Below are 72,089 nucleotides of genomic sequence, written 5' to 3'. Positions count from 1 at the left end.
ACACTTGTAGTAAGTACATCTATCTGTCACCTGGACTGTTTGTTTCTACAGTTCACACTTGTAGTAAGTACATCTATCTGTCACCTGGACTGTTTGTTTCTACAGTTCACACTTGTAGTAAGTACATCTATCTGTCACCTGGACTGTTTGTTTCTACAGTTCCACACTTGTAGTAAGTACATCTATCTGTCACCTGGACTGTTTGTTTCTACAGTTCACACTTGTAGTAAGTACATCTATCTGTCACCTGGACTGTTTGTTTCTACAGTTCACACTTGTAGTAAGTACATCTATCTGTCACCTGGACTGTTTGTTTCTACAGTTCACACTTGTAGTAAGTACATCTATCTGTCACCTGGACTGTTTGTTTCTACAGTTCACACTTGTAGTAAGTACATCTATCTGTCACCTGAACTGTTTGTTTCTACAGTTCACACTTGTAGTAAGTACATCTATCTGTCACCTGGACTGTTTGTTTCTACAGTTCACACTTGTAGTAAGTACATCTATCTGTCACCTGGAACTGTTTGTTTCTACAGTTCACACTTGTAGTAAGTACATCTTCTCACCTGACTGTTGTTTTACGTTCTTGTATAAGTACATCTATCTGTCACCTGACTGTTTGTTTCTACAGTTCACACTTGTAGTAAGTACATCTATCTGTCACCTGGACTGTTTGTTTCTACAGTTCACACTTGTAGTAAGTACATCTATCTGTCACCTGAACTGTTTGTTTCTATAGTTCATTCTTGTAGTAAACTTGTACATATACCTGTCACACGATGTGTTTGTTTCTACAGTTCATACTTATAGTATGTACATGTACCTGTCACACGAAGTGTTTGTTTCTACAGTTCACACTTGTAGTAAGTACAATTTTTGTATATTTATCTGTCACCTGAACTGTTTGTTTGCATGACAGTCAAAGGGAGATAATTGAGTTTTCGTGTATAAAGAGTTATTCCCCTTCACGGTATTCTCTTGTAACACAGTGCGAGTTAAGATAAATCTTCGGAACTGAACAGACGTTTGGTTTTGTCAAGCTACTAATTCCAAGATGTAAGAGAAGAGCGAGTTCACCTAAACCCTCCCAGTACACTACATCATTCCGTAACATGTCCTTTTGGGCGGGAGAGATATTTTGTGGTTTTACAATTTTGAATGACTTTAATAACTTTATATTATACACTATATAGTTTGATGCTCATATATCAAAACTTGAATTCATATATTTTTATATGACATTGGATCACTGAATGTGACATTTTCGCCAATTTAGAAATTGTTAGAAACACGTTTGAAGTCTTGATTACATGTCTGACGAGTCATTAACTTAAGCCAGTATCGTTAAACATTATTGAAGTTTCTGTCATATGTTGTCTAAGGAAAGGGATTCCTTAACTGTTTATTACAGTCTGTATTGTTGTGTTCTTCTCGTACGTAATAGATCTACATGTTTCAAACTTTGTTAGTATAGTGAAACACGTGGTGTTAACGTCCATATTATGCCATCTTCAGAAGATATGAAGACACGAAGACACGACAAAGAGATGTTTCGTTGATTTTTTAAATAAAATATCTAAGAAACACAATTTAACAAAGCATGACAATTTATTGACTCGTGCCCTATCCGGGCCTCGAACTCACGATCTACATGTACGGCACCCAATCGCCTAGCCAAACATACCTGCGCCTTCTACCACTGCGCCACATCCATGTCCCCCAAAAAAGGACGTTTCTATGACGAAGTGATAGTCGGTTCGATATGCTGACATGATCACCGTGGACATTGTCAAATTAAATCTTTGGATCAACAACACAGTCTTTATGATTCATTCTGTGTAGTAATTATGAAATATGAAATGAAGAGACGTAAGGTACGATACCAACTGTTATCGTTCCTTCGGAACGAAATGTTAACACGACAACTTTTAGTCCGAGATACTCTGGCCCTGACACCAGACTTAGACATTATGACAGATAGACGTCTGGTTTAGGGCCAGAGCGCAGTAGTACTGGAATAAGCCGACACCGTTTGGTATCGGGCCAGGTACTCTCCGATTCAGACTGACCACCGAGAATCACCACTAAACTTAGTCTATTCAACAAATGAATACCATATCTACCCAAATATAGCAATCCGTCGAGATCAAAGAGGATTTGCATACTACGAGAAAATGGCGACGACGACGAGTGAAATTTAAAGTTGCGGAAAAGAAACTACTGTGTTGACACAATAGAACGTGCATGCGTGGTGAAATGGATGGCTATGAGTAGATAAATTATTCATTTGTTGAAAAGACCAAGGTAAGTGGCGATTCTCGGTGGTAATATTCTGTAAGTAGTCTGAATCGGAGAGTACCTGGCCCGATACCAAACGGTGTCGGCTTATTCCAGGTTTTCGAGTACTACTGCGCTCTGGCCCTAAACCAGACATCTAACTGTCATAATGTCTAAGTCTGGTGTCAGGGCCAGAGTATCTCGGGCTAGACAACTTTTAGCTATCAACCCGCTTATAACCGCGATTTGAGTAATAAGGAAATCCAACGATATATTTTGCTGAAATTTTGAATGTAAGCTAATCACGGCGTGATCTATCGATTGATATAATCACCTTAGCTGTGAAAATTCAAAACGACGAGATATTTTGGTGTAAAACCCCCAAACTCGGCATTTTGACCACTGATTTCTGTTTAATCTATCCTAGTAAATAAATTAATAAAGCTGAGAAGCTAGAACTCTACATATAAAAAGTTCTTGTAATTCTGAACTTAATGGTAGTTATTACTTTCGGAAATGTTATATACAACGGCCACAATACAGCCATGAATAAAGATGGTATTTCGCAGGTTCTCGGTAAATTTCCACAACAGACGAGATATTTAGGGGTCCCAGGCGCCTTCCTTCTGAGCTATTCTGAACGATTGGACCGGCAAATGTACCATTTAAAAATGAGTGATATTTTTTAAATTTTCTGTAGAAGTGACTAAACATTATAAAATGAGTAAATAATGTATGCACTAATCATCAAATTTATGTTACAAAATGCGCCCAACAAGTGCAACAGTGAAATGAATCTATTTGTACTGTCTCGAACGCACAAAATCATGGCGCAGACTATCGCGCCCCCTATAAGGAATGTGTATTGTTTGTATCCGGTTGAGTAAAAACGTTGAAGCCGCCTTGATGTTCAAGTTAAATCCGGCATTATCAGGTAAGTAATTGTTCATTTTACTTGTTATAGACATCAATATCATTATCGGTGGATATTAGTATTAGTTGATTGTTTTTGTAGGCCTGCAAATATAACGTTAGGTACAGTCTGTTTATGATCACCATCGCGAGTGACTGTCTGACAACAGAACCATGCAAGTGTTCTAAATCGTGGCTTAACAGCACGTAGACTGACAACTGTACCGACTTTGAGGCAGATGCCGTTTGAATATATGTATCTCCTAATATATTGTTTGAGCATATGATTAAATTGCTAGTAGTTAAACCATAAAGTCATGCACATATCGTTTCGGTAGTGCGTAGGCTCACATGTAACGTACGTAACGTTAGCTTCGTTATGTAAAAGGGAGCGGTTTCTGTCCTAGAAACCTAACCCAGGTTCTGAGATCTCGGGTCCATTAGGGTCTTAGATTCTGGAACCATAAACTGAAGCTTGCAATTGGCGAATGAACACAGACTCAGAAATATACGTTCAATATAATTTATTGTGGATAACAAGTGTAGAAATTAACGACGAAATAATACATACAATAGTGAAACAACTCGACTCACGCCAACTCTCGTACACCCTGCCTACATAATATGTACACCCTGTTAGGATAAACCAGCTATTTATCAATGTAATTAATACTATTTATAGGTACTGAAATATACCGCCCGATACCCAAAATAAACGTTAATCTAGTGGCTACATGGCTTACTCCTATGTATACGAAAGTATATAGACGACGGACGCTACATCTACATGTATACCCTACTATATGAAACTACATTATAAACTTCATAGCGTTACCTAGTACTAGTGGCTACGTATACCCTATAGCTAGGTATAGAACAAGAAAGAGTCAGGCAGTCTAACGAGGACTTGAATCTGACTAACTAAACTACTGTAAAGCACGCGACTTTATAGCTAACGTGCGGCAAACAGCACGTGCATTATTCGCGCCAAATCCACTCGGAACTCATCCGGTCCGACTACATGTTCCGAATGTAATAAACAAACAAGATGGAAGACGAAACATGGAAACGAAGCAGACGTAAAATCACACTCCAAATTTATCGTTTTTCCTGAACTTCTACAGTTACATGTCATTTCGGTACATGCGGAAGTCTTTTCGGTATCATAAAGTGAACAGGGCGAAATGACTTATAGAAGGTACCGAAACTTTGAGTAATCTGAATATTAGACAACTAAACAAAACAAACCAGAAAAAAAAATGGTAACAATGTACATGTAGTTTGACAATGGATATGATGAACATTATTACATGTAGATATGGACATTTGTATGCACTGCAGTTTTACATGACACATAATAATTGCTTAGGCTTAAGTTACTGTACAGACTGGGTGGGTGAGGGCAATAATATTAATGAAAATTCATTTCACAATTTTGCTGTGTTGTATATAGTGATAGACAACTACTGCGTAATAATTAGGATGCCGACAGGAATCATCAGATTGACCCGTGTTGTGAAAATTAGCATACATGTATAATATATCACTCTGACCCATTTAGCAATGTTATATACGGCCATGTCATAAAAGTTGCAAGACGAACGTTATTGTGGCGTCGTAGATATTAATGACGTCTGTGATGTTGTATGATTATCTCGGTTGACACGTCAAATCCAAGCCTGATTCGCCACTCTTACATAAAACAGAATTGAAACTAAACAAAGTAATCCCAATTTTGACCCAGAGCTTAAGCCCTGGCTATTCTCTCAAGGATTCAATAGATCTAGAATTAAACAATGTTCAAGAATTTTTTTTTTTTTTGAAAAGATTTTTCCTTGTAAAGGAAGTTGTTGATATCTTCTTGGTGCCCCTGGACTCTGATCTGGTGGTCATTTATTGAGGTCAAGGTGCACTTTAAACTAAGCACCATGCATGGATGCCCTTTTTTCCTGCAGGGGCGTAGGAAGCGGGGGGGGGGGGGGGGGGGGGGGGGGGAAACATGTCTTTTTGCCCCCCCCCCCCCCCCCCATTTTCGCCGAGTGAAATGTTCTAAAAATTCACATTTGAAAGAAAAAAGGGTCCTCCTACACATTTTTGAACTTTTTAGAAAATATTTCGCTGCGCGTTTCCTAAAACATTCAAGCATGTAATGTTCAAACCTTTAATAATGAAAATTCAATACACACGAACTAGACTAAAAATGTCCATCAAGGAATTATACTATTACAAAAAATGCTTCTTAAAAGATTTATTTGTTTACATGTCTTAGCAAGACAATCAGTTGATTATTATTTTGAGTTACACAACAATGTGCCGATGGTGTGAATCCGGTATGTTCAAATCCCTCGGACCCCCAATAAATATGTAATGATATATGAAAAAAGTAAATCGAGTATATCCTGTGGGTGCGGGGCGGGGGGGAGTGGGGAGTGTTATGAAATTATGAAATATTGAGGACCTTTGCCCCCCCCCCCTCCCCCACTACGTTTCATCTTCCTACGCCACTGTCCTGTCAGAATCACTGAAGTTTTGATTATGTTTTGATTAATACTAGTTATGTGATAAATAGAATCTTACACTCATGGCTATATATACATCATTTGAAATTTATTAAACTTAAATTTATAAAATTTGAAATACCACGAGCCTTTAAGGATATTTTGATATTTCATTTCCAAAATAACAACAGTTTTCTGGTTTTTTTTAAAATGTCATACAGTATCTAGGTAAAAGGAGACCTAGTTATAACACTCACTATACAGTAGTGAATGTCAAACTTGTAACAGCCTCATCAGCTTGAGAAAGGGTTTCAAAATGTTTCTAAATCAAAAAAACAATTTTAAAAAAAATTGATACATTGAAAGCCATTTCAGTTAAGGTATAGACTTTTAAATATATGATTTGCTTGCTGTTGACATTTTTTTCATCTGTGATGAATAACACTTGGAAACGGTAACTATTTTAAATACTAGTACCTATATATATATATATATATATATATATATATATGTAGGTAATCTTCCTCAATATAAAAATTAAATATGATTAATAAAACAAAAGACTGAAGTATAAAAGATGTACCAATTAAGTAATTCATTTCTGCGTATGAATAAAAGCTACAAATAGATCCTTTAATATGATGATTTATTTAACTGATTTTCATATCATTCAGCAGTATCAAGGATTTAAAATAATTTAATTACCTGGTACCATATGTGTTCAAATTAGGATGTACAATTCGGATGTAGAATAGAGTTCTCTTTTTTATTAGTTTGACGTCCTATTAACAGCCATGCAGGGTCATTTAAGGACGTGCCAGGTTTGATGGTGGAGGAAAGCCGGAGAACCCGGAGAAAAATCACCGACCAGCTGTCAGTACCTGGCAAATTCTCCACATAGGATTCGAACTTGTGACCCAGAGGTGGACGGCTTGTGGTAATATGTTGGGACAACTTTACCACTTGGTCACCGTTGCCCCACGAATAGAGTTCTCATAAAAGGTCTCATAAATGTTATGATAATTAGAAAGATTGGCACCTAATATAACTCATTACCCTAATTGCCCAACATGAAATTCGAATTAGCATATACATTTCCAAGGCATTTCTTGATTAAAGCACTATATTGTTAAATATCTTATGCAAGTACATGTATGATCAGATGCATGTATACCATCAAACAACTGACTTACTTGTAAAAGGGTACGTGGGTTTTAAATTAAAAACTTTATATTCTTTAAATGTTCATATGAACAGTTTTCATTGGGATTGGATAAAGGGAGGTAATTGGCTTATTATTTTTTAAGGTATATTTTCTAGCAAAATATCACTAAAAGAATTGCAAAAACAGAGAAATGTATGTGTAGTTTTGGATTGAGTATTCGGTCAGACCAATATTGTCTATATTTTGACTTTTTTTATCTACATGTGGAAAAACAGTTTCTTATTGATAAAATGGGGGTAGCAGAGACTTTTACATGATTATTCGTGATGTACATGTATAATTACATGATATTTTTCAAATCTTTGATGCCGTGTCATTATGAAACGATATAATCCATATTAAATGAATTCTGGTTATTTTATTTTTTTTTATAATTTTTTTTTATTTTTCAAGACATTTTATAGTACATAACCTAATACAGGCATATACACATTCACTCCGACATACCATATACATTATACATACATACATTTATACATCTATTACATATATTTATACATTTTCTGGTTATTTTAACTTGATTATAGCAGTAGTTTTATTTTGTTGTTTTTTTTATCTGTAAAAAAATGTTTAACATTTCTTGTTCTCTAAAATATATGTATTTGTAAGAGATTGAGTGCCAGCCAGGCGATATTGTCTATTATTACCATTTTTTTACTTTTTTTTTCCGATAAAATGGGGGTAGCTAGCAGAGACTTTTGCATGATTATTCATGAAAATGCTTATTCCAGGCAGCAATAGCAATTATGATGAACTCCTTGCTTAATTGTATGTCATAGGGACAATTATAAAATGCCACATTCAAGTTTAAGTCTCCCTTTATTTAAGAAAATAGCAGAGTAATAGCCTAATCCTTCTCCATACGCCAGGGGTTACTATCACTCAGGGGTTGGTTTGAAGTTGGGTGTCACTTTCTCTGTAATCTTGAAAGGAAGTCTATGCAAGACTCAGTTTTGAGGTCACCTGAGATGAAGTCTCCAGTGACCTAATCTAATTTTGCAGACCTTTCAAGGCCAAAGGTCAATCAAAATTGTGAATTATATGGTCCCCTAGGAACCTGAGGGTTGGGGCCAAAAGGGGTCAATTAGGCTAAAACTTCAACAATCTTCTTCTAAAATTCAAGAAATAGTGGAATCAAATACTCTTCATAGATGGAATCACGTGGGGAGGGGGTCAAGTTTACTATAGTTTATTTAGGTAAAACACATTTTTGAGCATTAGTTGGTCATTTGTAATAGAAAATGAATCAGAGTTATCAGTATGAAATGGTCAATGAATCATATGAACATATTTCCCATAACTGACCCCCAGGGGCCTGAGGGGTGGGGCTAAAATGGGTCAAATAGGATAGGCTTAAACTTCAAAAACCTTCATCTAAAATTGTGGAAATGGTAGAATCAAATACTCTTCATAGATGGAAAGGTCTTCAGGTCCTTTACAGTAATTATGAATTATATATGAACCTTGGGGTCTCATGTTTTCCCCTTGGGAGGGGTCAAGTTTACTATAGTGTTTATAGGGAAAACACATTTTTGAACATTATTTGGTCATTTGTAATAGAAAATGAGTCAAATGTTGTCAGAATTATCAGTATAATATGGCCATTGAATCCTATTAACAAATTTTCCATGACTGACCCCCAGGGGCCTGAGGAGTGGGTCCAAAAGGGGTTTCTTTTATTTCATAAATGCTTTTTTAAAGATTTGAACCAACTTTGCAATGTTCTTTTTGTATCAGCACTCAGGTGACCATCAAGGCCTCTTGGGCCTCTTGTTTTCTTCTGAACTGCATCCAATTTTACTAAGAGATATTAGTCCATGGGTGGATATTACGTCAGTGATAGTAACCCCTGGAGTATTGAGGATGTAGCCAAAAATGATTTCTGCAAGCCTGTGATTGGTCAGTTTGTTTCTTCTGAAGTGGCTCCAAGTTACTATGATATATTCCAAGAGTGGATATTACGTCAGTGAGTTACCCATGGAGTTAGTATTGAGGATGTAGCTTAAAAGGATTTTTTTCATTTTTTAATTACATTCCTTTATTGGTGTTTTTATAGACAATCAATTATATTGTATCTTTCAGGTTAACTGCCAGTATATATTATACAATGAACTACCAAGGTTGTTTAAATAAATAACCTTGACCTTTATTCAAGGTCACAGGGGTCAAATAGACTAAAATCCTTAAATGACTTCAAGCTCTGGTATATTTTTAGGTCATCTGACCCAAAGGGTCAGGAAGATCTATTTCATCATGCATCGTCCGTCATCGTGCGCCGTCTGCAGTCTGCAGTGCAAAACTTTTTCATTCAAACGAAAGGCCCAGGGTACTGATATTTGGCCTGTAGCATGCTGGGATGAAGGGCAACCAAGTTTGTTCAAATGAATGACCTTGACCTTCATTCAAGGTCACAGGGGTCAAATAGGCTAAAAGATTTTAAACAACTTCTTGTGAATAACTAAGAGGCCTAGAGATCTGATATTGGGTCTGTGACATGCAGAGATGAATGGCTACCAACTTTGTTCAAATGAAGGACAATGACCTTCATTCAAGGTCACAGGGGTCAAATAGGGTAAAATCTTTAAATGACCTCTTGTGAATAACCAAGAGGCCTAGAGATCTGATATTGGGTCTGCTGCATGCTAGAATGAATGGCTACCAAGTTTGTTCAAATGAAGGACCTTGACCTTCACTCAAGGTCACAGGGGTCAAAAATGCTAAAATCTTTAAACGACTTCTTCTCAAGACCAAAAGTCCCAGGGTACTCATATAGGGTCTGCGGCATGCTTGGATGAAGGGCTATAAAGTTTGTTCAAATAAATTATCTTGACCTTCATCAGGTCAAATAGGCTAAAAACATTTAACGACTTCGTGTGAATAACTTAAAGGCCTATAGAGACCTGATATTGAGCCTGTAAGATGAATGACTACCTTGAGATTGGAAATTGGATTGCAGAATGGTGGGGATCAAGGGACCTTCATTCATGGTCTAATTCATTAAATATATCAGGACCTGCACTTCTTCTAATAAATGAGTTTTTGGCGAGGGTCACCTCGCCATTGTGATCGTGGTTGCAAAATTCTGTGGCATTATAGGGAAAAGTTTAAGTTAAATATATTATTTGTAAACATATCTTTAGTCCATGTCTGTAAATGTGGCCTAGCCTTAGGGACCTGTCGTCGTGTCGCGTAACATGTTGTCGAGACATTGATGAAAGCTATTTAACCAAACAGTTACACATGACTATGATTTATCATGTCTGCTAAAGGTCAGCATTTCGATGTAACTTAGAATAACTCTGTGATTAACATTGATTTATAGATATTACTCAACACAAACATGTAGGGCTATTTAAAGGCAAGCAAACCATGCATAGAGGGTCAACTTCCCCCAGTACTTGACCATGAGTACTGGGCCATACTTTGCCATGCGGAATAAAGTACTGAAACCACAACTCAGCATTTGACTTATACTCAACTTTACTCTACAACATCTACACCTCATCGACATAAACAGACACAAAGAAAAGAATACTTCACTGGCGCTGTGCAGAGAAAAACAACCTGGGTTTGGACACTTCGCGAAACTACTGCCACTAACGATCATTGGTTCACAGGTACGTGGATTTGTCTAAACTCTTTTAAAAGCAATTATTTGTACCACAAATTTTTCCTTGCACAAAATCATATTACCGTTTTACCATGGCTATTTCACCACTGAGAACCATGCTTATTCTTAGTGAGAATTCTTGTTAACCCTATATATAAAGTAAATTTTATGAACTAAAAGTAGTATGTAGATTTGCTTTGAAGTACACACATAAAGCATACACAAACACACAGACATGCACCACAGGGAGTTGACCACATAAATACATCTAACGCACACATATACATCAAAATAAACAACTCATCATAGTGTTATGGAAACGATTGATACTATAAATTTATTAATAACCTTGCTAGTTATTTTTTTTTTGCTACGATAAGTTACCACATTTAACATATTCACTCTTTTATCATTTTTATCATTGATTCTACTATTTCTCTCCTGTGACATGTTCATGAATTATGTTAATTGTTTTCATCATAAATTTAAGAGGTTCCTTAATGTTTATATTCATATACCATTTTTCTATTACACAAATACACATTTTACATATTTTTACCTAATGGGAAGTTTTATCTCACGTGATTACTCACGGAGAAATATATGTCATAGTAACTTTTCATTTATTATGTTAGGGGCAGAGTAGTGATGTGATTAAACACACACGTTAATTTGTAGTTGCTCTGATATCCTCATATAACGTAATACGTACATTATAATTTTTATATACATAACATTTTTTCATACAACATAATACACATGATGATTATATTATTTATTGCATTATTGGAGGAAAGTATTACCTGATGCAATTGAATGCAAGGTTTTATTTTTAATAGTTTTCTCCTACATTATTCATTTTACATATACAATTATTAGACTTATGGAACTTTCTTTGATGAGTGGTCATCTAGATTGCATCATGTCTGAGTTAAGCCGCAAGTACGTACGTCGGCCAGACGCTTTACTAATTACTTGTCATTTACCCTTTGGCAAAAACATATCGTGAACATGTCCTCGAGGTCGTAATTAGTACATATTAGCTGATACATAAGTATATAGGTTTTTTCCCTCAAGCATTCCAATCCAATCATATGCAAGGTTAAGCTAATCGAATCAATAAAGTAACATTAATTATATATATTTACTTACACATTTTTATGAAATTTTGCAGGTATAGGTATATTTTTTCTCATACACAACAACACATATACATTTTATCTAACACAATTCACATAGATACTTACTTAAAAAAAATAAAAAAAGAAAAAAAAAAGAAAAAAACCACAGGGTTAAAAAAAAATGTAAGGAAAGTAACTCATAAACTATACATGTATGCTATACTTTTGTTATGTTTTCATATAGTTTGCACATATTCAATATCTGTGTTTTTGCAACATAAAGAAATAAATATTGATTAATAAGTAATGATTATCCAATAAGTGTTGCATATGAAATTGTTATAAGTATCAAATGTTTTATCCGTAGATAATACCCGTAGATAAAGAGACTTCTCTATTGTTACATTTTATATACTGTTATATTAATTTTAACGCTTGAAAGCGCAGTTTACATGTTTATTTTTATGCTATTCACAACAGCAGTTAATATAGGCCAATAGAACACTACAAGTTCATGATAGTTTGTTTTGAATTAATTGGCTTTTTAACACATTATAATATATATTCCTTTGGTTATTTTTTCTACCAGTTGAAATACAAACTAATTATTAGTTAAAATGTTAGATGACAGGTCCCATTGTCCCTATGACAAATAAACAATCATAATACAACTATTTATTGATACGTATAAAGTTATTTAGTGATTAATTTATTATCTTTTATTCTTCAAAATAGTTTTTCTATATTTCTGGTGATGTCATGGTATTATTAGTAATATATTTGTGATTGGTACAATTATTTGCAAAGAAAAGAGTGAAAAGGCAAATCTATCAAAACTTGTCGCTCTTGATTCAAAAGTGAAAAATCTTCATCCAAGCCACAGAAAAATCATCTTTAGTACAGCCTCCAGTGATACTTTGACTTTAAATTGTCTTCGTTGTGTATTGACTTGTTTGTGTATGCCGTATCATTTAGTCATCAGAGTTCCATTTCTACACATCTTCATCGGAGAAACTTTTACAACATTTTACTACATTTTCAACATTCATGGAAGAAACTTCTACATCAATACCAACACATCAAACATATTTTACATCTTCTGGATAGTCCCCCTGATGTGATTCCTTACCAGGTTGTTATCGTAAATTAGGACTATGCCAGGCTATGTCAGAGTACAGAGATTGTGACGTGTTATTTCACGCACATTTTATATTATATATCTCTGTACTCGAAGACATGAACATCAACACATCAACATTCATCACTTATAGACTCAACGGATTTGGAAATACCTGATGCAGTCTAATGCCAGGGGAAACATGTGTTATATTTTCATCTCCGAAGAGGATCCACAATCAACACTCAACTTATATTTAACATTTTTAAATGGAACTCTGACATTCATTATATATATTTTTCTCAGCCTTGTTGTGCGAGATTTCATCGTTGATTTCAAGATGGTTGTACATCGTTTTCAACACTCATTAACTTTCATCACGTGACGGCATATGATAAACATTTATATATCTGCGTTGGACATTTTTAAAGTTGTTTTTATATGTTGAGTACTGTGTTTTCATATTCTTAATGCGGAAGTCTACGTAATGTGGCATTATAGGGAAAAGTTTAATTTTTAGAAATTTTATAATCTATTATATCAAATTATTGCTAATTTGATTTAATTTATAACATGGTGACGAATGTGGCATTATAGGGAAAAGTTTAAGTTAAATATATTATTTGTAAACTGTACATATCTTTAGTCCATGTCTGTAAATGTGGCCTAGCCTTAGGGACCTGTCGTCGTGTCGCGTAACATGTTGTCGAGACATTGATGAAAGCTATTTAACCAAACAGTTACACATGACTATGATTTATCATGTCTGCTAAAGGTCAGCATTTCGATGTAACTTAGAATAACTCTGTGATTAACATTGATTTATAGATATTACTCAACACAAACATGTAGGGCTATTTAAAGGCAAGCAAACCATGCATAGAGGGTCAACTTCCCCCAGTACTTGACCATGAGTACTGGGCCATACTTTGCCATGCGGAATAAAGTACTGAAACCACAACTCAGCATTTGACTTATACCCAACTTTACAACAACAACACACCACACCAGCTTTAAAGAGGACATAAAAGACACAAAAAAAGAATACTTCAATTCTCTTACAGTCAATTTACTCAATATGATTGGCTTAGAAATTGCTCGCAGATACTAGCGCTCCTAGCGGCAGTGTATTCAACAACTTTGATTTTACCGGGAATTTTAAATAGCAAATTTTGAATATGAAAGTTACTGAAATAAGCGTATCTGTAATGTTGAAATAGGAACAGTAGATTACTGCTTTCATATCCTTACCATATACACTATCAAAATGATCTTAGATTGGAAAATTCTCACTTGAATTGTTTACAATGTTTCTAGACTTTTTGTCCCGAAAAGGTTGTTTACAATGCATGAAGACGTTTCGTCCCGAAAATGCTTCGCTTCGCCCCACGCGTTTAGTCCCTACTAGTGACAATTATCCCGCAACGAATAAAATGAAATCAATGTTTCACCTCAAACATCAAAATTGTTACAATAATGATTTTTGCATTTTGAATCATATTAGTTCGGGAGCAAATCAATTTCAGGACGAAATGGATATTTGTTTATCACGGCTGCGTTATGCCACATGTAACAGTTACGTGTAAATCCGCAATGGAAGAAAGACAACTCTAAGAAAATTTAGGATAAACTTTGTCAACTGATCAAATAGCGCATGACAGACGATGAACATTTTCTAAATGTCCAAGGTGGCGTAATCTTCCAACTTACGGCAGTTAATAAGGTATGAATATTTACCACATCCATAATTATCGATAATTTTATAAGCACACGTATACATTATCAGATACACATTTACATATTAAAGCACGTTTAGAGGTTGCCACTAAAAACATTTTAGCCTCTTTCATCACATGTAGGCCTACAGGAACTTGACGTTCTGATAATATATATAACTTATTCAGTAAACTACGTAATTAACGAAGTAAATTTTTGGTCCGAATGACAAAAAAATCATACATAAAATGTTCGAAGTGAGATTATTTTGAACTACTACATTTGTAGATCGATGAAAATGCCGATTTCTTTTTCATAATTCTACCGTAGAACGGCACTTAAAAAGCTGTTTCAATCTACAACAAACGTGAAAAAAAACTGTTAAATGTTTAGCAATTATCCTGAGTTATATTTTATCAATAATCATCAGAGATTAGCAATTAAAACTTACATAAACATACTTCCGATTCTCACTTGCATTGTGTGATCACTCGAGCGGAACTAATCTCTACCACCTGGCACAATCTTACAAATGCAATCACACAAAAGCCTACACGATCACTGTTTTTAGTGCGATTACATCTTTGGGTATGAACAATACTAGTTCTTTGAACTTTTTACTCGGCAAAATAAACTTATGCGTATACTTATACTTCTTTGTGCACATTATCAGATACATTATATGACAACTGCTGTATTACAATCAATTTATGAAGGACAAAACTCTAAAGACCAGGAGGACTAAAGAACAACACAGTGTTCCAGCTAGGATTTGAAAAGGGCAGGGCGCTGGGCAAAAAAAGGGCATTTTTTTCGCGACATAAAACTTTTAGGGCATTTTATATACGACATACAGCTAATATCAGAAACAACTGTATAATATGTATATCATTGCATCATAATCATCAATGATTCTAATATCAATACCTATATTATGGCATCAAGTAGACTTTGGGAGTGTTTTGTGAATTCTCCAAAACGTCGAGACATAGAAAGAAAATGATGACTGTTTTGATAATAATTCGTTTAATTTTTATTTGGATTAACAGGATGCCACAAAATCGCTTTGTTTCAGTTCTGTATTTGTTCCGTACTCTCTGCCGATTCCTTAAGTCTTACTTCAAGAATATCTTCCATATATTTGTCTTTGCAATGTGTGTTGTCATTTACAAAGTCCATTCAGTCTCGTATCAAGTAACATTTACCAAATAAGTATTATAAGTTGCCACAATTTGTCTTTTAGTGATCATGTGGTTACCATTTTGTTTCAGAATGTTGAACAGGAAATAAATTTCAATAATATTTACTCTAAACTGGTATTGTTATTTATAAAAAAAAATGTTTAATTATATGATATTAGCCTTTTCAGTAATTACTCTGTTAATACATATATTGTTTCCTTATGTTTTACAGAATGTCTACATGCAAGTATCATTTCAATTGGAACCAGTCCAGGAGAAAAAATGTGTGAACAAAATGAAAGAAATAATTTTCAACTGTGGTAGCTTAATACTGTAATAGTTTTTGATCTGAAAATAATTACTATCATCATATTCAAATGCCATATATATAATACATTTAATGTTGTAAACATTTTTGATCCAAATAATTACCATCATCATCTTCATTCCATATATACAATACACATTAGTGTTGTAATTTGTGAATTTTACTTTAATATGATTTAAACATATACTTGGTATTTGTTTATTTTTATGACATGTACATGCTTGAAATAAAAAGAATAAATAACAAATTAAATTTATAACACAATATGACATTAGTTGTTAATATTTTTAGAAAAAAATATTTAGATTATGGTTAATAATACACTAATCATCATCTTCGACACAAATTTATTCAAAATAAATTAAATATTAATTTGCATAACACAGGTTGTCTTATGTTTTCCCTCCTTGACTATCAATCTTCTCTGATCACTCTGAAAGTGGTGATTTTACCTTTTTCGGTCACCACATGAACTGCCCTTAAATCGATTACATCCAATGCAATGAGACATACTGCATTTATTATAACGCTGTAAGACAATTCTGCAAGATCAGCTTACATTGTCTATTTACATTGAACATATACATGCACAGTATGGTACCTTATTTATATCACCTTTCCTATTTTCAATCTACCTTGGAATCTTATCTGGCGGAAAAAGAATGTTAATTGTCTGACAACTATTGACAAATTATTTACAGATAATATTGAAATGTATCCAAAACTTTTTATCATTTTATATGCCGATGACACTGTTCTACAACAAATGTTAAACGGATTTGAACAATATTGCATTACATGGAAATTATAACCTAATATCGGAAAGATAAAAGTTGCAATATTCTCAAAACGTAAATTGGCCCAACAACACCAGTTTGGTATACATATCTAGGTATAGTTTTTAACATTAATGGTAGCGTTTTTAAAGAAAAGGAAAAACTGCTGAACAAACAATTAAATCAGTGTCTACTATTTTTAAAAAAACAAAGGAATGTATCTCTTCCTGTTGATTTTAAACAGAAAATATTTAGACACTTGTAACGCCAGTTTTATTATACTCATCAGAAGTATGGGGATTTGAAAATACAAATATTGTAGAAAAAATCATTTGTAATTTCCTCAAGTTAAGAAAGTGTATTAAATAATTCATGGTCTATGGCGAGCTAACAAGATACCCAATTGATATTGGAATAAAATGTAGAATGATTAATTTTTGGCATAATGTATACTTTACATGAAAATAGACCAGACGTTTTTTAAATGGCTGTAAGATGTTTAAGATATTTTATCCAGAGCTAGTTTAAATCATGTTTAGATATATCAATCAACTTGCTGTTTTACAAAAGAATATTTACAAAAACTTGTTAAAAGTAGACCAATTGACCAATTCATTCAGAAATGGTAGGACTATATTAATAAGTCTTCTAGAGGACTGACATATTCTATATTTAAGACATTTTGGCATAGAAAAATATGCCTCTTGTCTGTCTCTGCTGCAAAACAATACTTGTTAACTGATACTTGGTCCCAGGAACTTGATGAGAAGAACAAGGAAAAGGTTAAAGATGCTATAAAATCATTTGGCATATAACATCGTAGGAAATGTTAGAATGGGCTCCCAAGAGTTTAGTATGTGTTTCTTATTTAACACCTTGGTGTCCAAGGAATCCTCAAAAGTCCAAACTGGAAGGAACACTAGCAAAATTTATTTCTTATTGTCCAAAAAAAAGTGTTGACTTTAGAAATATATTCTCCAATCATTGAGACCGAGCCATTTAGTACTTTCAGTACTTTGATTTTGGATTGCCTTAACTGTGTGCCACTTCTTTATTCTTTGAGGTGTTGTATTGTGCCAATAGTCAGATGACCGTTAAGGCCCATCGGCCTCTCATTCATAATCTAATGAAATTGGTCCCGTTTAAGGGTAACAGCAAGAGTTATCTTCCCTTTCTCTTCTCTTCATTTCATCCGCGACACTCCTTCAGGTGTCGCCCAACTAGTATGAAAGAAACACAATTTTAACAAAGCATGACAATTTATTGACTTGATTCTTTTTATAGATATTAACTGTACTATGTTTAAAATAAAAGTGTTCCAGTCTCCATGTGATCGGCCCAATACAATATCTACGTAATGGCTCCAGTCTCCATGGCTACAGGTCAAATAGAAGTTAAAATCATCGGATGATGCAGAATTTTTAGAATATATATATAAACAATATTTTAGTTTTGTTTAAAACTGTGGTTTTATGTTCAAAGGTGTGTCTCCTGTATCGAGCTCATCATTTAATAATTGTTTATTGTGTTTTAATAGTAAACTAAAGTGTTTAAGTGCCATGAATGTTTTCGCAGAGAAACTTTTCAGAAAATACACTATTAAAATTTAAGAGCGAAATCTCTGCTAATTACTGTTGGCACACACATTTATTATCTCATCCATATTTTCTGTTTAGGTCTAACGAGTTGTAGTGATGTCAAACCTGGCAGTCTCTCCGGTATATACAATGTGACCTTGAACCTTGGCCGGAGTGACGAAGTTTATTGTGACATGGACACATACGGAGGGCCATGGACAGTAAGAATAATAATGACACATTTTGTAGTTTAATCTCATCTCTCTCTCTATCTCTCTCTCTGTCTCTCTCTCTTTCTATCTCTCTCTCTCTCTCTCTCTGTCTCTGTCTCTCTCTCTCTCTCTTTCTATCTCTCTCTCTCTCTGTCTCTCTCTCTTTTTCCAAATAGGATAGCACTTAGGCTAAGACGAGACGCTGTTGTATATAATAAGTCCGGGTTGGAAGGTGACAACGGCAGGAAAAACTAGATGACACTTTAAAATTCACATAACTTTATCACATAAACATCCACGTAAGGACAAGGGCAACACTACATAATTTGCATATTTGATATGTAAAGTCGAAAAGCATTCCGAAAAAATAAACATAGCGGTGATGGTTAAAGTACGGTAGCTGGGAGCGGACATGAAATAAATAAAATTGTTGCATGGGAACGGAATTTTATTGCGTGGGAACGAAATATTATTGCGTGGGAACGAAATATTGCGTGCAAACGAAATATTAAAGTGAATAGTCGGGCAAAGGAAACCAGTATAAATGCGTTCTTTGGCCTTCCAAAAGTCCTTGTATACCATAATGATGGTCAAGTTCTGCTTACGGTGTCCAGTTTTGACCATTGAAATTTTGGGGAAGCCCCATGTAAATTTAGCACAGTTCTAAATATAAATTCGCCAAACTCTTTGAAAACGAGGCTGCGTGGAAATGTCAACATGGACATGTGTTTCTCAGTCGTGTCGGTTTCGTTTCGTGTGATAAACCACTAATGCGGTATGTAAATTGTTGTTTTGAGATGATACATTTGATGCAAATGAAGTATTCTTACATTAATGACAATGCTTTATAATCATTTTTCGATAAAAGCATCTTTATACATGGAAATCGACACAAATATTCGGCCGATGCAGAGATGGGGCCCCGGCAAGGGGCAATTATTGCAGCATCGCATTCGTCGTGTTTTACATCAACCGAATCATGAAGGTTAAATACAAATAATCGTAACATAATTTCCCATTTAAAACCACACGAAAACGTTCCATACAACGTCCATGCATGTAGCTGTCAAAGATGTGAAAATAAATTAGCTCATACATAGATATTTTACAAGTACAATATATGTGTTCAATTATTCGTGTAGTTTTTTGCAGAGATTTAATTAAATTATCTATGTCTCTGGTTTTTTTTTTTTGTAAACAATATTTGAGTTCTGGAGAGAGATGACATGAATGTCCAGCTGGAAGGAAAGAATTTTTTATAATGTATATGTATTGTACAATGTATATATGTAAACGTACATTCCATGTAGCTGCTATAGAATTACAACTAGGAAATTCTCTCAAACATTGATAATATTTAATTCTTCACATTCAAGTAGGCCTATGCTGTGAGAATTAACACATCATATATATTTCCAGAAAACATATAGGCCTGCATGTATGTTACTTTCCTTTTCTGTTGTTTCCTGTTCTTTTTTGTGCTCTGGAGAAAAAGATGATTGAGGTGGAAGAAAAGTAATTAATTAAGAGAAATGTGTACCACAGTACTTTGTCTGTAGCCGAGGGGTTCTATACTGTTTTAATAGTCCAGTAATTAATAATTAAATTGAAAATTTCAAAATTAAGATGAAATTGTAAATTCCATTTTTGAATGAAGTGGTTCCCCTCCTTTGAGAGTACACAGTGTGTATACCCTTTTTGGTTTTTAGGAATAATACCTGAATAGGAACCTGAAATAACATGACAATCAATCAGGTATGTGTGTGTTGGGGGGTGGGGGGGGGGGGGCTAAAAGACAGAAGAATCATGAGGTTGGGAAGTTGTAACTTGGGTGGGGGGGTTGAAATATAGAAGAAATAGCTACAGATAACTGGAAGTGGAAGAGTGATTTATCATTGATCTGGTCATTGCATATTTGGGGTTTACATGACTTTTTTTTGGTTATTTAGTCTCATTGATTTTGGAGCAACTTTGAATCCATATGGTACTGTATATCTTTCTTTCTATTTCTTTTGTATTTCACCCCCCCCCCCCCCCCCCCCGCCCAAGTCACAACTTCCCAATAGGTACCACTTTTTTGTTTAGAACTCAAATCAAAGACAGATGTACATAGTACTACATACTACATTTTAGTCTATGTGTTTGTAATCACTGTTACTACAGTATTAATACATAAATGGTCTATGTACAAGTTACACATAGACAATAAATGCGAAATTTGGTTCAGACAAAAAGATTTGTAACATTTCAGATAACTTGCTAGTTTTATGGTTTTATTCATATGTTGAGTCTACTCTCTTGTAAAGTAGAATTTAGAAATCTAGAAATTTAGACAATGGTATCTATATTGCTATATGTAAAAAAAAATCATTATATTTTAAAAGTAATTGAAAAGCTATCTCACAAGCCCTGACAAACAAATGGGCAGGCATATGGATTCAAGAATTATAATCACTGGATCTAGAGGACTAATATAAACAAATATTTCTACAAAGTTAAACAATGAAAAAGTATTGCATCATAATTTTATTTAATGATTACAGATGAAAGGAACATTTAATAAATTAATACTGTTTAAATGTTCTGTTCATGATCTTCTAGGTCCATATTGGTAAAGTTTACTTTCAAGAGCACTCAAATCAACATTCTTCAATCTTCATATGATGCTAATTGTATGTATATGTATACATACACTTGTATACAGGTCCAAGGGATGAAATTTCTGTATTCATGTCACTATGCATGCATGGTGCCTGAAAAAAAAAGAACCAACAATTTTTTATATCTTTTGAATATGACAAAATTTGAAATGATGAATTTCAAATATATATAAATGAATAAATGTAGGTTCATTCTACAGGTTTTTTTTTATTTTAAAGAAAACATTTTATAAGTTGTGAATGTGTCACTGATGCATTTGATAGAATCAAATATTGTTTCAAAAAAAAGATACAAAATTCATCATCTATAGTTCCAAAAAAAATCAGAATAATTATAAATGATACATGGCTGCAGTACATTTCAACTTTGTAAAGTTTGTCATATGCACATGAACCAGGTACAGTTGTAATAAATATACAAACACTCTTTATTATTATGACCAGAAATAATACTGTATGTGTTCTCCAAATATATCTAAAGAACAAGCTAAACCCTACATGTACATATGTATATGTGTATATCAGAACATATACAATACAATTTTACCAATTAACCTACAATGTAAATCCTACATACAATGTATGTGTATAACACTACCAGAACATGTACAGAACAATAATTTACAAATTAAAAATCTATAAATATATACATCAGAACTGTATGAATTGACCGGTAGCATAATATTATAGATTAATTGAAACAAATCTTAGCTTGATAATGCATGCATTACAACGGTACATTTTATAAATATACAGGGCATTCATTACCCCTAAAGAGGCCCCACGAAAGAACCGCTATTTACCCCAGGGTTACGTTTTACGCGATTGGGGAACAGGTATGAAACATGTGACCATATGTGACAACTCATTCATGAAAAAATACTGCAAGGGACTATTTACATAATGATCAAAATACGAAGACTCACTCACTATCAGCTGAGCAGAGAGTACCGGGTAGTAGGCCTAGGTACGTACAGTAGCGGTCCGGAGCCGCGTGCTCGTTTGAACTGTTCTCTTCACTATAACAAGTTGTATTAACACTCTCCATGCGTCGTAATGTTTACCGAGTCATTTGTTGGGATTGTCGCTGCTCCATTGCCTTTCCTTTCGCATTTTAGGTGAGTCAGTTGGTTGTTTTGGCGGAAACCTTTTGGTTCAAAACTACGGTAGCCATGTTTTGTTTACTACGGAGAGTGGTGGATGTTGCGCATGCGTTAAGGTTGAACTGCACTGATAGCCGGTCGGGAGGACGCATTAGGATTCCCATAATAAATATTAATTTCTTCACATACAGAGCGATTTTGATGGGAGATTTTATTTTTCTATTTCATAAGAAATTATACTGGATATATTAACACCATTTTACCGATTTTAGCCTTTCTTTGCCCGACTATTCGCTTTAACGGTTCACCTTTGGTTATTTCAAGTGTCGCAGTCTGCAATTTCATATCAATATTCTTTGTAATTGGTCATTTAAAGTGGTTTTGTGTTAATCTTCTTAATAGAGAATATTTTATGGTATATTTTGCTTTGAACCATTAAATGAAGTTTATTGCATATATCACTTGCCTTCAATAATTTTCATTCAAACTGTAGAAAATGTCACGTAAATTCATTGCTTTACTTTTAAAAAATAGTTGACTAAGAAGTGATACAATATAACGTTCGTTGTAACACAATTGCACACATTCAAATGGAAATATTGAAACATATAATGTATTAAAGTCATATACAGTAATATAAAAGCACATTTAATGCTTTTATTTACGACAGCGTATAAGGAACAATATATATTTTTTTATAAATTGTTTGCATACTGTGTGAATCCGCGTAGTGGATTCTTACAAAAGTTTGCAAACATTTTTTTTCATACCCCGATAGAATTAAAAAATAGTGACATCAATACTTATAATAAATTTTATACTCGTTTTGTAACAATGTAGTGGTTTTTTCAAGGGATTTTTTTCCGAATCAATACGCAAAGCCAATATCTCTATTGTGACGTCACGATAACGTCGGGGTTTCGCGCCATTCTCGGATCTTTTTTCATAGTGATATGCAAAAATATATTGGCCAATCAGAAAGCCAGATTTGGTATGAAAACAAAGAAAAATTAATTATTACAGTATCTTGTAGTACAAATTATCATATTGTACATTTGCACGTACAACGTAGTATCTTGTACGTACAAGTTTATATGCTAAGTTGTTCATATGTACATCAAGATATGCTGTACGTACAAGATAGATACAATTATAGGCATGTATAGTGTCCCCTGTACGCTATCATAGGTACATGTATTTCATTGAATATATAAAGTATAATACAATAAAAAAAAACTTTAAATCATTAAAAATAAGGGAAACATCAAGGTGCCGTTTCATAATTTGTAGGCCATACCATATTACTAATATGACTGAAGGCAAGGTCTTAAAGGGCGCAACCAGATGTTTCAGTAAACCATTAATTATACAATGTTAAAAAGTTCAATTTATGGAAATAACGGAGCCGACCAAATTTTCTGTTTATTTTTTATTCATATATTCACACTCTGTCCTTGTCCCCAAACCCCCATTTGAGAAGGAAATCCACATTTTATTTCCGTAACAGATATTCCGTTTTTGGTTAGCTGATTATATTGAAAGTGGTCTATCACTTGAACGCTTGCAAATCAAGAGCAAATAGCACTGATCATAAACTTCTGCCGGATGAAGATTAGTATGTTCGTTGGATCATTAAAGCGTTTGAACCGCTTGATTATATAATGAGATGACTTCAAAGCATCGCATCACGCTCATGGGATTTTTTACAGTGGGTAATACAATGGCGGCCGCAAACTGAAGCTGTCAGTGTGTTGGATTGAATTTGAAAAGATAGTTTTTTTGTTATATTTTCGTGTATGTGTTACCTTAGAAGTGCTTCGTACTTCGTGCCCTTCGCCCTTATTACTATACGATAATGAGCTCAATAGTTATTTCGTTCGCACGCAATAATTAGTTCGTTCGAACTCAATAATATTTCGTTCCCACGCAATTATATTTCGTTCCCACTCAAAAATATTTCGTTAAAACGCAATAGTATTTCGTTTCCACGCAATAAAGGAGATTGTGGATGAACACAGTTATGGTTACTGTTTACCACAACAAGCAGATTTTGTGATTTCGGCTCGGTTTTTGAAGCGAGTCGACATTTCGACCGGACAGGGAAATGTCTACCTAGCATATTTTTCGTAAATTTCCCGGTTTATCAGGCCATAACTTGGTCAATACTTGGCCAATTTTTATCATCAATCACTCGTTGTAAAGATAAATTATTTCTCTTAAAGGTAAGATATGCGTCACTGGTGTATAGAACCCGTTTAATAAAATAATAACGATTTAAAAAAATAGGTCGGGTTTTTCTCGACCGCCGAGTTCATACTCTTGATGCTATGATACATGTATATGTATATATACAGATGTTTATAAAAAAATTGTGCTAGGTCCCTGTGACCAGACCGGGATTCAAACCCTCGGCCACTGATCTACATCGTACCTGGTCACCGATGATCGACCCAGTCCAATCCTACTTCACGGATGTTATGTCATCCTCGATACTCCGGGGTTCCGATCACTTAAGATCTCTACACCCTTGGACTATCTTATAGTAAAACTGGAGGCAACAGAACAGGTAATTCAGTCCGTTGATGTACATCAAATGAGCTGTATAACGGTACACTGTGTTGGACTGTGTGGCTTTGAAGTTTTGCCATAGTACGCCGTTTTGTCATTAAATACAAATAATACTTAAGGTCAAATATTTTGTCCTTAAGGTTAAAGAAATTGGTTAGGTAACATAATGGCAAAAACGATTATGTCACATTATGTCCAGATTGTTTAACCTTAAGTTGTTGTAAACACATCTTTACATAATGGCATATCTTTTGACCTTGACGTCAAATCTTTCGACCTAAAGGGCAAATATATTTTTTGACATTATGTGTGATGTCATAAATGTTGACATAGTACTTGCTGCGAATGGAATCGTCCAATTCTTTGTTGATCAGATTTAGTATTCGTTTGATTAAGGGGAAGGGGGAGTCATTTTGCAATCAGGTGTTTCTTCAATCATTTACAGTATCAGCGATGGATAATAAGGTTTCAATGTTTCAATAAATCAAGAATCTTGTAGTATTTTTCATTTTTTGAATGGGAATGGTACAATTTTTATTATAGACTAAAGTATAAAGCAGTTCAAACAGTTATTTGACCTTAAGGTTAAAAGATGTTGTTGACCTTAAGGTTAAAAAAAGTTTTTTTGACCATAAGGTCAAAAGATTTATTTACCTTAAGGTTAAAAGATTTATTTACCTTAAGGTTAAAAAATTTTGACCTTTTGAAAAGTGCTTTGATCTTAAGGTTAAAAGATTTATTTACCTTAAGGACAACAGATTTATTTCCCTTAAGGTTAAAAGTTTGTTGACCTTAAGCAAAAGTTATAAGGGCTACAGATTTCTTGGCCATAAGGTTAAAATTGTTTTATTATAATTGTATGAATATAAATGAATTATTACTAGATAGTAGATAGACCATTGTTAGTGTCAATAACAAATAAATGAACAACTTTTTAAGCAAATGTTTTAATTTCTTTCGAGGGATTTTTAAATTTCATCAATTGTTTGGCGTTTTCATTATTTTTTAAAGGACTTAATGTTTCATTTCCCTCAGTGTTTCATTGTGTCCAGTACATGTATATGTGGACAACCTTAAGGGCAAAATGATTTTTGACCTTAAGATGAAATCTTTCGCTGAAGTTTAAATGTACGTAGTGGCAAAAAACATTTTTGCCCTTTAAGGTCAAAAGATTTGACCTTAAGTATTATGTGCTTTTTATGACAAAGCGGCGTGCCATAGCTCTCTCTGTGGTTTTCAAAGGGAATTTTTGCTGAACTGTGATTGTTTCAGATTTGTTCCACTGAACTGCCTCCAGTTTTAGTATGAGATAGTCTAGAGGTGTAGAGATCGTAAGTGATCGGAACCCCTGGAGTATCGAAGATGGTGTTTTATAACCCTGAACACTTGTCATTGACTAAAAATTCGGTGTGACGTCATGTGTTTACTTATACTGAACAATAAACTGCTGTACTATATATCTTTTCCATATTATAAATATCGCTGAATTATTTTTGTTTATTTAACTAACAGGTGATACAGAACAGACAGGACGGTACTGTAAACTTTTACAGGAACTGGACGGAATATCAGACAGGATTTGGTGACATAGACGGGGAATTCTGGGCCGGTAAGTACAGTGTATATATGAGGTACTACACAAGTCTATTATTATCCACGACTGATGTCTTATGTTTCTGTACAAAAACCAAATTAAGATAACAATAACAAATGTATGTGCTTAGACATAAAATAACAAAATTATGAAGTAATTCTATTCTTTATCTTCTGTGTGTCTTCTTTAAAGTTGGTGTTGTGTGTTGTTGAGTAAAGTTGAGTAGATGTAGAGTCAAACGCAGCATTGTAGTTTCAGTACTTTATTCCACATGACAAAGTATATGGCCCAGTACTCATGGTCGAGTACTGGGGTACTCATGGTCGAGTACTGGGGGAATTGACACTTATATAATAGTTTCGATGGCGTTTATATAGCCCTACATGTTTTTGTTGAGTAATATATATAAATCAATGTTAATCACAGAGTCATTCTAAGTTACATCAAAATGCTGAGCACTAGCAGACATGATAAATCACAGTCATGTGTAACTGTTGGGTTAAATAGCTTCCATCAATGTCTCCACAACATGTTACGCGACACGACGACAGGTCCCTAAGGCTAGGCCACATGTACAGACATGGACTACATACATGTACTGTTAAAACATTTATGTATTTCACGGGTACAACTAATATATTTAAATTTAACTTTCCCATATTATATCACAATTAATACTATCTAGAATAACGTACCATGGGTTATATTTTTTTTTTTTAATTTTTACAGTTTGATTGTTTATCGGAATTTGTAACATGTGGTACAAAGACACATATTAAATCAATGCCTGACGACTCAATAAATATTTTGTTAGGTCTGAACATAATACACCTCCTAACCCAGAACGGTTCCATCCTTCGTATCAATTTGATGTCCTGGAAGAACGATACACAGTACGCCGAGTACCAGGACTTCGGTGTGGGGGACGAGTCATCGAAGTACCGACTGACGGTATCGGGATTCTCCGGGAATGTCACAGGTAAGTTTTTTGTTTGTTTGTTAAGAGTTTTATCTTTTAACAAGCATTTAGAAAGCATCATTACCAAATCATTTTATTAAACAAGACAATTGTAAAAGTTCCCGCATTGTAAGTTTGTATACCAGGAAAGCGTTGAAACCCTAAACATACTATTACATATAAATGTTAATATCTTACATACATTATGTTTTGTAATTTGGGTCTACTAACATAGGAGTTACATTAGATAGACAAACAGCTATAGAATCATCACCGAATGAGGTGAAAATGTCGGCTATCCATTAGATTTGTGTGTGTTTACTACAACTTAGCCTGGTCCATCAGGTTTTTTTTTATAAACATATAAATTGAATACCGACTTGAGTTAAAACACATTGATTCACATATGAGTGTATGAATCTAGTAGTTAAGTATAATTAAGATTTTAGTCAGCTTCAGTTGGTCACCGAACTAGTATGACAGTACAATATAACCTCGATGATCGGTGTTATCAATCCTGTATAACCTGTCTGTGTTTTGACAGTTGATGCTATGGGGCACTACGACGGTTACCAGTTCTCTACCTACGACAATGACAATGACGTGTTGGGAGGAGGTAATTGTGCCGTAGATCTTCAAGGCGCCTGGTGGTACAGAGACTGTACTACTAGTAACCTGAACGGGCGGTACGTACAGGATACTGGGGATGATTATCAGTCGATGTATTGGTACGTATTCTACTATGGCCGGAGTTACGTACCTCTGATGAGGTCCAGAATGATGGTGAAACATCCCGGTGTTTAACACGGACAACAAACAAATCCACAACTTATCATGTATCTTATTCCTTGTTATTTTCCATGTTGTTTCTGTTTTTATTGTCTTCGTTTTGTTGTTGTATCATTTGTATTTCATCAAACAGTTGGTTTTAAATACGTGTATCGTTACTGTGATTTAATCACATAAACATCAGTCAATATAATCATATCGGTATGTGTAATAATATAACTGTGTCTGTTGAATGTCTTAATAATTAAAAGATTTCTAAGGAAAAAAAACCCTAGTTGTTATTTATCCCTCCAAATCAAACGTGATTTCCAAATCAATGTCATGAATCATTATTCAGTCAGATACCGATAAATATGATTGTAGCCTTCTCCAGGACAACACACACTATTTAAAAAACAAAGGAAATTGTTTTGAAAATATCACACAATTTTCATATATGGAGAATTGACTCCCGTTTTCTTTCGAATTGATTTCAAAATGGCGGGAAATCATTTACAATCAGATTACAATGAAACGTCGAGGTATGAGAGAAAAATACTCTTTTATACGTGAATATGAATGATAGGGATATTCTACCCTCGGGATCAAAAAATGTTATTTTACGGAAGAGGTGCGAGATCGGTTATGGTGTGAGCTTTTAAGTATAGATGGAATCGGTTTTAACGTATACTTACATTCCCATTCAGACTTCCAATTATTTCATATACTTATAGGTGGTAAAATTATGTATGATTTGAACAGTATAGATATAATATAATTTCGCCACGTTTCTGTCAGATATGTTTCAAAAATGTTAAATGATTTTTATGGAGATGTGTATACACTTCCATTATGCGATTACCGTGTATCTCATTACAACCGGAACACTATACCTTGGTAATCCTATATCGGCAATCTCTGTAACTACGGGAGATAACTTTTACACTGTGTATTGTAACGTTGTGTAATGCACAGACCCATAGCTAAATAAACTCCATTCATTTTCCATTCTTTTCACAGTTTTATTCTGAACAATGGTTTTACAGTGTTTTTGCAGTTATGTTATCACTTTTAGGTCAGATAACTGCCATTGTGGCTCTATGCAGTTAAAGTCCAGTTATTTCCCAGTTACCATTCAATATACATTACTTTCACAGTTGTTTAGCAGTTATTTGCTATATTATGCAAATGAGATTTTCCAGTTTTATGACCTCACAGAAAACTGGTCAAAAACCGGTTTTGGAATGGTAGTAATTATCAGTACCAGTATACCAGTTTATGATGTCATAAATAACTGTAAATAAACTGGTCTAGGATGGAAGCATTGATGATAAGAATAACTGGAAAATAACTGTTATAAAACCGTTGATTACCCAGGTGGTGAGAAGGGGGAGGGGGAGGAGGCTGGGGGAGGGGAAAAGAATGTGAGAAGTAACTGTAAACTATGCAGACACTCTAATCAGGTCAACTTTGAGGTCCCAGGATTTAGAATAATAGCTAGAGGACATGGTGAACTTAAGAGATGTTTAACATCATTATATCTAACCATTCAGATTTTAAATCATTCCTTAATATTAGGATATACAACGCTATATATTGTATATCAATTTATAGCCTCTAACTTTTTTTCAAATGTTATATATACCTTTCATATACAATATGATAGAGCCACATAATCAACCATGCACACCATATCATACAAACTCAGAAACAACAGAATCAATTGAGAAATAAATCCCATCACCAAACATGTTAAACATATACATGTTTCAGTTGTTTCAAAATAAGGTGATTGCAGGTTCCACAAAACTAATAGTGCACAATGCATCCATAGAAATTCACTTCAAAATATCACAAAACAATAGATACAATTGTAGAACACTGTCATCATTTCCTAAAAACTTTTGAAAAAGCAGTTGTAGGCAATTCCATTTTCTTGTCTCAATCAAAACAGCTTTTCTTGAAGTAAACAATTTTAGAATCTGTTCCCAGAAGATTATATGTTGGAGATGAAAACTGTCCGGTCCTTATACATAATGTACAAGCAGCCACAGCAAACTAACATTCAAAATGAGAGGAAGTTGCTTTCCATTGGACAATATGTTAGATTGAGGCTCAAACTTGCCTCCCCCCCACACTCCATCCCCTCCCATATCCCCCACTCCTTTCACATTCTTCCTGTGGGCTTGACCCATGCCCTGCTGTGGCTATGCATTTGATAACTGGTTACAGAGCAGAGATATCAGAAACGGTTATTTACAAGAACTGCTTCAGAATAAAACTGTGAAATAACTGGTATTTTGATACAGTGAAATTCCAGTTATCTAAAAACTGCATTTTGAATGGAAATTTTTCAGCAGTTAAAACAAGGTTTTCAGAAAACTGTCTTTAACTGTACACACAAAACTGGTATGAATAAATGTGAGGAGACAAAAACCTTGAAATGAATGGTAAATGAATGGAAACTGTGTTTTAACTGGGATTTAACCGGAATATCACTGGTAAATTCACAGTTATTTTGGCTAAGGGGAGGTCAATAACTGTCAGGGATTGCCTGTTTTCGCATGCTTCACATTTGCTACACATACTTTATTTGATTTAGTTTATCTAGTTTTATGTATCAACAGGAGCATCAATTTATTATTCCCCAATATCAATGTTACCCACGTTTGAGTACATACGATCGATCTCTGAAGAAGTACGTACATGTACGTACACTATGTACATGTATACAGTAATGATTATCGATTGATTAGAATAACTAAAACTGTCTGTAAACTTAATGGAAATGAATAACAAATAACACTCACAATGATGTAAATATCTTGAATAAAAATGGATTTGATCATGTTTCTGTTTGTTGTTTACTCTGCCATTACGTAAGCCTACTTTTGTGTAAACAAACATGGCGGCCGTACGAATCCACGCTTACTCTCGTTCGTATATATATGTTAGTAAGCCGGTTAAAATACAGTCTTCACTATGAATAGGATTGCTGGTTATTTCATTGAAATCACGACGACAGGATTCCGGGAAATACACCTGTTGACAGATAACTGTGTAACACGTGTGCAAGTTAGTAGTCATTCAGAAGACCATTACTTGGTGTCTGCGAACATTTCGTGTCCAAACATAATATTTAAATAATATATTAAACCTTTTATTTGATATTTGATCATTTTTGACGTTTTAATATAATTATCTCGACAACAACCCCGCAGGAGGGCTGTAGGCGCATGCGTGACCACCCTGACGTCTTTCTACGAGCACGGTAAATTTTCGCTATTTTCACAACTTTTTCTGACTGTCTGGCTACCCATAACCATCCCTCGTACTTGCCATACATCACTTCTTTTCTTCAACATATCCTTTTCCTCTTATAGCCTTATACTTCTACCAAATCAACCATTCCCTATACTTGATTGAACCCCATCTATATCTCCCGCCATCTTGCATATCGTCGCTTGACAACTTCCAGTTTCTATTTCTCTATACAACCTTAGTTGGAAACAACATTACGCATACAGGCAACCACATACAGCAAACGCAATGAGGATTATATCACTTACACTAGCCATAGCACTCCTATCCTATTGGATAACTCACCAAACAGACAAAAAACACTCGACACTTCACAATCTCTCCCCTAGGCCTAGCCAAAACTACGACCACACGCAACTCCACTGCTACCTGGCAGCATATCCATCCCTACTACATAGACTCAAACATAAAACAATTAAACCCAGCTGTACATACATATTCATTCTTCTACTCTCAATATCTGCAGATACAGAACTCAACCCTGGTCCGAGAACCCCACGATACCCCTGTGGTACCTGCAATAAGGCAGTCACGTGGAAATCCAGTGCTATATGTTGCGATTCGTGCAATACCTGGTACCATGTAGACTGCCAAGGAATGAATCCTTCATTCCTCAAATATATGGACCACAGTGGAGTCTCTTGGGATTGCATACAGTGCGGACTACCAAACTTTTCATCTACACTATTTGACAACAACACTAGTATAAATACATCAAATAGATTCTCACAACTAGACACGGATACAGACCTTAACACGCAGAACATCCCCACCAGCCCAGGACCTCCTACAGCATCCTCCTCTCCAATCAAACACAACAAAGATGTCACTAGGAAAAATAAATTCAACCAGCCAATCCGCATAGCAACTATTAACTTCCAATATATCTCCAACAAATACTACACTCCTTAAAACCAGACATCATCATAGGCACAGAAACGTGGCTAAACAACACAACATCTTCCTACGAGTACTTCCCGATCCAAGAATTCACAGTATATAGGAAAGACCTCAAACAGAATAAAAAGGGACAAAGTCACGGGGGGTGGTTCTAATTGCAGTCACAAACAAATACCACTCAGAACAAATACAAGAACTGGACACTGATAACGAATCCATCTTCATCAACATTTCCATGGCAAACTCACACAACCTCACAATAGGATCGTACTACAGACCACCCTCAGACAAAGGACATTCACTTGACCAATTAGAAATCTCCATGAAAAGACTAGGACATAACAACAACACAATTACTTTCATTAGCGGAGATTTCAACTTACCACACATAGATTGGCAAAACAACACAACAATTCCAGGTAAAACAGACACAAAACTTCACCAACAACTACTTGATATCATAGACGACAACTCTCTCACACAAATGACTACCAACACAACTAGAGGTGACCACATTCTTGACCTGACACTAACAAATCGCCCTTCAATGGTCAACAAGACTGAAACATCACCACCCATAGGGAAAGCTGATAATGACATCATATTCACTGAAATTGACGTGCGACTCAAGAAAATTAGGAAGCAGCCCAGGGACATCCCCCTATACGGTAAAGCTAACTGGGACAACATTAGAAATGACCTGACTCACATCAACACGAAACTGGACGAACCAACAAACCAAACAATAGACGACCTCTGGAACCTTTTTAAGAACACACTTAATGACTCAGTAGATAAAAACATACCAAAAAAACACATCACATACAAATCTAAACTACCATGGATAACAAAACCCATCCGTCAACTCATGAAGAATTGCAAAAAAATACACGTACAGAACAAAAACAAACAAGACCAAGAGCTCAAACAGAAATACAAAGCATGCAAATCAGAACTACAAAAACGCACTAGAAATGCATATCTAAACTACATAGACAAAATGATAAAAGACCTACCAATAGATGAGCAACAACAAGAGTCACCACAAAAAAGAAGAAATACAACCCCAAAAAATTATTCTCATACATCAAAACAACAAGAAAAGAGAACACAGATATCACAGCACTAAGAAAGGGTGGACACCTAATGACAGACACCACTTGTAAGGCAAACATATTAAATGAACAATTTAAATCAGCCTTCACAACAGAACAGGATCACCCCATACCCGATAAAGGACCATCACCACACCCAGTCATGCCTGAAATAAACATAACACAACAAGGAATAGATAACCACCTTCAAAACATCAACCCACACAAAGCAACAGGACAAGACAATATACACGGCAGACTACTAAAAGAACTTAGGGACATTACAGCACCCATACTTACCAAACTTTTCACTTACTCACTAAATACAGGCACATTACCAACAGATTGGAAACATGCAAACTTTAACCCCATATACAAGAAAGGCGGCAGATACAACCCCACTAACTACAGACCCATATCACTCACCTGTATCACATGCAAACTCATGGAACATATCATTACAAGCGCCACAATGTCACATCTGGAGAACAACAACATACTATACAACTTACAACACGGCTTCAGATCATCCAGATCATGCGAGACACAACTTGCTACATTCATACACGACCTCGCAAACAATAATAACAGCAACAAACAGACAGACATTATTACCATGGACTTTGCCAAAGCCTTTGACAAAGTCCCACACAGACGCCTACAATACAAATCAAAATACTACGGCATAACAGGCAACACACACAAATGGATCACAGACTTTCTCTCACAACGCACCCAAACAGTAGTACTTAAGGGAAAACAATCAAATAAAATACAAGTAACTTCAGGAGTCCCTCAAGGAACATGTTTGGGCCCAATTCTGTTTCTCACATACATTAACGATTTCCATCAATACATGCAGTACAGCACACTAAGATTATTCGCAGACGACGGTATTATATACAAAACAATAAACAACAAAGACGACACAATAAAACTACAGAAAGATCTGGACGCAGCAGCAAAATGGGAAACAGACTGGCTAATGAAATTTCACCCAGATAAATGCAACATAATCAGTGTTACACCAAAACGCAACAAAATACATCACAACTACACACTCCACAATCACACACTCGAGCAAGTAAACTCAAGCAAATATCTAGGACTAACACTACAAAAAAACTAAAATGGGACATGCACATAAATAATATCACCGCAAATGCAAACAGATCACTAGGGTTTTTAAAGCGCAACTTAAAAATTAATTCACCACATATAAAAGCACACGCATACAAAGCACTAGTCCGACCCAAACTGGAATACTGCTCTTCCATATGGGATCCCCACAACACACACCAAATTCAACAGATAGAAAAAACACAACGCAGAGCAGCAAGATATGTTCACAACAAATATCACGACACCAGTTCAGTTACAAACATGATACATCAACTCAACTGGCCAACACTACAGACACGACGGCTACACACAAGATTCATACTTTTCTACAAAATAATACACTGTACACAATATAGTTGCCGTCGAATACCAGACCATACTCATACCAGTAGACCACAGAACCAGACACTCCAATCCACACTGCTTCAGACAAATCTCTGCTACAAAGGACACATACAAATATTCATTTTTCCCACAAACAATAACACAATGGAATCTCCTCCCTGTAGCAGCAGTACAATGCACTACACTCGAGGACTTCAAGGCACATATTTCCAACGTAGCCCTTGAAGCCCTCACACATTAGTTCTGCACACACCTTTTTATCTATATACTAAAAAAAATCACAAATCTAATCCTTTCACACCATTGCACCCCTACAGGTCCCCGTGACATAATCGTCATACTTTGACGGCGTCCCGTATATAGAAGAAGAAGAAGAAAACCGATAGCGAGTTCAGTCCGCCATTGTGTTGTGATAGTAAACAACAACGCTTCAGTTGGCAGATTTTCTGTGAATTAAACAATTGTACGATTGAACATGTATATGATACGTAAATATTTTCATCTTTATTATATTCTTATTACATATTTTATCTTTTAAACACGTTTACGGCGATTGTTTTCGATGTATAACTTTGCTAAACAGGCAAGTAATACTTTTTTTTCCATTTGTGGATCATGACGTAATAATGCAAAAACATCGTCAGATTTGGGTTTTCGTCCACAGATAAGTCTCACTTGTGTATAACGTTAAGTAGCGATCCCGAGTTTAAGGGAGAAAAGTAGCAACTTACACTCCGGAAAATACGGTATTATATAATTATTTGACTACTGACTTATAACAGTGAACGGCCAGTGTCTAGTACAAGCGTTATACGTAGTGCTAGATATAGTATTGTATTTGCTTATAAAATTTGAATATTAGCAAAATCAATCCGATTCACTTCATCAGTAGTGTGTTGTTTTTTTTATATCGCCGGTATTCATTCTACTTGACGCATGCGCGGCAGCAGTTTTTGCAACCATGACTGAGGATAAACTGCAATATTTTTTTTTTCCAAAATTAAATATCTACAGTTATGTTTTAACAGTTATCGTCAAAGTTTACATCACGGTAGCTTACATTACGGTCACTGTTCTATCAGGTTGTTTATATTTCTTCAGCTGAAGTGCGAGATGAAGTAAACATAATCCTAACTTCCGCAGTATGTATCCTTGCGATTACAAAACCAAATCATTATATGACTTAATGTGATACACGATAGTCACCTAGCTTATTGTAAATAGATATCAAAGCTTCCATAGGCCTTAAAGAATGAATTTTAAGAGGAAATGGCCACGACCATTTGACAGTCAAGGACTTGTAACTACGGCGTCCTTGGTCAAGCAGATACATGTTTTATTGATAAAAATTTCATAACAATGAATGATAATAATACAGAAATGGTCAACTTACGCTTAATCAGTGATTTATATTTCTTATCAAGAAAAATCGAGTGCTCTGCAAGAAAAACATCTCCGTGAAACGCATGCAGTATTGTACGGGAGGTAACTCTAAGTACAAATGGCCAATAAAAAAGTTGAATACAGTACAATAAATCAATGTAAAACAGAATAGATTAATATGTATTTATCTTTTGGACATAATAAAATAAAATAAAATATGGAATAAAGTGAAATATAAAAGACAATGTAGGCTTACATGAAATAATATTATTTTTTCCATCAATACTACTAGATGAAAGATATTTATGATTTGTATTTTAACGATAGTCAGTAAAAAGAAAATAATGGTTTCTTAAAATGAAATGAAATAAAGTAGTTTATTTTATTAATTTATTCCGTTTACATCTGAGAAATCATGATTTTATATTAAGATTGATATATTAAGTCACTGTTTAATATTTTTCAAAATATTACTGGAGAAGTGCAACTATTTAACAGCCATTTAAAAAAAAATCATGAAGAGAAAGATATACCTTGCATGTGGATACTAATACAGTATTTATTATTATCATTATTACACGTATATATATTTACCAATTAAATGACTTTGTGTTGATTTTGACATTTAACAATAATGAATAAACTTTACCTAAAGGTCACATAAATCAAATAGCCAAATACTTTCAACTGACTTCTTGTCATTAGTGCAGATCTTATACATTATTAGAACTGCAAAATTTAATACAAAGAATGGGGCTTTAAAGTATGTCCAAAAATTGAATCAATTGCATTGACCTTTATTCAGATTCAGATTCAGAATAAGCTATTTGTAACAACTTCCTGTCAATATTATAGCTAAGAGGACTGATATTAAACCTGTGTTATGTGTGTATTTTAAGTGAATCCAAATTTGTCCTGATATGTGACCTTGTATGAATTTTAGAAGAAAAAAACTAGTACATGTATTTTTATATTGATGACCTTTTATACAGTATATTGACCATTGTCCTTTGGATCTTATACTTAGATGATAGCATTAATAGATCGAAAATACCAGGTAGCAAGTGACCAATGCGTTCTATTGAACCCTTGTATTTTTGTTCAATCACAATGAATCTTTGCCATGTATACATAAAAATAACAAAGGTTTAGAAATATCCAAGGAGTTTAACGAAAGACTTAAAAGGGCATGGTTATAAGGACAGATGGCAGAAAAGGTCAGTCTATATGTCTGGTGAAGTATTTCAAGTATAAAACAACCGACGGGAAAGCTTAGTTCAGTATTAGTAAAAGGCCAACTGTTGCTGATGGATATTTTGTTATGAAATTTATTTCAAAGATTACGTCTAGAAATTATACAGCATGACAGTTAACTTAAGAATCCTGATGTGATGTTTGCCATAATTTGCGGCCTTTAACACTTCCTTTGGGATAAGATCATTGGAGAATACCGTATGTGCATGGACTTTGAGGAAGCTGTTCTATGCTTTATCTTAATTAACAAAATACCGTATAGTTTTGAAATTGGGACAATTACATGTGTTTTTCATGATTTTGAATAACACCTCCTTCAGCACTTACAGTATTTTGATTTCAAATAGTTATCACGTCTAATTATGACTATTCTTACTATTTGTATGTGTAGTAAATTGATTAGGTTCATTGTGTACATATACATACTGAAGTGTTAATTTTTTCCCCTGATTTTTATTTTTATTATGATTATTATTATTCTTTTTTATTTATTTACTATTATCATTATCATTATATTATTGTCCATTAATTATTTTGCACCACTATACTGCACTATAGATGGTAATAAATAGTTGTATGTACATCTACTCAACTAGTTGTCACATCACTTACATTATTCTTTGTACAGATTAAGCCATGTTGAATATTGTATTACATGAATGTTATTCTATTTATGTAATCTTCAAATTGGAGGAAATAAAGATAATAATAATACCATATCGTAGGAAGCGGCATGTCTTTGTTTAGATCGAGCAGGGTTGCAAAGTGGTATGACGACATCCACAATTATCATTTCTAAATGCAGGTAACTTTAAATCGAAAAATTACTATGAAAAGAACGCTTTAAAATCATCAAATTACATTGTAAAACTCGTCTCAGCCATTCTAAATAGTTTTTTTTTTCGCGGGGGATACCCCCAAACACCAAAATATCGCGCAATCGACATTAGCGAAATCATCAAATTAGATCGTAAAACTCAAAACAGAACATTTGTTATTAATCGAAGAGGCAAAGAAACAAGACATTTAGCGCACGATTTAGCACTTTTTAGCACAGTAAGCTTTTTATCGTATTTAGTTCTTAATTATCAATTTTATCTCACGAGTCTTTTTTTTATTATATTTTCTTTTACACCATGTATACAGACACACAAAGTCCGCTAAACCTGCCTATATCGTTAGGTTTTTCCTACTAATATAGGCAGGTTATTTAATAAAAATAGTATTGTAGATATCTTCGCAATATTATTTATCTGAAGTCAATGCTGGCAACTAGGTCACATGACCAACGACACCAAGCGGCTAAAACACGTTTATGCCAATGTTATAAAATATAACTGGGTCCTTTTTAGAAGTTGATGTTTATTACAAGTTCCATGATCGTATAGTGAATTACAATTGTTTCTTCACTTTCTATTTCAGTCAGTAACTCCTTTTCTAGTTTTGACATGATCATACTTTAGAACTAGTATGTACTAAATCTCCGGTCGCTATGTCAGCCTCATTCTCCAGACTCTATGGTACTTCCCCTAGTACTCTTTCTGGTAGTCTATCCCGGTATTTTCTCTGCTCTCTCTCTCTCTCTCCTATCCCCCGCACCTCTATTTATCCCCAAACTTCCTACAATTCTGAAAAGATCCAAGAACCCCTTTACCCTATTTGGGCCCATGTCCAGTTCAAAAGCGCTTGTCCAGCGTTTTCTTATGTGTACTGATCATTAGCTACGGACATGTGATGAACCCCATTACCCATAATGACCTCCCTCTAAGTGTACTACATCTGTAATGTCTACACCTTCCCTGATGATATATACACTAGTTATCACTCCCCTTGTAAGTATGTATCAGTACATGTATATTACATATTTAAAGGGTTTGTGACACAAAAAGTGATAAGTTGTCTATATATTGGGCCCCCTTTAATTTCACCGAAATAGCCCACTCCATGGGGATGGCATATACACACACTGAGATACCAGGCCAGACATAGGGCCATCTGGGCAGCTGACCGATATGCAAAAATTTATTGCGATAACGAGGCTGTCAGCCAGCACACGTAACTGGTTCACCGACTGGCTCACTGCTGCTGATGAGACAGACACGAATAAAGCTAAACACCTAAACTTACAGTTATCTTATCCTGTGTTTCACATGAAATAATTTCAGGCTGTCATTATAAATTCAGTGTGGTGCAATGTGCTGTTTATGGTTGCTATAACAATCACAGAAATAAAATAAGTTTTTTAAAACAAGTTCTTTCGCTTTCTAAAGAAGAAGAGTATTCAAAATACATAGTTGCATTACATAAGTGTCAAGTTTGAGCTAACAGAAATTCATCATTTGTGTGAATGGAGTTTTATATGGAGGCATTAAATTAATTCATGTTTGAAAAGGTGACCTATTATCTATGACCTGATAATGGTATTTACTGTAAATTTATATTATAATTAATCAGTCCTGTTTGTTAGTAAACATTATACATGGAATGTGCGTGTTTTAGATGTGTATGCTTCTAGCAACTTAAGGACAATCTATCATCACCATTGCCTGCTACTTAATTACTCATTCGAATGCTACAGTACACATTATTTAATAGATAATTGCATAATATCAGTAATAGTATCTGACTGTATAGTCCTATAAATACATTATATCAAGAAGAGGATTGATGTAATGTATATAAATATTGCAACAAAAGTAACACTTTGTTAATAAGAAATATATTAATCGGTAAAATTAATAACAATATAAACAATTTACAGAGATATTTTTTATTGAAAACTATGGAATTGATATCATTTATCTCACGACAGCAGACCGTAGATTCCGATTCCGTAACCATTGGATCACAGAAACCACATGAACACCTGTTGAAAATAAAAAATACCAGTATAACTAAATATGTATCCACAACATAAAATGGAAAAATTGACTTTTGGTAATTGAACCATGTACAGTAAAACCCCTCTAACTCGAACCCGGATTCCTCGAATACCCCCTATTCGTCGAATTGGTCGTACGGTCCCGACCGTCTCTCTATATAATCTATGTAACAAAACCCCGGATAACTCAAACAGCTATTCGTCGAATACCCCTTTTTCCTCGAACAGAAATATGTCCACGTTTCATCAAATACATAATATTTACCCATGTATTCGTCGAACAAGTGTTCGGTCCTTGAGATTATTTTACCTGTGTCACACCTGACTGCACCGACCGACATGGATCATTGCTCACGATTTTGTGTTTATACACTTGGCGTGTCAAGCCTTTAGGTAATTAAGAGATTAACGGTGCCATTATTACCTACCTACACGATCGCAAGTCGTTGTTTGATGCTAACTTTATTTAAATATTTCAAAAAAGGCATTAAGTTATTGATGTTTCTCTCGTAATAATCTTCGCTGTAAATACGAAAATACGGAAGTTGTTGATCCGTGTTAATAAAAAGTACGCAATGTGAAATGACAAAAGAGGCGGAAGATATTGCTGACGTCCGCCTAACTATAAAAGGTTTTTTTTTAAGTTTCTTTGTTAGTTTCATTCGACAGGCTAACAAAATGTTATTTGCGGAAAGATGTAAACGATATCAAACGACATATGCAAAGTACATTTTGTCAGTGCGTTCTGTATCTTTTCCTGTAAATTGTATTTTGTAACTAACTTTACTCGTAAATTTACTAAAAAGACATCTATAAATATCATTTCTTATGTCCGTACATTGACCTAGATGACGATCGCTTACTCTGATGTGAATTACATTTGATTTAGGGCTTTCTCGTAAGCATTTTCAAACCCTAAATTTATGTTATTTTTTCAACTTAATATTGATATTGCTATCAATAATAAATTTAAATAAAGAAATCAAAAATGCTGAAAGATCAAAATCAAAATGTCATTGCCGTGCATTGTTTGTCATAGTTTGAGACCGGACATTTTGATTGTCGATATATATATATGTCATAGTAACGAACCTCGGATGAGTCGATATATACCCCGTATTCTTCGAACTATTTACCTGGTCCCCTGCTGTTGGAGTTATAGGGGTTTTACTGTGATTAGCTTTGTCTCACAGTAGTAACCAATGTTATTATTATACATTCCTCTGTTGTTGAGAACATAATCCTCATTTACTAAATTCTTCAATTGTTTATTGACATAGTAATAAAGTGTATTACACATTGTTGTCATTATTGTTTATTAAAAAAAAGAGATTTTATTGAGATACATGTATATTTGTAATATGTAGGTATTTAAAATTAGTGTAGTAATTATATAAGTCGTAAGTCACTGATATCAATCATACAAATGCATTTAGGTTACCGGTAATGCATTTATAAAGTAATAAAAGGAGAATTTAATTGTTCTCATTGGATGATTTTACTGTAAACAATTTAATTATGTAAGATATATTACAGATATATTCACTTATTAAAAAGAAATTTTCCGATGAATACCCATGAAGGCATCCACATCTATATTTAATGCCAATAAATTAAATTAATAATAGGTGTATTACAAAACATGCTGTGTTTGTCAACCGATCCTCTTGATTACCTTCTTGGTTTTCTTGATCAGCATCTGAAACATCTGGCTATGCTATCCCCCTTCTCCGTAGAAAGAGAATTGGCAGTGTTCATCAAAGGGTCAAACTTGTATGGGATAATGTCCGGAACAAATCCCAAAGCAGGGATATCACTGTCATTGTTTTTCTTTGCAGATATTTTAAAAAAATACTAGAAGACTCTGTAGTTTTTCTCTATAAATATACAGTATCTACAGCAGACAGCAGAGCATGGTGAAACGGATGACGCGTTGGTACCACGTGACTGGCTAGCTCATTAAAGTTTTCTCAGTCGCAGCAATTAAACAGCTTTGCGGAGTGCTGTGAAACGTGTGTCAGCCAACATTGATGGGGTCAAACTATCAGAAAATCTATAAAAAGGTTTTTGTGTCACAAACCCTTTAAATGGAAATTAAGCATTAAGAACGCATGGCCTTTTTGTAACACCAAATAACATGTTGCAAACTATTACACGACCGTATTTCGGATTTATCTATCTTTTCATATCTAACCTATCACTTATTGCTAACACTTATACAAATGAACATACTCACCTCCGATACTCCAGGGGTTCCGATCACTTACGATCTCTACACCCCTGGGGCCAGTTTCGTTAACCTTCCTTTACTTAAGGAATTCCTTAATTTCCATAGGAAAGCATTACAGAAGTTAAGGAAAACATATTAAATCCAAATTTCCATAGGAAAGCATTACAGAAGTTAAGGGAAAATATTAAGTTAAAATTTCCATAGGAAAACATTACAGAAGTTAAGGGAAAATATTAAATTAAAATTTCCATAGGAAAGCATTACAGAAGTTAAGGGAAAATATTAAATTAAAATTTCCATAGGAAAACATTACAGAAGTTAAGGGAAAATATTAAATTAAAATTTCCATAGGAAAACATTACAGAAGTTAAGGGAAAATATTAAGTTAAAATTTCCATAGGAAAACATTACAGAAGTTAAGGGAAAATATTAAGTTAAAATTTCCATAGGAAAACATTACAGAAGTTAAGGAAAAATATTAAATTAAGGAGCCTTCCTTAAAATATGTAATGCTTTCCTATGGAGAATTTTAAGTTAAGGAATTCCTTAAAGTTAAGTAATGTTCATGAAACTGGGCCCTGGACTATCACATTGTAAAACTACATGTATGTAGTGTATGGGACCATTTCTTACCATGACGGTCAGAACGAAGGAGACCGGTAAGATAATGTGTACAACTTTTTGTCCAAATGATAATAAGATTTAAAGAATAAGGACTTCTGGTTGAACTGAAAAGGTGAGTGGACCTGCCTGAGAAGACTCCATAAAAAACAATTACAACAGCTCTCCTGATGCTATAAGAAGTCAATAACATGCACCAGCAGTAACCATATGTAGCAAAGTAACTTGTCAAGCAAACTTTATTTTGAACTTACTCCAATTTGGAACGCGTTTTGTTGTGTGAATATAAATACCGAAGTACGTGGCGGTGCATACCTGCCCACATGTAAAATATTAACAAGTATTTACGTGTGCTCCTGGAGTCATGGATATTGAACCTAATAAAACTGCAGAGTACCAGGCTCTTGTTGATTCCTATAAAAATAAAGATATATCGGGGTGCCTCGCAAATATGCATTTCAGTTTTAATCGTGAAATTGACGTGATACGGGACACTATGAAAGACCTGGATGCGCGTGTCGATTACCTAGAAAGCTACGCATGCTAACCAGACTTTAAACAGGTAAGAACCTGAGGTTGACACTAAAATTAACAATGAGGCTCATGAGAGCCTGAAATTAGAAATTTAGGGCCGTAAATGGAATCTTGTCCTTAAAGGTGTCGAGCGACCCGAGGGTGAGAAGCCCAGAGAAACACTCACCAAAGAAGGGGGCCAGGAGGGAAAAAGAAACATAATTGTGCGTTTTAGCAGTCTAATCGGCAGAGATGAGGTGATGGAAACAGGTATGGGTCTCAAACCTGGATCGGGCTTCAGTGTTCTTACAGACATATACCCCCTGAAATCAATAAAATAAGAGCACGGCCGCCGAAACAGCGTTGGGAAATGTCCTCGGCGGATGAAAAGATATTTAAAGTGGTTTACCAGGAGGAATATCTTTTTGTGGTCTTAAAACAAAAACCAAAATTCTGAAGAAAAAAACTAAACATACACATGTTCTGATACATTAACACGTGAATTTCAGCACGGTGAAAGCTGACTATACCTTCCTGATATTGTGTGGGTGGCCGTTATACGTGACACGGACTGAGCACGTGTTGAAAAAAAAACACGTGTGTAATCGACAGTGTGTACTTCTAGCATTTTATTAAAAAGTACATACATTTGTATTGAAAATTGGTAATATAATTAATGATTAAATATCCTAAAAGATGTTTCATGTCATTATGGTATTATACATGTAAGTACATATACACACTTGATATGCAATGGTAAGGTTAAATATGTAAATAGTATAATTCTGTTTTTGTTTTTGTCTTTGTTTTTTTGTTGGTTTCTTTCCTGAATTCGTGTTTTGTTTTCGTATTGACTCCATTATTTATTCATATAATTTATTATATTCCATGTAAATGACCAGAAAATCTCGATATAGCTTAATCAAAATAACATCTTTTTTGGTGAAAATCTACCAGACATAATCCATATGTGTATTCCGATGGGTGCATTCAACAATAGCATTGATGTAATCAGATACATCAACAGTACTGCACTGTATGTATTGTATACAAGATTGTTTATTATAGATCCTTTATACACGTGAAATTTGTACAGAAGATGATATACACAATTGTCTTATGTAACAGGGGGAAGATTGGAATTCTGGTGCGGTGTATATCTATATATGGGACGGCATGCGCTATGCGTGACGAATCAAACGGCGCGTTTTAGAAAGTGACCTTGCCCTAACAGATGCTATTTTCAGCAACAAGATGGCTGCAGAGTCTGAAGCGATGACCGGCGAATGGTATTTATTTAACACTCTCATTACTCTCATTTCCGTTGTCCATACTTTGTTTTAGTCTAAATATATACATATTAAAGTTGTATGTGCCGTAACTGAGCGATAATTTTGACATGCTATTTTTTTATCATTAATAGGTTGGATGAATAAAGCTGTAAAAACCATTCAAATGGCTTCAGATGACTTATAAATGTTAATTATAACACAGAAATTTTGTACTGAAAAATTGTTGTTTTTATGCTTTAAATATGTCTAAATGAAAACATACCTGCAGAAGTCACTTTATAATTACTAAAAACATTATAAAAATGTGTAATGAAATTGTAGACCACGATTTGGCTTCATGGTCTCACCGTATGTACTCGTTTCACTTCACTATTGATGTAAATAAATGATTTTTGGCAGTACTGCCAAAAATCACTTTCAGCTCTTATTTGTACATGTAAAATTACAACCTATGCATTGAAAGCACTGTAATTTTCAAAAAGTTGGTAATTTTTGGTGATGAATAACATATTAAAAGCTCATCTTGATTTGAGAGTATGTAAAATACGGCACATATAACTTTAAGAACATGCAAACCAGTGTAGAAAACCAGATGCTCTTTAAAGAGTGTGCTTTCCGCGGAAATTTAAATGAAACACTTGCCCTATGATCAAACCTATTACGATTTAGTAGGCTAGGCCTAGATACTGTCCGATTTTCACCTCGTAGGAACATGTGTTGTGGATATCAAAAACAAATTGGTATTATGGAGGCTTCCTATAAGCAGGAACTGCTTCAAGATATCATTTTAATAATGAATATATTTGTACTCCCCCCCCCCCGCCCCCCCCCCCCCCCCCGCGCACACACAGACACACTCATCAAAAGCAAACAAAAAGAGTACGGACAATGTATCCACAAAAATAAACAATAACACACATAGACTAGAACATGTATATGCATAATGTGTACTGTTATAGTATATATATTTTCATATCTACACGTGTAATACTGGCTGAAATTGACTTTCAGCCGTGGATTTCTTCGAATTTATTTCAAAATGGCGTTATATTATGATGTAAAAGTGCAATAAAAAGTCGAGGTATGAAAGAAAAATACTCTTTCATAAGTGGATATGAAGGATAGGGATTTTCTACCCTCGGGATCACAAAATGTTGCAAAATCCTCGGCAAGCCTCGGGTTTTAATACATTTTTTGACCCTCGGGTAGAATATCCCTATCCTTCATATCCACATATGAAAGAGTCTTATAATATATACTACATTGTTTAGCAATTCATATTATATTGGTCATCCCTTCCATGGATCGCTATTCCAGCTCTAGTGTAGCAAATGGTGTCAGTAAATTTGTTTATACAAACACTGGACATATCAGTTGAATATATATACTTGGCCGCGGTACGGTGGGGATCTCGGTTTTGGTCACATACTGTATGAACATCAAACCAAAAGAAAACTCAGCTTCAGGTAATTTGTATCTTTAATACAGACATGTATACAACAGTTGATAATAAGGTATTTCTTCGACCCGTAACTTATACTCTTAGTAGTAGTGCCTCTATATGTCGTGGTGACAACACATATAGAATCTCGACAGGTGCTGAACAGTACTGTGAAGAACATGAATACATTAAAAAACTATATATTGTACTATTTTTTTATTATTGATGTCATTTCTTAAATTTTCTTCATCATGATGAGATATTTTTACCATCATTACCTTAATAAATTTCAAATGTGTATGAAGTTGAAAAAATGTCCTGTTTCAGCTCTCTGACACATGCAGAGGTTGTATGGGCAATGCCTCCGGATCCATCATTAATACCAGTACATGTAGATGATGACAGAGATCTGCCACTTGACAAACAGTTTCAGGACACTGCGTGGTTAGTGCTATTTGGTCTTGTTGTGTACTTAAAGGTAATTGTCTATTCACTGAAACCCGCGAAGGGACATGGAAATATATTTATTAATCCGTGCACAAGGTTTGTCAATCCGTCCGCACGGATTGCTAATCCGTCCGCACGGTTTACCAATCCGTGCACACGGTTTGTCAATCCGTGCACACGGTTTGTCAATCCGTGCACACGGTTTGTCAATTCGTCCGCACGGTTTGTCAATCCGTGCACACGGTTTGTCAATCCGTGCACACGGTTTGTCAATCCGTCCGCACGGTTTACTAATCCGTGCACACGGTTTGACAATCCGTCCGCACGGTTTACTAATCCGTGCACACGGTTTGACAATCCGTCCGCACGGTTTACCAATCCGTGCACACGGTTTGTCAATCCGTCCGCACGGTTTACTAATCCGTGCACACGGTTTGTCAATCCGTCCGCACGGTTTACTAATCCGTGCACACGGTTTGACAATTCGTCCGCACGGTTTACCAATCCGTGCACACGGTTTGTTAATCCGTGCACACGGTTTGTCAATCCGTCCGCACGGTTTACTAATCCGTGCACACGGTTTGACAATCCGTCCGCACGGTTTACCAATCCGTGCACACGGTTTGACAATCCGTCCGCACGGTTTACCAATCCGTGTACACGGTTTGACAATCCGTCCGCACGGTTTACCAATCCGTGCACACGGTTTGACAATCCGTCCGCACGGTTTACCAATCCGTGTACACGGTTTGTCAATCCGTCCGCACGGTTTACCAATCCGTGCACACGGTTTGACAATACGTCCGCACGGTTTACCAATCCGCCTATAATTAGACTAGATCTATGCACTGGGATTACTATCTTCACTGGACAAGGGTTCAATTCAATACTTAGGGTTTACACGGACTTCTATTAAGGATTACACGGTCATATAAGGTAAGGACATGCTACTTTCTCTTATCTAACCTTTTTGGTCAATTCTTTATATTATTTTGTTAGGGAGAATAGCTGTATTCTACTTCTTACTTCGTGTTAATGTAATCAAAATGATGTGAGAAAACATACCAGGTGTACAACTGTCACGCTTTTTTTTCGAGTTTAAACGACGTTCTTATTCATTAATAGACAATATTGTTAGAAGATAATGGCTTATAATCAAATCCAAATTTCGGGATACATATGATAAAATGTGGTATTACAGTGTACTGTCTGAAGTTTATGCAAAATATTGTATTTTTTCTGTTACAGTTATGGATGACGGATGTACATGTATGCCATTGGACAAGCGATATTTCGTCAAATATACCCATAGAATCGCTTGATTAAAAATCACAACTTCAGTTTTGATGTGGAATATGTACATGTCATTGGGATAAATTCTTTAAGTCCTTTTAGCAACCCACAGTTTCTGCAAGCTTAAAATACCCCTACATATATTATCCACGGTGATACAACGGGCTTAATAAACTGTTAAGTACAGTGCAGATAATTGTCAGAAATAATGAATGATCTTAGTTCCTGACCAATGAAGGGACTGTCTTCGCGGATAAACTTAAAATAATTGAAATGCGACGTATTTAAATTTAAAGTAATCCTGAATTTTTGTGTAAATACAAGTGAATATAAGACATCGTTTTAAATAGATCGAACAACGTCTTAGAATGTGACGTGACAGTTGGGGAAAGCTGAGTACATGTACATGTACCTTCGATATATGAGTAGTGCCTTATTATGCCATTGCCATCGAAAAGCAAGTTTCGAACTGGCAATTTATATAATTAGGGGCAGCATGTCAGCTGACGCCTGATTCACAGGGATATGAGAACTAGTTACACTTTATATAACCATGGACACACCAGAGTGCCCACAGACCATTTTAGATGTTTTAGGGGCTAGATAAAAAAAATAGGTAAAAATCATACTCTATAGTTTGGTATCAGTGTCATAGTAACTCGGGCTACCTTGTCGGGACATCACTCGGTTGCCTGACCGATTGGGGCCCCTACGCTTTATGTTGTCATTATTCAAGAATGCTAATATCAATACCTGTAATTTATTCTAATGTTGGCGTAGCTATCACATTGTTTCTAAACGCGTGCACAATACGGGAGCCTAAGAGTTAGTTAAAGAAGAGTGGCCAAGTGGTTCAGATGCCATGACATATTACCACAAACCTCTGGATCGCGAGTTCAAAACTTTCTTCCCTATGTATACAACTGTATACAGTACAAAGAGGTATGATTTTTACCGATTTTAATCTAGACCCTTAAAACATATAATATACATTGCCATCCAAAAGGTCTGTTACAAGTGTCTAGATTCTGTATAAAATAGTTTTGACAAAAATCCATGTGTAACAAAACTTTTGGAGGGCAGTGTATATCCACTATTACGAGTTTAAATACATATGGACCATCAAGTCCCTGTGGTCAAGGATTACGTCCTTATAGAGAACAACCAACTAAATAATTTTACATAGACCACAGTGTTAAACTTTGTTTAAGTTTTGTACTGTATTATTAAAACAAAGGAATATTAGTTAGGTATTGTGTTCTATAACTAAAGTCTAGGTTCTCATATAACACTAGATTGAAGAAAAAAATGGGTCATTCAGCTCAAACTTCAACCAGGGTAGCTATAATAAAATCAGGCGCATTTTGCACTAAAAAATCCTGAAATTCTAATATTTTTAACTATTCATGATCAAACTTGATATTTTGAACTTAAATCTCAATATGAATTTCCGAATTCATGTCATGGTTATCTAGGAATAATTACCTGTCAGAAAAAAAAAATTACTTTTGAAATTCATAATTAGCCAGCCAATCTGCGGCCGGGTTAAATTCTATCTTGGGCTCGTATACACAGGGGCTTTTTTCATTTAGTTGGTTGTTCCCAACTGTGATTCACAACGTGTACAAGGGAAATCGCTGTAGTGTGTGGTGTATAGATAGGAGCCTGCGAAGAATCACTTCATATTATAAATTGACGAAATACAAGCACGAGTTTCATGTTTTCCCATTATTCAGTCAATATCCTATCTTTAAAAAAGCACATTAGAATTTCTACAAGATAACTTATTAATCTTCACTCATCCTCGATACGCCAGGGGTTAATGTGACTGTTTTTATATCGACCTTGAATATAACGTCAGTGACAGCAACGTTAACCCATGGAGTATCGAGGATGATCGCCCCTCACTGAGGATCCTTTTCTTGCGCTGAACCACGCAAGTAAATTGAGGTTCTTGGAATTCTCAAAATCTTACATTTTCTCCCTTTAAATGTTTTTGCATATACAGCAATAATGACCATATTATAATGTAGAAAGCAATGTCATTTACAAAGGCTAACTAACCAAAACCAAATCTGACGCCGACGCCAATGTGATTCCACAAAACAAGGAATGTGTACCTTAATACTCTATGGTGTTTTACCAAATTCTGTAAAAAAATGCTGCACACAACGATGTGTATGGTACATAAAAACATATATCTGTGCCTTTCTGTGCTAAGTCCGTGTAACTGTTTATTAAGAATAACACAGTGCTTGGGATTTTAAGCACAGGTATTCGTCACATCTCCTCTGTATTCGCCAATGTTATCCACTCCTACTTGAAAGTACTCGCACCTTATGATTCGAAATTTGTTACAACCCTCAGCCGAATAAGTTCAAAGAAAAATATAAAAATAACCTTGAAGCTATTCCGAACTGTCTTTATACCAAACTTGATATCGTCTTTAGACGTCACAGTGTCAGATTGGTTCCCAGTCGTCAGTAAGCCCAACACAGGGATCTGATAATTAGTTACATTTTATAAAAATACAGGTTACACGAGTCGTTGTTGTTGAAAACAGAATATATTCCACAGGGTGAGTTACTTGTTAAAAATTACGAGCTTGAACTCGAGTATTGAAACATTGTATGACCTGTGTCTACCACAATACGTTTTAAAGGTCTAAATCTTACATTTGTTTTATACATGTACACCATGTAGAGTATGATTCTAGCCGATTTATTATATAAATCTATACAACAACTGAAAATGGTTATACATGTATATAAACTAATTAATTTGCAGATGCATTCGAGCTCCAACGTTCGGACGAGGACAACTGTACAATTTTAAAAGTGAACGAATCCATGCACAGGTTGATGTTAAGAAACAAACAATATATTGTGTCAATTTAATACTAGATTATTATACATGTATTTCACCACTATATGAAGACGGAACATGTTACAACTCATTTAAATATTACTAATGTAAGTATGTTCATATGTACAGATCAGTATACATACACTGATTATAATAAAATGTGAAAAAGTAGCCAAAACAAATCGATTTATTGTGATAATCAATGAACTATCATTTGTAAAATAATGAGATACACTTGGCGTATCATTAGTCAGCGTACATACATGTTTTTTTTTTATTAAAGTCAAAAATAAATCCATGGAAAATATCCCGTTTGACATAAAACCCCACAACATTTACCTTTTCGAAACACCTTTTAATTTAAAAAAATAGGAATATAAAACGAGACTGATAATTTTGTAGAGTTGCAAATGTTATTAACACTACACTTATCATCATCTTCTGAACAATTTGAATAAAATGCTCACCTTCATAACGCGGGTCGTCTTATGCTTCCCGCCTCGTTCTAATCATTGTGCGTTAGTTGACTATCACTGTGTCAGACGAAAAAACAGCTCAATGAATCTTTTCTTCACATGTAGTTTTAAAGAAACATTTTTTTTGGAATGGCAGTGTTTATTGGTCTTTGGTCCAATTAGTGACAGTCGCGCGATGTATTTCACCTTTGAGTTCGAAACCTATGTGGAGTGGGGCAATTGTCAGGATTTTGAAACATATCGATGGTTTTCTCCCAATACTCTGGCTTTATTTATTTATCGATAAGACTCGTCCTTATATAGCCCTGTCTGATCTTATCCTTGATCACCAGACGAGCGTGACATTATTTTAAGGACAATTAATAATATGGTTAACTAATCAATGTCAGATTTTAGATAGAGCCATTTTAGCATCACATTGAAACACACTCAACTGGTATTCTTCTTTAAAACTTTGGTATCGTTTTACCACCAGTATGTCGTCTCTCCGTTTAGTTACACAATAATATTTGACTACTTTTTCCCGTAATGGAAGCACGTGTCTTTGTTTTTGAATTGCCGTCAACTGGAATATAAAGTAGAAATTGTCTATTAGACGAAGTACATATACACATGCATTGTGTATATGTATATTTTTTAATATTACTCTTTACTCTGCTATTATTTAAAATGTTAACATCGACTTCTAAGCATACTTATAACAAGTCGTTTACGTCATACTTACAAATTGAAAATAATCAATAATCTGTAGGCATCAATTAAAAAGCACATTAAACGTTTTGTAAGATACATGTTTATATGTCTCCATTGTATTATCCATTAATTAAAACTGTAGATTCCCTTACCTCAAGTTGCTGCCGTGCCTCTATAATCAATTGACTCGAAGGTAGTCGATGGTTCAATGTTCAATGTACACGTCACGGTTTGATAATATATCAAATAGACAAACCGTGTGCAAGGATTAGTAAACCGTCTGCACGGATTCACAAACCGTCTGCACGGATTAGTAATCCGTGCGAACGGATTGACAAGCCGTGTGCACGGATTGGTAAACCGTGTGCACGGATTCACAAACCGTGTGCACGGATTAGTAAACCGTGTGCACGGATTCACAAACCGTGTGCACGGATTAGTAATCCGTGCGAACGGATTGACATACCGTATACACGGATTAATAAATATATTTCCATGTCCCTTCGCGGGCACGCTTATATATTATTATTCTATAAAAACTAATGTACATTATATTTATAAACATGCAAGTCATGGTGTGTACATGTGTGCATGCAGATGCAGTTAAACGTTATCACGCTATTTACATTTCCACGTCACTTCTTCTATATAAACTAACCAAGGCAAAGTGAAGTATATGACGGTATAACTGACACCTAAAATGTGACCATTATGACGTCACTAATGGTGACGTGGTGACGTCAACTGAACACCGTCAAAATGGCTGTTCCATCGTGTGGATTAAATTGTCATTGATAAACGGTTTTCCTGGTCAAGCTTAAACAATATAAATGCAGAGACCCTAAAATGAGTTGATAATGTAAATAATATAAGTATTAAACTATGTAGCGCGCATTATGAAGATTCTCTGCAAAGCTGTGGCATCTGCAATGTATATAGACCATAGATGCCATTGCAAGATAGTTTAATGCTTAAATGTATTCTTTAGAAATTATGCTTATTTATTCTAAATATGTTTCATTCTGGAGCATCGTAGTGGAATAGAATTACAAGTCTAATTTTAATTGTAGCGTTTGATTGCTACAGCTAATTAAATCAATGTATCCTTGTTGATTAGAGAGCATTCTTTAGTATATTTTTTGTGTGTTATTTTGCACAATTTTAAACAGGAGAGGGGGCGGGATGGTATACTGGATCGGGTTGTCCGTCTGTCAGTCCGTCTGTCTGTAGACACTTTGTCTGGCGAACTGCAAAACTACTGGACAGATTTTGATAAAATTTGGTACACAGAACCCTGACATAAAGGACAGTTGAGTAAACTATATATTCTGCAATGTCCCCTATTGCCAGATCGCCAGCTGTCAATCAAACCGCACATGACTTTACATTTTATGTTGTGTATGCTACAATGTTTGCTCCGACATTGAATAGATACACATGCGTTTACGAGCATGAGACATGGCTATATAACACCTGGTGATCGGTCAATTAATGGAGTTATTACTAAATTTGTTCAGCAGGGGGTATTAGTCGTTCACTCTGGCAACATTTCTAACTCTCAGTACTCTTGATATTTATTGCAGTATCTCAACAGGAGATACCCAAAGTTGAGGAGGAGGAGGAAGCTAGCACCAAACTGTTAGTGGCGTACCTACTGAAGGACAGGCAAGAGGCAGCAGAGATGGATGGTATGTTACATTTTAGTTATTATGATTAGTATATATATATATTTTTTAATTTTTGAAGAGATTTTACATGGGTACAAAAAGCATTTACATATGATATTCAATATTCATTATTTAAATCGTAATATTCATTTATAAACTTTGAACTTCTCTAATACTGTAAACCAAGTTATTTACAAGGGCTGCTAGATATAATGCACTCTCAAGGTGTTCATTAAAAAACAAAGTTTACTCTCTCTGTAGATATGTATATATGCATTATATATATTAATTAGTTATTATGTGTTTTCACATATATATAATACTCGACTGGATTATATCAAATCTGAAAAGGAAAAAAATATATATATTTGCCGTGTAGACAAAGTGGTTTACAGTACCAGGTATTCCCTATACAATATGATAGTGATTTTCTTGAGCTTTTAATTGAACGATTAACGATTAATGACAGAAATTTGCAAGTTGCACCCTTTTAGAAAAGCAAAAGAAGAGATTAAGTAAAAAAGAAAAATAGTTGAAAGAACTGAGAGATGGAAGAAGTGGCAATGGACTGACAAGGCTCATTATCCTCAATGAGATTTATAAAATCATATGTAAAAAGATTAGATACCACACCAAGATCATGCAAAAAGAAATTAAAGTATATTAAGATAAAAAGTTTAAACAGTGACATTATTCTAAAAAACTTTCCCATTTTCTCCACTCATTGATAAATTTCATAATATGTGTTTCACCCTTGGTGGTTGCAATGTATTTTTCAGTCCTGTACATATCCTTTAAAATATTTTTAAACGCATTCATTGATAAACCAATTTGGAGACATCTAGCAGTATAAGTACCAAAATGACAACATTATCTGTATACTTTTGACAATTAGAGAGTCCAAAAATGAAAGATTCCTTATTAAACGAAAATGGAATTAAAAGCATCTCTAAAATATGGATTCAAAATTTGATAGGAATAACTGAACATTTCCACAGTCCCATAATGTATGAACTATAGTCTCAATTTCAGTTTTACACTGATGACAGTAAGGAGTGTCTACAAGGCCTATTTTAAACAGATATGAATTTGTGGTTAAAATATACTTATTAATTCTAAACTGAAGCCACTGCAATTTTGTGCTTCTGGTCCTGATAAAAGGAATAATGTGTTTTTGTCTCCATTTTTGATTGTCAAAACCAAAAATATCATCCCATTTTTTTCTTCCTGTAGCAACAGTAGTATTCTGGCAAAGTGCCTTATAAAAATCACTTTCTCTTTTTTTATGCTTAACAAATATTTCTAAGTTTTTTTGGGATGAATGGGTAATTTAAAATCCTATTGGAAATTTCATCTGATGAGAAAGTTTCTTTAATGGCATTGATTACACCTTGATATGTAAGAAAATATGATTGGTATATTTACTAGTATTTAAATTAAAAAGAAAATCATGTTGTTCATTCTGTAAAATTTAGCCCAGTCAATATATATGTACACTCTATAGCTATAAATAACTAAAATATAATATTTCTTACGGTAATATATTATATTTTCATTGGAATCTAAATGATATTTATAACTTTATAAATTACTCATCATTGCTTGTTTGATATAAAAATGCTTTAGTGTTGAAACTGATTATATATTTAATTCCTAATTATTTGTAATTAGTTTTTATAAATTACAATTTTTTATTTATTTATTCACAGCACTACCGACACCATCATCGCCATCAACGCAATCATCGCCATCACCACCAACACCATCAACACCAGCCCCACCAACACCATCATCGCCAGCACCACCAACACCATCATCGCCATCAACACCATCAACACCAGCCCCACCAACACCATCAACACCAGCACCACCAACACCATCATCGCCAGCACCACCAACACCAGCACCACCAACACCAGCATTGCTAGCACCACCAACACCATCATCGCCAGCACCACCAACACCACCATCGCCAGCACTACCAACACCAGCACCACCAACACCACCACCACCACCAAAACCAGCACCACCAACACCACCATCGCCAGCACTACCAACACCAGCACCACCAACACCACCACCACCAAAACCAGCACCACCAACACCATCATCGCCAGCACCACACAGGAACAGAACCCAGGCCCTGACTTTAAGGTAGTATCAGCATGAAATGTTCAAGTTCATCAAATAAATTGATGAATTCTAGTTACCATAAATCATATATATATATACATAAAAAGAAAACACAACTATAAAACAGTTTTTTCCTCCCTAGCGCTTTCTCGGCTCATGCCGGTCTTCAGGGGTTTGAATTCTTTTATTTGTAAAACACGACGTCATAGTACAATAACGTCATAGTAAGATTACGTCATAACATGGTACATAAAGATATTGTGAATGGTTCTGAACGAAACTAACAAAAACATGAGGACAAAATAAAAACTAATGTGAAGTTCCTTTGTCCCATTCTGAATTTAGCACAGGTTTCATAAGTTGAATGAAATACATTTCTTTATTTTCTCTTTTTAAAAGATCTGAATTAGACATTTGATATATTGGTAAAATAAAAAAGTTATCATTAGCACATATATGACAATGTTCGTTTACTGTTAAATATCTGAGATGATCTGTTTTGGTTTGTTGTCGGTGTAATGTAACTCTCTTTCTCAATTCCATTCCTGTCTGACCAATTTAAAAATCTGAGCATGTTTTACAATAAGTGCGTATATGGCATTTTTGGATGTACAATTCATATTTGTTTTAATATTGAAATGAAATCCATTTTTGAATGTATAATTTCTACACTCTATAATAATATCACATGTTTTGCAACGCTTTTGCATACATTTAGTGACGGAAGTATCTTGATTTTTTTAATCAAATTTTGACGCACATAAAATACGTTTAAGGTTTTTAGGTTGACGCTTGCAATTTATTATTTTCTTGTTAGATAAAATCAATTTCATTTTGTCGCTATTTTTCATGTAATCTTCACAACCTTTTACAATAATTTGGAAAAATATTGTAGTTGTTTGGATTAAAAGTACTGACAAAAGGTATTATATTGCTTTTGGATTCCACTTTATTCTGTTTCCTTAAATGAATAGGTCCTTCTTTTTTGCTCTTTCAACTCCGTAATCTATAACTTCTTGTAGATAATGCTGTTTGCGCAGATAAAAACCTAAGTTATCTAAGCGTTTAGCTAAAATAGTTTTATCACTTACGATTGTGATTAGACGGGACGCTAAATTAAAGGGGATATTTAGCTTTACATGCCTTGCATGATTTGAATAAAAATCAAGATAATTATGCGAATCTGTCGGCTTACAATATAAGTCAGTAGTGATTTCACCATTTTTAATATGTACAGATATATCCAAAAACGGTAGTTTACTACTGTACTAGAATCCATTAATGTAATGTAAATATAAATACATTATTTCAAGAACTTAATAAGCTACATCCTGATATACAGTACACAAGTCGATTTAAACAGGGCTTTTGATTTGCCTTTGTTCATTAATGCTTTATCAAATTTGCCATTGTCCATTTGGCATCCAACCCTCATAATTATCTACTGAATGTTCTCGAATGCTATAAAGTTTCTAGTGATATTAATAATTTATGACATCATAACTAGTACTAGAAGTTGGAAATTACAAAATCTTGATTGTCAGCTTATGGTTTGTTTGGATTTACACAGAAATAGAAAATATAGATAACTTAATACTGCATTTGTACATGTATATAAAGTCCCAATATCTGTATCGGTGTTATTGTTTTCATGATTTAGAAGAATGTTAAAAAAAATCCTGTTGTAAATCATGCAGAGACATGACTAAATCGAAGTGAAGTTGAGCGATAATGATTCGGAAACCTTTGATAAAAATCGACTTAATATTGAATATTGCTAGGTGGGTCCCATTTAGTTAAAGAGACTGAAGTTAGCCGACATTATAACGTCGTTGCCGAGAACGTCATGTGACTACCGTAACTACGTAACGCCTGTCTAAACTCTTCATGAACTCATGAACTTTCCGACTTCCGTTCGGCAATAATCGGAACTTCTATGGCGACCAGTTTAAAATGAAGGCATGTTTCCAAGTACCAAAGTTATTAAGAAATCATTATAAATATTCTTTGATATAACTTAATTTCAAATACATCTACAAATACTTACAATATTGGGGTCGAATTTAATTTGAATTTTTGTTGATAGTTTCGTATAGTGTGGCTTTAATAGAATGTCCCCTATTGGGCACAGCCTCTTCAAGTTTGCAAGATATATACAAATCTGTCATGTGCATGACAATGCCAAAATGAACTCAATATCCATGCTTTGGTAAAGTCGAATACAGTTAAACAAATGCTCCTTGTACCTATGACATACTAATTTAGTGGCAGAAATATATTCCTAACCTTTTTTTTAATGAAATGTACATTTTTTCGCATATTTTGCCAAAATTCACAAGCTACAAACCAAAATACAAGTCAACAGTAATACATATTAAGTGGCAAAGAAACATACATACATTTTATCTTCTTAGTTATGTTCAAGATATATAGTATGAAAGGCATACAAATGTCACTAGTTTAAATAGGTGATATGACCTAAATAGGGACATTTCATTTCAGCAATCGTTACATGAAAAGACCTTTAAACTCGAAGCAATGCCAACAATTACATACTTGCTTCACGGTCCATTCCAAATATTGATACCCTACTCAACTTTATCATTCGATAGAACCACCAGAAAGATATTTAATCCGTAAGTGAATTAAATTGGAAAAAAGTTTATGCTCTATTGTAATAGGATGGGAAAACATACATACATATATATGTATATACAAGTTTAGTAAAAACAGGTCTGGTGTTGTTACCTTTTACAGTTTTTGCACTGATTAAAACCCTGAAATATTTTAACTATCATTTTAAAGGCTTAATCAATTATATTAATTCTATAAAATCTCATAATCATGAAATGAAAACACCATTTACACAACTACAACTTATATACTAGTGTCAAATATCAACAACAAAAAATCTAACAAATCCGCCATTTTATCACATCCTCAAATCATGCATATGGCCTCATTTCTTGATATACATTTTAGTTTATACGATGATGTCACATTGATTTCACCTTATTGTTGTAGCTGTAGTAGATTTATTTGTACATAAAATATGTACATGTACATGTCAAAAACGTTCTGTTTGCAAATCTACTGAATTCTTTATTCTGTGATTTTTCATTACAGCGTTTTATGTCTAAATATATCAACCAATCATAATACTTCACAAAGGTGCCGTTTTGGAACTTAAGAGAAGGAATCCCCGACAAAAGAAGACAGTTGTGTAGTGGATATTTAAAGGCAATTGATCTATATTACCAACGTTGGGGGTTCGATGTGCGCCAAGGATATCATTTCCAACATTTTTTTTGTCATTTGAAGACTGAAATGTACGCTGTACTCTACCCCAACCCAAAGTCACAAAAGTTAAACAAATGCAATACATAACCAAAGAGAAGTTGATGAAATTGGTTTTTGGACAGGAGCATACACCTAATAAAGTAAACATACTACTGTCAGTAACACACATTTCACCACCATGGTCTTTTTGGCATATCACAGTAAAACCAACTTATTCAGTTTCCATAAGAACTGGTTTCTTTCCGATATATGTGCAAAATTTAATGTTCTCTTAGACTAATTTGTCCCTTTAATACTTAAACGTTGGAACCTTGTACATGAATACAGTATATCATTGTAACAAAATAGCTTCATTTGACTGTGTAATGATTAATTACAGAAGGAAGGAATTTTAATTGGTTTCTGGATTCTGTAGATTCTCATTAACAACACTCTTTGACATATACAAATGTTATGTACAAATAACTATACTACTAATATAACAATTGACACACAATTTCTCGGTACTTATTTTGTTGTCGAAAACGTGCTACAATTAACATAATAACATAATTGTATCAGTCTATTTTCCGTTAATGTATTTTCCTGCATGGCACAGTCTGGTTATATGCAAAAGTGACAGGCAAAAACATGACCTTGGTTGAGTTACTGGATGTCAGGCCAATAATGCCAGTTTTCAAATGCATTTTTTACTGGAGCTTCACACATGTTTTCAGTATTTCCTGCAAACTCTTGTGTCACACATGGTTCATTGCATTCTTCTGTCACACATGGTTCATTTCACTTCAAAGCATCCTGGAAAATAAATTAATTCATATAATATTAAATTAATATCAAATAATATTAAATATCGTTAGTTAATTTTCAAATTTGTAAAAGACACTCGCTAAAGCTTCCGTCTTTTCAAAATTTGAAAATTAACTAACTCCACTCACGTGTTGGGGAACCTCTATATTGCATTTTTTTCTATTCTGAAATTATATAAAGCTCAAACATTGAGCACTACAGAGATATTTCCATGAAACTTCCTAGACACATTGTTCTTATGGTCTAGTAGTGTCTTTTGCTATTTTAAGGTTTTCATTTTTTGCACTTTTTCCGTAACCATGGAAACATTGCTGAAAATATCATATTTTTGTACCAGGTTCGTTTTCGCAGCATAACTGGAAAACCGGTTGAGTTATATGCACGGAACTCCATAGGCACATTAGTCTTATGGTCTAGTAGTGCCTTTTGTTATTTTAAGGTTTTCACTTTTTGTACTTCTTTCTGTAACCATGGAAACATTGCTGAAAATGGCAGATTTTTGTGTAAGAATCGTTTCCGGAGCACAACTCTAAACCCAGCAGAGATATTTCCATGAAACTTCATAGACACATTGTTCTTATGGTCTAGTAGTGCCTTTTGCTATTTTTAGGTTTTCACTTTTTGTGCTTTTTTCTGTAACCATAGAAACATTGCTGAAAATATCATATTTTTGTAGTAGGTTCATTTCCGGAGCATAACTCTAAAACCAGCAGAGATATTTCCACGAAACTTCATAGACACATTCTTTTTATAGTCTAGTAGTACCTTTTGCTATTTTTAGGTTTTCATTTTTTGCACTTTTTCCGTTACCATGGAAACATTGCTGAAAATATTATGGTAAATGGTAAATGTTACTTTGCAAAACTCCACCCATCTTTGTGTATATAGTCTAATATAATTGTCAAGGCTGTATACCTGATTCAACAATTGCAGCCCCGCTCTACTTGAATTATACTCCATCTTTCTTTAGCTCAACTTCCTTTTTCCTGTTTTTTTTCATACACATAAGTCTCCACAATCAAACTTACTTCACCTTTGATATCTCCATTGGCGGGGGATCTGAATGACTATGTCCTTGTTGTTTTTGTATCTTTAACAGCTTCCAGGTACTTCAGGATTATTCTCAGTATCTTTTGGGCTTATGAAGTCATAGAAAAACAAGAGGCCCAGAGGGTCTGTATCGCTCACCTGGTTTGTATGGCCAAGTAATGTTCTGAATACAGGACCATTGTTTCTTTTCTGAAGGAATTCAAAGATTTACCTCCAATTTCCCTGTCGGGCCCCACTCTTTCTCCTCAAAACATGGGTAAAGTACAATTTACCGTCGATTAATCCCAACATCAGGTGATTATTACGTCATCATTTGACGTGAGTTTCGTGACGTCATAATCACCGGAAGGTGAGACTTATCGATGGTAAATTGTACTTGACCCACTTCATTTTGGGATCTTGAAACCCCTGTGTTGGAAGAACTCTAGGGACCAAGAGAATCAATATATGAAATTTCTGCGAGAAACTTTCAGTACTTTTTCCAGAAATATTAACAACAAACTTCAATTGTCAAAATCCGTCCAAAACGCAATATGCACATCTAGGATCGTACACATGACATTTGAAACTTTAGTACTTCAGACAAATAGCGGGAACCTTCTTAAAATATTGGAATCCAAAATGATTCCTTATATAATTATTGGCCATCTTGTTGACTAATCTGTGCCGAAATGCAATGTACACTAGTAGGGCCCAAAGGAAGCCAACATATGAAATTTGAGACAGATCCTTTCAATACTTTCTGAGAAGTAGCAATAACAAATTCCAACTATCTAATTCTATGTTGGCTGCCTGTCGACACTCTAGTTGACTGACTGGTGCCAAAATGCAATATGCAGAACTTCGGTGATGCGGGAAGTTACTTATCCCAATTGTGAGAATACTGTTTAAAAGACGTCATTACCTGATCACATAATTTCTTAAAAGCTGTTCTTCAGATCCATCAAAAAGTCTGGTTTGTCATTTCTGGTGATCCGTGCAAAAGTTTAGAAATATCAGCAGTGTTGACATGTGATATATTATGAGTATCTGGGAGACCTCCTTGTTGTCTTCAAAGAGGTTGACATTGTCAAACTCAAAATTATAAATAACCCTTTTCATATTCGTCACAAAATAAAAAGAGAACCATGAACCTTAACATACAAATAAGGTTTGATACAGAAAGTCACAAAAATATGCTAAGACCATTTGACACCATTATGCACCAATCAGCCTCATTTAATGTCACTGAGGACTAATAAGAGCACAATAAAGTTTTGTAAAATAATAAAGAGAAAAATGAAAACTTTTATTATCTAGAGTCCCAGTATAACTGGTTGCATTGATTTGACTTAGCACACTATGAAGAGTACTTAATTAATTCCATCACATCTGTGAGTTGAGGTGATTCTTGTTATTGAAGTCATTTTGACACTTTCTGTTCGCCCATTAATCCCCTGAGGTTATTTTGGTCCAGTTTGGCCATGTTTGACTTATTTCCTATGGAAATTGAACAAATAATGCATATCGATATGTTTTCCCTATTATAAAAAATATGATATCCACAGAGAATAAAATATGAGAGATCCCAGGACCATAAAATCCACATTTTTTTGTAAGTAAATGACCTTATAGACCAGTCAATCTTTAACAGCATTGAATTTCATCACATCTGTGAGTTCATCAGAAGAGTTTTGAAAGTTTAGTCAATTTTCCCCTTTGGCCCATCTCACAGCCCCATGGGGGTTTGAACCATATACAGTAATTCAAAATGTTGATTGGCTTTTTCTTTATAGAAGGTTTTAGTGAAGTTTAGTGATTTTCCTTTAGTACTTTTAAAGAAGAAGTCGAAACTGTAAATTGTTCACAGACACACAACGGACAAACAAAAGTGTTTGTCAACTCGAGGCCTACCAATTGCAAGGGTTGAAATATCTTTGACCACTTGACAGATCAATGTTTGATTCTTTTTCTCCCATACTATGTAGATAAAATATGAAATTTTCATGGCTTTCTAGTTTTTCCATTACGCCGTTTTAACAGGAATGTTGTTTAGGTATCAAAATTTATGACATCATCGACAATGCATGTCGCATGTATTGATGACATCATAATTGTCTAGTTATCTTTTTCCTATCAACCATGGGATATCATTGTGATGTATGCATGGGAGAAATATGTATTCATTATAGATGCAAAGTCTGACATTCATACTCCGATTATAGCCAACTGAATACAGTACGATGCTTACGTTAATTAACTCATTCAATCCTAAAAGTTCATGAACTGTTTTAGATTTTGAATTCAAAGCATTCAAATGTGTCTTCAGTGGTGAATAAGTTAAAAGTCACTTAAGCATTGAACGTCTAGCGCTTCATGTTGAATTTGCCTCTGGCCAGTTTGGATTCATATTGGCTATGAATACCAATTGAAAGACGTTAAATGCTTATATTTACATTTGGTTACAATTTTATGATGAAATTCCAAGAAATTTTGCATCTATAATGAAATAATCATCGGTTATCGTCATGGATGGAACAGCCATTTCAACGGCCGTCTTTCGTGATCGCTTGCACGGCAATTGTGACGTCACAATGATAATGACGTCATCATAAGCGCTTGAAGTTCATTGTCGATATGACTGCCAACTGCGTTTGGTAAGGTTACATAGTGGGACTGTAGTGAAAATGTAAATATATGGTAATGAACTTCACTTAATAGACTAAACATTGTACTGTATATTTGTAAATGCTGTACACAGTGATATTGACATATATCCTAACTTTGATTTGCATTAAGAAGACCTCCCCTTAGAGCCAGTAGCTTGACCAGTAACTAGCTTAGGCCTATAGAGCATAGTGTGCCTCAGCAGGAATCAAACCTGTGACCTCCTAGTGCAAAGCTAAAAAGCAACTCTAACCTGATACCTATTTACATTGAAAATGTGTCACACTACTTAACAATTTCCCCTTTGAAATGTGTTCACCCTAAAACACATACTAATCCAGGTTATGTCTCTCTTCTTACATCCAATTTGAGTGTTCTACAGCACAACATGCAACAATGCCAGTTGGGATCAAACCCTGAGGTTAATGGTGGTCTGCTAAATAATACAACGAAATAGTACCCGGCCTAATATACCTTTTGGTCAGATACAAAATGGTGGCTATGTGGAGCACTGTCTGAAAATCACTTGGGCAATTTTCTTTACATTTTGTATAGATTTCCAATTATTTTATGTGTATACATATATATATGCACATGTATTAGTTTTGTACAAAACAAGCATATTGATCATGATTTAATGATATATACATAACTGATTACAAGATTTCATGTTCACGATTTGTAGACTTGCTGTATGATTTTCCTTTATAACATGTGAACCAAATGATGTCTGGCTGTGGACTTGATATATGTACACTATAACTAAATCTACTACTAGCCTTGGGGACTTAAGAAAGAACCTGTATTGGTATGTGTATAGAGATGAACAATGAAATAACTTATGTGCCCATCAGTCATGTTAAATAAATTAATATAATAAATTAACATACCCTGCCTTCACTTTATTTTTTTCATGTGAAGACGATTGGCCAGAAACTTTCCATCCATCGTCCAGAACTTCATGTGTATACATTGATGTCTAAAAATATTTTATTGCAGAGAGTGGGTAAGTCCTGTAAATAAAGAATTAAAAAGAAGTGTTCATGTTCAATCCATACATAAAGGATAATTCAAAGAAATGGAACTATTTCCAACACAGAGATTTTAAGTTTGATTAAATAAAAATAAATGTACAATTTAGTAAGGCTAATTCTGTTATAATTATTACAAGGTTCTACAAAGCAAATTTCAGTAAATCACGGATATAAGGAACTTCTATGAACCAATTAAATATTTTTGTTGTGATTAAGCATAGTTCGTTACTCTATTACAGTCAACAATGAATTTGCTATAAGTGTGTTCATTACATGTCTTACTGTGTGACCAAACCCATTTTTTATTAACGTTATTTCAATTAATACTGTGGATATTCCGAATTGTATATCTATAGGTTTATTAATTAACTACTTTCATCTTAGTAACAATACAAATATGCACAACGAGGGCCCTAGGGGAACCTGCATGTGAAATTTGAGACAGATCCCTTCAGTACTTTCTAAGAAATAGCGGTAACAAACTTCAAATGTTTGAGATTTACGGCCCATGGGATCGACAACTAAGGTCATTTAGGGCCAAACAACAAGTCATGCATTAGTATCAAAGATCCAGACTGAATATAAACAATGATTAGGTACGCTACAGGCCCTTACTGGTCAGCGACCATTTCTCGACATTTACATTGATAAATTAATACGAGTGTAACAAAATATTGGACTATCGGTATATTGCGATTGTGTATTCGATCAATCGATGGACAATTCATCAAGTTGATAACAAGAGCTGACAGTGTGCTAATAAACTATCGAGAGTTTTAATAGTCAGATGTTTTTCTGTAGCAAGATGAACTCAGAGGTTTGGTTGTCTTATAGTAACAGACTAACAGTGTAACAGTCACAATAAAATGCATACAATCAAACAACAAACACGGTTACCGATACTGCTCTCAATCGTGATCTATCGCAATATATATAAAAACTATAAAAAAAAAACCACTAAACACCTCAACAAATTTTTGTGTGGGTTTTCATCCATTTACAATATAAATTTTAAACGTCCACAAGTTCGAAAGAGGCTGTCAATTTAGTGATCTCCTCGGGTCAGAGTAACTTTCATAAGAAATATATCAATAATAAAAGTAGTTTTGTTTGATGGCATATTAAAATATAATAAAATATATATGTGTGTTTCGTTTGTCACATCGTCAGATTATGACTCTTCATTCTTAAGGTGTTTTTTTTTGTTTATTTACCTTTTTTTTAAATTTTTTTTATTTCATTTATTTTCTTGATTGTTTCTGTAAACTATAAAAATCACGTAAAGCCGACATATTGGACTAAAATGTACTTAGTATCGTGTTGTCTGGGCAGGAGCTTCCAAATGGCCACGAACACAGTTCTTCTTTGACAACGTCTGATAAAGTTGGAGTTACCTCCCTTTGAACAGTTTTGGACGCGGTATTATCTTGGCATCCGAAATAGACGATATATAAATCTGTATTATTTATCTAAGGAATAAAGCTGGCAGATAATATATTACCAGCAAGTTCATTAAATAAGTTAATCCGAATTGTAATTACGAAAACATTCAAATGGGAAATATTAAAAATAGATTCACAATATATTCAGAAAGTATCGGTGTAACATAAATTCAATCATTTCATTGTCTTTCTAGTGTTTAAGATTTAGATTTAAATAGGAAGAAAGAATAAGAAAATAGTCGAAAAGAAAGCTCTACTGCACGTTTATAGACCGCAAAGGGGTCGTTTTAGCAAGAAAGGAAATGAATTGATTAACAGATATAATTGTACATGTAGATAGGAGTGCCAGGTGCACGATCCGTACATCAATCACTTTAATCACCTACATATGTTAAACAGGTAAATCGCTGTTAGTTTTTATAAATTGGATATTGAATCGCTTTTTGACTATCTTCACACATTCATATCTTGCCACTCGTCCTTCGATATTGGTGTTGTGAACAAAACCATATGTTAATGCTTGTAACAATTAGGGGTCATCATGGGAGAAACATTACTGGTTACTTTCCTTATAACACTGGATCCTTATAAACACATGTCTATAAAAAAGAATTACCTTATGTAATAAATATAAAAGGCAAAGCAGTAATTCTAACAGGGTGGACACGATATTACCGAGTTTTCGAGACGACCTGCCGTATTGTCAAGACACAAACGAACAAATAGAATTACATATCAAGGACTTACGAATGTCCACGTAAACATTAACAATGATCTCATATAGAACATACAGATAAACTACATAAGGACGATGGCGAAGTCAGTTTAAAAACGAAACACATTGTTTGATATCCTACTCAGATAGAATGCTTATGTTTTCAGTTTGGTAGATCATTTTGTGTGTTTGGGGGTCTGTGGTATGTTACAATGAGTCTCTTGTGGGTCTGTCAAATTATATGTGTTATACAATGTATCATTAAACATACCGCATATGTCACCAAACAACACATCACATAAACTGACAATGAAAACACCAATCGTATTTTACATTATTACAACGCTTCATTTCCTTCAAAAGGACATATACGATACAAGGAATAAGTGAAAAAAAGGAAAAAAAAACAATTGAATGAAATAAAATGTCAGTGCAGTGAAAATAGCAATTATAATTTATTTTAAAGCGTTAAAAAGTAGTAAAAAAAAACAACCTTATCACGTAAAAAATGGAGCTGACACCTCAAGAATTGTCAGTTAGTGCAGCCGCTATATCAGGTATTCTCTGATTACTGATAGATCGCAAGTAAATGTAAAAAACTTAGCGGTGTAGCTTTTGGCAGCAACCTGGTTGTCGTTCTCCAAGGAAAATCTGTTTTGATAAGACCAATCTTACATTTGAATAAAAATACTGTGAAATATTATTATGTATAATAACATGAATGATGGAAGTGTGGTTGTGCTAGTTTCAATGTTAAACATATAGTGAAATAACTAATCTATTTTTATCAATATGGATGTTAGTGATATTAAGGATGTACACCTCTGAGAAGTCAAAATTTTCTTGTATTAAACTTTTTTTCTCATATGGATTTTTGGAAAAAGGAGTTTGTACCATAAAAGAAAATGGAAGAAAAAACATATGTCCGTGTGCTCGTTTTTGAGCTTTTGTCACTCAAAGACACCTAGTTGACAAAATATTGGATTTTATGGGAATTTTGCCGTTTTTGCCATATAAGTTAGAGATTAAAGCCATAATTTCTTAAGGAGGTGTTTGATATGTATGAATGTTTGTAGATTTCATTTTCTAGTAGTCTTCTTTAAAAATATACCAGTTTGGATCAATTAGACTAATATTTTTTCTCAGAATAACAACATATGCTACCCCTACCCCTTAATTTTGTGCAACAAAATGCACCATTTTCAGCCATTTTTGCCAAATTTAACCCTTTATAGAAAAAGTTCTGGTATTAAACTTTTGTTATTATTTTGCATATCAATAGGGAAACGGTTGTTCTTTCTAAGTCAGGAAGAAAAATTGGGGGTCCGTGTGCTTACTTTTTTGCCCCATTTGAATTTTTGTTATTTTTCAGTATTTTAGAGTAAAAAATATTAAAACTGTGGCTCAAAATTACCATTAAATGTAAAAAATAAAGTCACAAAAGTGTATTGTTTCACATATTAATGCTCAATATTTTAATTACTACGAACCTAGTAACGATTTGCAGCAAAATTTAGCTAAATACAGCTAAAAATGCTGGCGCAGTAATGATTTAAGTAAAAACAATTTCAGTAAAAAATGTTAAAACTGTGGCTCTACTTGAAGCGAAAAAAGACACAATTTCAAAATGGCCGCCAAATGGGTCATTTCTTAAAATCCCCGTTTAAAAAAATCTACTAAAAATAGAAATGTAATTTTTTGACAAAATTTGCATCTGGCAACTTGCTACAGATACTGATAAATTATATTTGAAAATCTCATAACTTCTTTGATCTATGTTGAAACGAGACTTCAAATGGACTGAAACCTCAGAAGAATACATCCTTAAGGGAGGTATTGCTCGATTTAAAAAAGAAATAACTGCCTCTGCTGGGGTTCGCACTCGCTATTTTTGGTTTACTAGCTGGACACCCAACCGATCGAGATCAAGAAAATGCCGAGCTCTATTGCAACTATATAATCTCCAGCACAGTTGCAGTTGTATGTAATCATCTGTAGCTTCGGTAAGCTTATCTTAATTAAGTTCTCCATCACTCATTATTCGTCAGTACTATCTCAGATTGAAATATTGGTGACGACATCCCTCTTCATTAAACATTAACCATCCGTTCATCCCTTTGTGACTATATCATTGTCACCATAGACCAATCATCTGATTGTTTACCATACTACTCTAGAAGATGTATGGTCAGGTATACCACAAAACAACCAAACTTTCTTACTTTGATTTAGGTCAGGCATACCACAAAACAACCAAACTTTCTTACTTTGATTTAGGTCAGGTATACCACAAAACAACCAAACTTTCTTACTTTGATTTAGGTCAGGTATACCACAAAACAACCAAACTTTCTTACTTTGATTTAGGTCAGGTATACCACAAAACAACCAAACTTTCTTACTTTGATTTAGGTCAGGTATACCACAAAACAACCAAACTTTCTTACTTTGATTTAGGTCAGGTATACCACAAAACAACCAAACTTTCTTACTTTGATTTAGGTCAGGTATACCACAAAACAATCAAACTTTCTTACTTTGACTTAGGTCAGGTATACCACAAAACAATCAAACTGTCTTACTTTGACTTAGGTCAGGTATACCACAAAACAACCAAATTTTCTTACTTTGATTTAGGTCAGGTATACCACAAAAACAACCAAACTTTCTTACTTTGATTTAGGTCAGGTATACCACAAAACAATCAAACTTTCTTACTTTGATTTAGGTCAGGTATACCACAAAACAATCAAACTGTCTTACTTTGATTTAGGTCAGGTATACCACAAAACAACCAAACTTTCTTACTTTGATTTAGGTCAGGTATACCACAAAACAACCAAACTTTCTTACTTTGATTTAGGTCAGGTATACCACAAAACAATCAAACTTTCTTACTTTGATTTAGGTCAGGTATACCACAAAACAATCAAACTTTCTTACTTTGATTTAGGTCAGGTATACCACAAAACAACCAAACTTTCTTACTTTGATTTAGGTCAGGTATACCACAAAACAACCAAACTGTCTTACTTTGATTTAGGTCAGGTATACCACAAAACAACCAAACTTTCTTACTTTGATTTAGGTCAGGTATACCACAAAACAACCAAACTTTCTTACTTTGATTTAGGTCAGGTATACCACAAAACAATCAAACTTTCTTACTTTGATTTAGGTCAGGTATACCACAAAACAATCAAACTTAATTACTTTGATTTAGGTCAGGTATACCACAAAACAACCAAACTTTCTTACTTTGATTTAGGTCAGGTATACCACAAAACAACCAAACTTTCTTACTTTGATTTAGGTCAGGTATACCACAAAACAATCAAACTTTCTTACTTTGATTTAGGTCAGGTATACCACAAAACAATCAAACTTTCTTACTTTGATTTAGGTCAGGTATACCACAAAACAACCAAACTTTCTTACTTTGATTTAGGTCAGGTATACCACAAAACAACCAAACTGTCTTACTTTGATTTAGGTCAGGTATACCACAAAACAACCAAACTGTCTTACTTTGATTTAGGTCAGGTATACCACAAAACAATCAAACTGTCTTACTTTGATTTAGGTCAGGTATACCACAAAACAACCAAACTTTCTTACTTTGATTTAGGTCAGGTATACCACAAAAACAACCAAACTGTTCTTACTTTGATTTAGGTCAGGTATACCACAAAACAACCAAACTGTTCTTACTTTGATTTAGGTCAGGTATACCACAAAACAATCAAGCTTAATTACTTTGATTTAGGTCAGGTATACCACAAAACAATCAAGCTTAATTACTTTGATTTAGGTCAGGTATACCACAAAACAATCAAGCTTAATTACTTTGATTTAGGTCAGGTATACCACAAAACAATCAAGCTTAATTACTTTGATTTAGGTCAGGTATACCACAAAACAATCAAGCTTAATTACTTTGATTTAGGTCAGGTATACCACAAAACAACCAAACTGTCTTACTTTGATTTAGGTCAGGTATACCACAAAACAATCCAAACTTATTACTTTGATTTAGGTCAGGTCAGTATACCACAAAACAAACACAAACTGTCTTACTTTGATTTAGGTCAGGTATACCACAAAACAACCAAACTTTCTTACTTTGATTTAGGTCAGGTATACCACAAAACAACCAAACTTTCTTACTTTGATTTAGGTCAGGTATACCACAAAACAACCAAACTGTCTTACTTTGATTTAGGTCAGGTATACCACAAAACAACCAAACTGTCTTACTTTGATTTAGGTCAGGTATACCACAAAACAACCAAACTTTCTTACTTTGATTTAGGTCAGGTATACCACAAAACAACCAAACTGTCTTACTTTGATTTAGGTCAGGTATACCACAAAACAACCAAACTGTCTTACTTTGATTTAGGTCAAGGTATACCACAAAACAACCAAACTGTCTTACTTTGATTTAGGTCAGGTATACCACAAAACAACAAACTTTCTTACTTTGATTTAGGTCAGGTATACCACAAAACAATCAAACTGTCTTACTTTGATTTAGGTCAGGTATACCACAAAACAACCAAACTGTCTTACTTTGATTTAGGTCAGGTATACCACAAAACAACCAAACTGTCTTACTTTGATTTAGGTCAGGTATACCACAAAACAATCAAACTGTCTTACTTTGATTTAGGTCAGGTATACCACAAAACAACCAAACTGTCTTACTTTGATTTAGGTCAGGTATACCACAAAACAACCAAACTTCTTACTTTGATTTAGGTCAGGTATACCACAAAACAACCAAACTGTCTTACTTTGATTTAGGTCAGGTATACCACAAAACAACCAAACTGTCTTACTTTGATTTAGGTCAGGTATACCACAAAACAACCAAACTGTCTTACTTTGATTTAGGTCAGGTATACCACAAAACAACCA

At 34.4% G+C, this 72,089-nt stretch overlaps 2 protein-coding genes and 1 long non-coding RNA gene across 3 annotated transcripts; 2 read left to right on the top strand and 1 right to left on the bottom strand.

Annotated features, from left to right (window-relative positions):
- Window positions 1-18,214: 18,214 nt before the first annotated feature.
- On the top strand, window positions 18,215-31,596 carry LOC138306677 (ficolin-1-like). The gene is made up of 4 exons (XM_069247121.1): window positions 18,215-18,562; window positions 26,397-26,493; window positions 27,293-27,457; window positions 27,981-31,596. The coding sequence occupies exons 1-4, from the start codon at window positions 18,536-18,538 to the stop codon at window positions 28,238-28,240; spliced, it is 549 nt and encodes a 182-aa protein (XP_069103222.1). The 5' UTR covers window positions 18,215-18,535; the 3' UTR covers window positions 28,241-31,596.
- Window positions 31,597-51,540: 19,944 nt separating this feature from the next.
- LOC138306678 (uncharacterized) lies at window positions 51,541-52,831 on the bottom strand. Its single transcript, XR_011205890.1, has 2 exons — window positions 52,528-52,831; window positions 51,541-52,247 (listed from the first exon to the last, which is right to left on the bottom strand). It is a non-coding gene; the product is annotated as an uncharacterized lncRNA (long non-coding RNA).
- A 726-nt stretch (window positions 52,832-53,557) lies between these two features.
- Window positions 53,558-56,200, top strand: LOC138306607 (uncharacterized). Its single transcript, XM_069247045.1, has 3 exons — window positions 53,558-53,585; window positions 53,959-54,063; window positions 55,752-56,200. The coding sequence occupies exons 1-3, from the start codon at window positions 53,558-53,560 to the stop codon at window positions 56,198-56,200; spliced, it is 582 nt and encodes a 193-aa protein (XP_069103146.1).
- Window positions 56,201-72,089: the final 15,889 nt, after the last annotated feature.

The sequence above is a fragment of the Argopecten irradians genome, chromosome 13, assembly GCF_041381155.1.
Source record: "Argopecten irradians isolate NY chromosome 13, Ai_NY, whole genome shotgun sequence".
Classification (NCBI taxonomy): Eukaryota; Metazoa; Mollusca; class Bivalvia; order Pectinida; family Pectinidae; genus Argopecten; species Argopecten irradians.
Note: the sequence above shows the minus strand (reverse complement) of the source record. Positions and strands in the feature narration are given on the sequence as shown.

Coding starts and splice junctions, on each gene's coding strand:
- LOC138306677 (XM_069247121.1), top strand. CDS start 18,536: ATGGACACATACGGAGGGCCATGGACA. Junction 26,494..27,292: donor AGACGGGGAATTCTGGGCCG/GTAAGTACAGTG, acceptor ATATTTTGTTAG/GTCTGAACATAATACACCTC. Junction 27,458..27,980: donor ATTCTCCGGGAATGTCACAG/GTAAGTTTTTTG, acceptor GTGTTTTGACAG/TTGATGCTATGGGGCACTAC.
- LOC138306607 (XM_069247045.1), top strand. CDS start 53,558: ATGGTATACTGGATCGGGTTGTCCGTCT. Junction 53,586..53,958: donor CTGGATCGGGTTGTCCGTCT/GTCAGTCCGTCT, acceptor TATTTATTGCAG/TATCTCAACAGGAGATACCC. Junction 54,064..55,751: donor AGAGGCAGCAGAGATGGATG/GTATGTTACATT, acceptor ATTTATTCACAG/CACTACCGACACCATCATCG.